Source organism: Nicotiana sylvestris, chromosome 1 (assembly GCF_000393655.2).
Source record: "Nicotiana sylvestris chromosome 1, ASM39365v2, whole genome shotgun sequence".
NCBI lineage: Eukaryota > Viridiplantae > Streptophyta > Magnoliopsida > Solanales > Solanaceae > Nicotiana > Nicotiana sylvestris.
Window position 1 is genome coordinate 107,827,458 of NC_091057.1, and position 72,089 is coordinate 107,899,546.

General features: G+C 40.1%; 1 protein-coding gene across 1 annotated transcript; it reads left to right on the forward strand.

Moving 5' to 3' along the window:
* Positions 1–23,747: 23,747 nt before the first annotated feature.
* On the forward strand, positions 23,748–27,031 carry LOC104242162 (protein NRT1/ PTR FAMILY 5.5-like). The gene is made up of 4 exons (XM_009797177.2): positions 23,748–23,913; positions 24,176–24,390; positions 25,063–25,583; positions 25,854–27,031. The coding sequence occupies exons 1-4, from the start codon at positions 23,895–23,897 to the stop codon at positions 26,797–26,799; spliced, it is 1,701 nt and encodes a 566-aa protein (XP_009795479.1). The 5' UTR covers positions 23,748–23,894; the 3' UTR covers positions 26,800–27,031.
* Positions 27,032–72,089: the final 45,058 nt, after the last annotated feature.

The following is a 72,089-nucleotide window of genomic DNA, read 5'->3' on the forward strand; positions in this document are numbered from 1 at the left end:
GGACCGCACAAAATGCACCGCGGTCCGAGGTACTTAAACACATGAATCACTGGGGACGACATCACTGTGGGCCGCACAAAATGCTCTGCGGTCGTGGTAGGGCACCGCGTACCACATAAAATGCATTGTGGCCGCGGTGACAACCTCAAAGAAACGCCACTTTTGACCATTCAACACTACGGACCGCAATGAAATTTTTCCCCCGCAATAAGGCCATTGCGGCCGCAAAAAATGCATTGTGGCAGCGGTTCAAACTTCAGAGAGTGCATCATTTTTCCAATTTGGTCCTGCACTGCATCAAAACAACCCTACACACATCTCATAACTAGTTAGTCCAAAAGAAAATCCTACACTAAAAATAAAAAATCAAAGAAAAACAAAAAGAAAGACACATGAGTTTCCTCCCAAGAAGCATTTGATTTAACATCGCGGCACGATGCGGGTTACCATCAAACCACTTTAGATGGATCAGTGCCACCATGTGGCTATCATCAATCTTGCCAAGGTAGTGCTAGACTCTGTGCCCATTAACTCTGAAGACCTCCCCATTTTTGTTTTTTAAGTCAAGTGCACCAAACGGAGTCATAAGTACCACTTCAAAAGGTCCACTCCATTTTGACTTAAGCTTTCCCTGAAACAGACGTAACCGAGAATTGAACAAGAGAACCAAATCACCCACGTTGAACTCCTTGCCACGAGCATATTTATCATAAAGGTACTTCATCTTGTCCTTATACAAGGACGAACTGGAGTAGGCATGAAATCGTAATTCATCAAGTTCATTAAGTTGCTCCACACGAAGATTTGCTGCCACATCCCATTCAAGATTCAGCTTTCTTAAAGGAACACATGGCCTTGTTCTCTAACTCCACCGGTATATGGCATAATTTCCCAAACACCAACCGGTACAGAGACATACCAATCAGAGTCTTGTTAGCAGTTCTATAAGCCCATAGAGCATCATCCAATTTCTTTGACCAATCGGTCTTGTTTGCATTGACGGTCTTTGTTAATATACTCTTGATTTCCCTGTTTGAGACTTCAACTTGGCCGCTCGCTTGAGGATGATAAAAGGTAGAAACTTTATGATTAACACCATACTTTGCAAGCAAAGTGTCAAAAGCTCTATTACAAAAATGAGACCCTCCATCACTTATGATTGCTCGAGGAGTGCCAAACCTAGTAAAAATACTCTTCTTGAGAAATGCAACAACACTCCGGGCATCATTATTGGTTAAAGCCACGACCTTAACCCACTTTGAAACATAGTCAACTGCCACTAGAATGTATGTGTTCCCACACGAACTAACAAACAGGCCCATGAAATCAATGCCCCACATATAAAAAATATCAACTTCGAGAATAGTATTGAGAGGCATCTCATCTTTCTTCGAAATTCCACCCGCTCTTTGACATTCGTCGCATCTCTTCACAAGTTCACTTGCATCTTTGTACAAAGTTGGCCAGTAAAACCCACAACTAAGAATCTTTGAAGTTGTCCTCGCCCTGCCATGATGACCACCATAGGGAGAGGAATGATAAGCCTCTAAGATACTCAATTGCTCCTTCTCTGGGACACACCTCCGGATCACACCGTCAGTGCAGATTTTAAACAAGTACGACTCATCCCAATAGAAGTCCAAACTATCCCGTTTAAGCTTCTTCATTTAGTTAAAAGAGAGCTCACAATGGATTATACCAGTCATAGGGAAATTAGCAACGACCGCAAACTATGGCATACCATTCATCGACACAAAAAAGAGATGCTCATCGGGAAATGAATCATTGATCTCTAGGCCATCACGAGGCCTCCCCTCCTCCTCCAAACGGGACAAGTGGTCTGCCACTTGGTTTTCAAAACCCTTCTGATCCACAATCTCCAAATCAAACTCTTGAAGTAAGAAGACCCATCACATCAGCCTACCTTTGGAATCCTTCTTCGTCATCAAGTACTGGAGTGTGGCATGATCGGTATGAACTATGACCTTGGCGCCCATGAGATACGGCCGAAATTTCCCCATTGCGAACACAATAGCCAATAACTCTTTTTCAGTCACCGTGTAATTCACTTAGGCGTCATTTATTGACTTGCTCGCATAGTACACCAGGTGAAACATTTTATTCACTCTTTGACCCAAAACTGCCCCAACCACAACATCACTCGCGTCACACATAAACTCGAAAGGCAAGCTCCAATTGGGTGCGGTAATAATAGGAATGGTGGTCAACTTGTGCTTGAGAAGTTCAAAGGCTTGCATATATCCCTCATTTAACATGAACTTGGCATCTTTTTCCAATAACTTGCACAAGGGATTCACTACCTTCGAAAAATCCTTGATAAATCTCCGATAGAACCCCATGTGCCCAAGAAAACTTCTAACTCCTTTGACTGAAGTAGGGGAAAGGAACCTTGAAATCACTTCAATTTTAGCTTTGTCCACCTATATACCGTGCTTTGAAATTTTATGGCCAAGGGCTATGCCCTCCTCAACCATGAAGTGGTATTTCTCTCAGTTAAGCACAAGGTTGGTTTCTCCACAAAGGGCCAACACTATATCAAGATTTTTCAAACATTCATCAAACGAATCACCCACAACACTGAATTCGTCCATAAACACCTCCAAAATGTCCTCTACCATGTCAGTAAATATAGCCATCATACACCGCTGGAATGTAGTCGGTGCATTACACAACCCAAATGACATCCTAAAAGAGGCAAATGTACCATAAGGACAAGTGAAAGTGGTCTTCTCCTGATCTTCCGGAGCAATCAAAATTTGGTTGTACCTAGAATACTCATCCAAGAAACAGTAGAAGGCATGCCCAGCAAGTGTGTCTAGCATCTGATCAAAAAAAGGCAATGGAAAGTGATCCTTGTGGGTCACTTTATTCAATTTGCGGTAATCCATGCATACCCTCCACCCGGTGACAATCCTGGTAGGAATCAATTCATTTTTCGTATTGGTAACCACGGTCATACCACCCTTCTTCAGCACACATTACACCGGCAAAGTCCAAGAGCTATCAAAGATGGGGTACACAACCCCGGCATCCAACGACTTGATCACCTCCTTTTTCACAACTTCTTGCATTGCCTTGTTCAACCTCCTTTGAGGTTCCAAGGAGGGCTTTTCATCATCTTCAAGAATAATCTTGTTCATACAAAAGGCGGAGCTTATCCTCCGAATATCAACTAAGGTCCATCCAATTGCCTTCTTTCATTTTTGGAGAACCGCCAATGTGGCATCTACCTGCATGTTAGTAAGACAAGAGGAAAGAATAACTAGCAAAGTTGAACTAGGGTCTAATAATTCATACCTGCGGTATGGAGGCAACGACTTCAACTCCAATACGGGAGGTTCCTCGATTGAGGGCTTTGTTGGTGGAGTCTTCCTATTCTCAAGATCCAAAGAGAGTTTATGAGGCTCATAAGAGTAAGAGCACATTCCATGTAAAGCATTGACACACTCCACCGGCCTTCATCCTTATTTACATCAAGATTCAACAATACCTCTTCTAGAGGGTCCTTCACATTGATCATTGCACTAGTAGCATCAACTATCACTGACGTGACAAGATCCACAAAATAGCACACTTCAGAACTGTTGGGCTACTTCATTAACTTGCACACATGAAAGATCACTTTCTCATCACCCACCCGGAAGGTGAGTTCCCCTGCTTCCACGTCAACTAAGGCCTTCCCAGTTGTAAGGAAAGGTCTTTCTAATATGATCGGAAACACATAATCTACCTCACTAGCAAACTGAACTTTTCCACCCGAACAAGGACATCATCTACAATACCAAGCAACCTCTTTATAGTTCTATCCGCCATTTGCAACCTCACTGAAGTATCCCTAGGTTGACCAATACCTAAATTCTTGAAAACGGAGTAAGGCATCAAGTTGATTCTTGCCCCCAAATCACATAGAGATTTTGCAAAGTTTGCACTCCCAATGGTGTAAGGAATGGTGAAAGTACCAGGATTTTCTAGCTTCAGAGCGATCGAGTGTACTATTACACTAACTTGGTAGGCCATCTTGATGGTCTCATAATCCATGGATCTTTTCTTTTTCACCAAGTCTTTCATGAACTTAGCATACCTCGGCATTTGTTCTAGAGCCTCCACCAATGGCGCATTAATTGATAAGCTATTCATCATGTCAATGAACTTCTTAAACTGGTTCTCATTTTTCTGCTTCGCAAGCCTTTGAGGATAAGGTGGAGGTGGCCTTGGCAAAGGGGCCTTGGCTTTAGGCACAACTATTTCTGGCATGTCTATTATGTGTTCCCTAGATGGGTTCACGTCATTCTGAGTTTCCACCTCAGCATCTTGGATATCAATCCTCACTTCTTCATTCACATTCTCATCAATCACATTCTCAACCACCAAATGGATCTCACCCTCTTGCAACTCAACTTCATCACTCGGAATTTCTTTTTGTTTGGAGGTATTCACATCACTGCCTTATTCATTTCTTGTAGGTACCACCATTACATGCCCGAAATTGTTCCCACCCTTCGGGTTAACTTCCATATCACTAGGTAGAGCCCCCTTAGGGCGAGTATTCAAGGATTGCGAGATTGGGCCTAATTGAACCTCCAAGTTTCTGATTGAAGTATTATGGGATGCCAACTAGGCATCAGAGTCAGTATTCTTTTTCATCATCTGTTCAAACATTATTTCGATTCTCCCCATTTCATTGTTGGAAGAACTAGGACCTTGGTATGGAAATGGGGGTAGATTGTTCGGTTGTTGATACATCGGGGGCCTTTGGAAGCCTTGCCCCCTATTTTCTTGGTTGCCATTGTTCCAACCACTCTGATTGTTGTTTCCACCCCAGTTGTTGTTGTTGCCACTCCAATTACCCTAATTATTGTTCTAGTTGGCCCAATTTGAATTTTGGTTATTATTCGCCCAATTACTATTCCCTTGTTGTTGTGGATTTCCCCAATTGCCTTAGGGTCTCCATTGTTGTTGGTTGGAAGAATTGCCCGTTTGGCCCGGATAGTTGTTCACATGTTGCGCTTCTTCATTCTGCTCATCATACCCATCATCTTGGAACCCACCACTATCTTGGTCATATTGATCCGAACTCCCTTGGTTCTATTGACCTCTTTGTCTTATTTTGTTCACTAACATGTTGACACCCTCCATAACATTTACTTGTCATGGATTTTGAACGTGTTGTAATTGTACCTTTGCTAGCTGGTTCATTATTGTTGTCAGTTCTGTTATTGCCTGCCCATGATCATAGAGCTCTTTGTACAAGTGAATAACCATGGGGTCACCATGTGGCACATTGGCTCTACTTTGCCAAGCGGAGGATGTGTCAGCCATCTCATCCAATATTGCATTAGCCTCATTATACAGTGTGTTCATGAAATTTCCCCCGGCGAGTTGGTTCACTATGCACTGATTTGTTGTGTTAATGCCCCGGTAGAATGTTTGTTGTATCATCGCCTCAATTATATCATTATTTGGGCATTCCTTTACCATGGTCTGATATCTCTCCCATATCTCATACAGTGGATCGTTGGGCTCCTGCTTGAAAGCTAAAATTTTGATCCCTCATGGTCTCTATATGGCCCGGCGAGAAACACTTTGCAATGAATTTATCCGCCAACTCATCCCAAGTAGTGATGGAATGGTTGTGAAGCCTTTCAAGCTAGTCAAAAGCCTTCCCTCTAAGTGAAAAAGGGAATAATCTCAACCGAAGTGCATCCTCTGACACATTTGTTTGCTTGCTCCCCCAATAGGTATCCACGAAACCCTTAAGATGTTTGTAAGCATTCTGATGGGAGAACCTATGAAATACCCTTGTTGCTCCAACAAAGTCAGCATCATATTTGTAATTTGGAAATTGCTCGCCCGGATCTGGGGTGGGACAATTGCACTAGCATATCCTTGGTTTGGAAGCACCCGAGTAGCCACTCTTGGAGGTGGTGGGGGAGGGTCTGGAACATTATCATTGGTCTGGCAGCCTCTCCTTTGAGTTTGAGGCACTATAGGTACCTCATTATCAATATTGTCATCTACCTCCTCCCCCGGTGAAAGGTCTCTAAGAGGTGCGTTGTTGTTGTTTGCTGCCATTTTGTACCTGAGTTGGCGACACACACAAATTAGTAACACAGAAAGAAAGAAAAACAATATACAAAACTATTTAGATAGATAGCAAAAATCGTTAGCTAGCTCCCCAGCAACGACACCAAAAAGTGATCGGGTCCAACCCAACACCACTACAAAGTGGTAAGAGCGATCAATGCAGCTTTTACCCGAGAAGGTCGGGATTGAATCCACATGGAGCTAGAATATTTGGGATTTGGATTCCTATCTAAACTAGTAGTGTGTAGTGCTCTTAATTACACTTCCAATCATATTTATTTGTTTGTTACTTCTAATTTTATGCTAATGATATACTAAATTAAACTAAGTATGGATGCTTGTAAGGTTTTCTAAATGGTTAAAGAGGCACTGGGGAAGTGACTTTCTCCTAGGTGAATACTTGACGGGTTCTAAAGCCTAAGGCAAAGTTGTTATGTTGGGAATTGCAATATAGCCAATGCACGGAACTACTCACTCTAAACCTCTCGGTATCTTGAGTGACTTTGCCCTAATTGACTTTCTCAAAACCAATTGGGTGTCAAAATTGTGCAAGCAATATAGGCTCAAGTCGGGTATCACTATCTCTAGGTTTAATCCTTTAATTGGGGCTATCAATCTCTTGAATACACCCCAATTTCTTGTTGGATTGATTTTCCTAGACTCAAGCTCTATTTCTCAAGAAAAGCCCAAGTCAAAAAGGCACAAATTAGTGTCTAAAACCACTAATTCAACATGGAAAATACAAATCAGTCCAAATATCAACTACCCACAAACATCTAAGCCTTAAAACAAAAGACTCATCAAATACCCACACTAGGGTTGAGCCACAACCCTAGCTAATGGGTCTAGCTACTCACAACAATGGAAGAAATTAGATATTTAGATGAAGAATAACCCATATAATATGATTACAAACTAAGAATTGAAGATTTAGTGTTAAACCAGCTACAAATTACTCAAAATGGACTAAAACCGCCATTAATGTGATCTGCTAAGATAAAGATGCCCTAAAAATATGAAAAAGAAGTATTTATACAGGGCCGAATCTTTTGGAAAAAAATACCCCGGACGGAGGTACCACGGACCACAGAAAATGCACCGCGGCCGCGGTGAGGCTTTTTATCTTCATTTCTCAGTCTCTGAATCTGGCCACCGCAGACCGCATAAAATGCACCGCGATCGCATTGGCTTCACTGCGGACCACACAAAATAGACCGCGAACCGCAGTGGCTTCCAACTTCGAAACTCTCACCTCTCTGAATCCCCTTTCCATGGACCGCATAAAATGGATTGCGGCCGTGAAGAGGCTAATGCGGCCGCGAAGAATCTACCTCGGACTGCATTTTTGAGCTTCCAAAGTTGTATCTCTCTAATCATTTCCACCGCGGACCGCACTAAATGGACTGCGGCCGCGGTGGGTCTGTTGTAGCTGTAGTGGATCATATGTTACAACAGTGCCTTGCTTGTTCATGGTACTTGTGCAGGTTTTACTCCTTTTTGAGATGGTTTTGACAACTTGTCACTTTTATTTATCAAACCCCCTGGAAACAAGCACAACATGTAATCTTTCGGGATTACTTGTATACATTTTTAGTCCAAAACTCAAGCAAAAAGGAGTATAAAATAGACTAGAATCCCTAGTTATTTGTCGACCCCTTACCATTCCTTTTAATGATAATCCACTTATGGTTAGATTTTGACCCATACAGTTAGCCCCTTCGCCCGTTGGGGTCGCCTCTTGGTGAGCTCAATGGGCAGATTCTATTGAAAAATATTAGGAGAAATGTGAACATGCTATGCGAGGAAAGAGGTCCTTATGGTGAGGTAGCGATGTGACGCTTCAAGAGTTTTATTATACCATTTCGTCAGTTCAGAATTGGATCGTCACATAAATTCAGGATATCATGAATGCTTATTATGCATCATTATGGCGCACGTTTCCCAGGCACCATATAATTTCCTATGCCCTTTCTATTTTCTGATTGGCAGCTCTTGGTTTTTCCGCTCAGGGCATTTATGTCCCTATAAATAGGGGAGAAGCCTCTCATTTGATTGTTGCGCTTTTCAATTGTCTAAGAAATAACTTTGCAAACTTCCTTCCCCTTCTCTAGCCTTTCATACTTCTGTTTTTGCTAGAATTTGATATGACCATTACCTTCTTTCCTTCATCGTTCTCATTTATTTCGATCGAAGAAGACAAATGGCTAGTGCTTTTTCCCAGTCTTATAAAATTGTTGGTACTCCGGTAACGAAAAGTCATGTATCCCTACTCGAAGATGTAGTAGAAATGGTGGAAGACGAGGGGTTTTCGACAGTGGATAAGGTAGTTCCCCATCCCAGGAAGACGAGGACTAATTTAAACAGACCTACCGGAGATGAACCGAAGCTCGTTCCTTCCACTATGGATGATGTGGAAATCACAACGCTCAAAGCCAAGTTGGGAATCCTTGATGTGGACTTATTTTTTGTTTTTGTAGTTGAAAGACTACCTCCCTCGCTAGTTGCCGATATCCGCGAGTGGGTGAGCATAATTCTCCCTCACACGGTGGGGATTCATGAGTTGGCGTCTTTTCATAAGAAGTTGGGCGCAAGCCTCTTACTAGTGAATCGGCTTGTTGTAGTTTTGCTTTGTTCTCTGCTTCATAGTTTCTTTAACCTTGTCGTTATATGATCTAATCCCTCCTTGTTGATAGGTTAGAGAGGAGTGAGAAGGACAAGGGCTCCTCCGCTCGCATTTCGTCAATCGGCGCCCTCTGCCCGGCCTGCGCCGAGGGCTACTGCCCAACCTGCACCAATAGTTACTGCCCAACCTACGCCTACGGACAAAGCCGTATGCTTGGAGGTTACTCCTTAGCCGGAGATTTCGATTCCTACAGTCCGTTCAACGGGCGAATCTTCTCGCGTTGGTAGTGGAGAGGCCCCATCGAAGAGACGAAGGGTAGTGTTGGAAAAGGCTTCTCCAGCCGAAACATCTTCAAGGGACGACCTTGCCCCGGTGGTGCCCAAAACCGGAGGTGGTGCCAACCCAGCCGTGGAGACAATGCTTGTTGCAAGCATTCAAGGGGATAATATGGAGGAGAGATGGAGTTTTGAGACAGCCGTTATTGTTTCGGGCGACCCTTTAATATCTTGGCAGAACTATGCCCCTTCTTTGGCCAATGAGAAGGGGAAGGGCATCAGGGTTGAGGATTATGAATCTGAAACCGACATTGACCCTGAGGATATGAGGATGTTTGAGGAGGGCTTTACCCGAATTGTGGTAAGAGCGGAAGGCCCTTCCCAAATACTCGTAATTCTGTCGGATCTCAACCTACTGCAAGACACAGTGGATTTGGTGCCCCAGTTTGATCTTCTATGCTCTGCCGCCAAAAATGGAGCTCTTCAGAATGTCAACGACTCCGAGTTGTCACGCGTTGCAGCCGCGATGGGCCTAAGGGTGAGTTCCTTTTAGTTTTATTTGCTTTGTGACCTTTGTCTTTACTGACTCCTTTATTCCCTCACTTCTTCCCTTTTTTAGACTTACATGTTGGAGGTTGAGAGTGCATGTAGGTCTAAGACTCGGGCCGAGATTTTTCTGAAGATGGATGAAAAGTGTTGACGGTATCGCAATAGATGTCGTGAGATGCACGAGCAGCTCAGAGCGGGTGACAGTACCTAGTCTACCAGGGAGGAGTTGGATAAAAAATATGAGGAACTATCTATAGATGTAGTGAGCTTTAGGAGCTGCTTCATGCCAAGGGCGAAGATCTTGAGTTAGGCAAAGGGGTTGTCGTGGACTGCGAGGACCTTCAGGAAAAGGTGCTATCTTTATGAGCTGAGCTTGAGCCAAATTCTACTAAGGTTGACACTCTGAGTGCAGAATGGACGGAGAAAGTGGTCGAGCTAGAAAATAAAGTGGTCGAGATGGAGAATGATCGAGTGTTGGCTTTGGCGAGGGCAGCGGCACTAGAGGATACTATCCGTGTTCTCAAGTCCAAGGAGGGAGGCATGGCTCGAGGAGAAAATTGGTGAACTTGATTGGGACGCTTCGATCTTGGGGAACCGAGTTGCGGTTCTTGAAGCTGAGAAGGCGCAGTTATTGGCTCAAACTTCGTCTCAAGAGTCTGCTTCAGCCACTGTTCCCCACCGCCTGTATGAGCTATGGGTTTATGCTGAGTCCCAACGTGATATATACAAGGGTTTGTGGGAGGCGGGGAATGTTCCAGAGGCCACCTTTGAAGATGCTCGGGCAAAGGCACGCGAAGCTCGTATTTCCTGTGGTTATGACCCTGCGACACCAGAAGCTGGTGAGGGTGTTGATATTGAGGATGGTCTCCTTTCTGATGATGATGACGCTGGGGAGAATGGCGGTGGAGGTGACGCCGAGTGAAACATTGTTGCAACTTTGTACTTAGTTTTTTTGTCCTTTTATCGCTTATTTTTACTTTTTTCTTGAGGGCCTGTTTCGGCATTTTGTAAGGCGTGGTTGTTATGTACGTACATTTGAATGAAATAGTTACTTCGCCTCTGTTTATGTATCTCTTGACTTTCTTTCTCCTTCTCCCCCATTTTTCTTTTTGTTATGTTTTTTTTTTGGGGGAGAAGACTTTCAGATTTCTCCGTGATAAGTCCCCAATCTTCTAATTGGGAATTCAAATGAGGGTGGATCTGGTTTACTTGACTCGAGTGAAATTGGATCCTGTTGTGCAAGTTCGGGCGAGGTTGACTTCTGATTTGCCAATTTGTGCGGAGTCATTCTTGATTTGTATATTCGAACGGGCTCGAATTTAGACTTGCCAGTTTGGACGGAGTCAATCTTGATTTGTATATTCGAACAAGGTCGAATTTAGACTTGCCAACTTGGGCAAAGTCAATATTGACTTGTGTATTCGAACGAGGTTAAATTTAGACTTGCCAACTTGGGAAAAGTCAATCTTTATTTGTATATTTGAACGAGGTCAAATTTAGACTTGCCAACTTGGGTGAAGTCAATCTTGATTTGTGTATTCGAACAAGGTTGAATTTAGACTTGCCAAATTTGGCAAAGTCAATCTTGATTTGTATATTTGAACGAGTTCGAATTTAGACTTGCCAACTTGGGCGAAGTCAATCTTGATTTGTATATTCGAACGAGTCAAATTTAGACTTGCCAACTTGGGCGAAGTCAGTTTTGACTTATATGTTCGAGCGAAGACAGGTCGACTTTTGGTGATGGCCGATGACCATAAGGGTGTTAATTCGAGCGAGGTCAGAATTGTAACCCGTTGTAAATTCGAGTGAGGTCGAACTTTCCTTTTGTTTGGAGATGGCCGATGACGTAAGGGTGTTAATTCGAGCGAGGTCAGAATTGTAAACCGTTGTAAATTTGAGAGAGGTCGAACTTTCCTTTTGTTGGCAATAGCCGTAAAGGTATTAATTCGAGCAAGGTCGGAACTGTAACCCATTGTAAATTCGAGCGAGGTTGAACTTTCCTTTCATTTGGCGATGGCCGATATACGTAAGGCTGTTAATTCCAGCGAGGTTGGAATTGTAAACTATTGTATTATTTTTATTAGAGAACATTACACATCGTTGTGTTGTTTATGCGTGCATCGGGGTGAGTCCCGGTATGCTTGGATTTGCTTTCATTGGAGATACTGTGTGTTTTCATATGTGAGTCCCAGTTCGCTTAACTTTTCTTTCATTGGAAAATACTGTGTGTTTCATGGGTAAGTCCAAGTTTTCTTAACTTTGCTTTCATTGAAGAATACTGTGCATTTCATAGGTGAGTCCCAGTTTGCTTAACTTTGCTTTCATTGCAGAGTACTATGTGTCGTTGTGTAGTTTGCACGCATTGGTAGAGTCCTGGTTTATCCGGTCTCTTCGTTGCTCGGCCCAGAAAAGGCATTTGGCGAGACGGATGATGAACCTTTTGTTCGGGTTTCTGGGCACTAGGCCTTTCCAGCCCATGCTTCGTCGGTTGGGGAGGCTATATGTTTCATGGACCCGATGCTCAGTCCCTGTTTCCAGAGATCATTTTGTAATAATGTCGGCCTGTTCTGGGTCAAATCTGTTATTTATGATATGGCATGGCGCAGAAGGCTTTGCTCGGTCGTTGATTGCGAGATGGTACAGTGTCGAACATTTTCCCGGTGTCTAGTGGTGTTTGCTCCTCGTTTGCATACCTGTCAGAATGCTCCTGTTCCTGTTCTTAGCCAAAGAGAGTATGATAAGTTAAATCCAAACGGAATTGCCTGTTATCTTGACCTAGAAAGTCGGTGAAGGGGGAGAGGCGTTGTGGGGTTACTTGCTTCACCCCGTGCTCGAATGGCGGTTTCAGATTTGGTAGCCACGTTTGACTTCATCGTTGGTCACATCTAGGCTTCTCGTGGGCTAGACTTACTTCTCCTATGGGGTCTCGAGTCCGAGTCCCAATTCGATCCCGCCCGATATGCACAAACAACAAGGGAAATATGTCATAATCGTTTATAAATCACACAGCGCGTGTGGGTACGAAAATAGGGCAGGATACGCCCATTATTTTAGAGAATCACTCAGTACGCTATCATTCTTTCCTAATAGGTGGGAGTATAGGCCGGTACATACCGCAAACACATTCAATAGGATTGCAGTCACGCCAGGTGTGTAGTGAATGTGGTCCTACTTCGAACATGCATATGACATGCCAAACCCATCGCTACAGATGAGGCGTGGGTTTTGCATAGACGTCGGACATGACTTCGACTTCATGTAGAGATCTGACCCAGATTGGTTTGGTCATCTCGAAGGATTATCTATCACTTTTTCGAGTCGGTGTTTATACCGAGATGGTGAGGTTACGATAGCCCGAAAATGATACTTGGTTGGCTTTAGACCTAAAGGAAACTAAAGATTTGGCTAAGAAATCCCCACAGACGGCGCCAAATTGTTTGACCAAAAAGTGCTAAGCTTTTCGTTAAACTAATTAATAAAGAAAATGGAGGATAAATCTTAGCTAAACATAATTAACTCTAGATCTAAGCATATTGAATATGAGAATCGAATGAGGCCGAGCTTGTATAACATTTCTTAGAAAGATTAAAAGACATCAAACGTAAAATGATAAGCTTACATCTTTGATACATTGTTCTGTATTTGTTAGAGCAAAGAAGGAAAGGAAGGAATGTCATTGATATCTATGAGATCTATCTTTATTGATTCAACAATAACGATTACAAAGGCTTGTAACCAAAATCTAGGCTTTTGCTTTGTTGTTGGAGGTCTCCTCCCATTCCTCTATTCCTTTTTCTCTTTTGGGAACCCCCCCCCCCTTTCTTGCCTTCCTACCTCATATATATATTACCAATCTTCTCCTTTATCCAATGGTCTTTAACCAGCATATCCCCTCTTGACTATACTCTTCGTTAATCGCTCAAGTATTACGACATATATTCTGCCGTGCAAGCCTTCTGATGGCTCGATCTCGGTAATGGCTGAGATACTCATCGCTATTATGCCTTGTGGGTACGACTATGGCTTGGTCGACACCTTACCATTTCTTTTAATGATAATCCACTTGTGGTCAGATTTTGATGTCGTGCCACATTATTGAGAGTAAAAGCACGAATGGTGATGTCGTGCCATTTCATTTATATTGTTATGCTTGTATGTTATCGTGAGGTCATGGCTCAATGGGTGTTTCCGTGCAGGCGAGGATGAGGGACTCGCATTATGTTTGATATTAGTCTTCCGTGTATACTTTCATGTCTTTACCTTGAACTATTATTGTTATAATAATAGATCTGATGTGACTTGTTGCTATTGTCCTGTCATTGATGTCTATCTCAATTATTGTTGTGTTGCTCATACCTTTTACTCGTATAACTTGTAAATACCATGTATATTATTATACTAATGTTGTATCTATTCTGTTACACTTTAGTATAAGCCTTTTACCATGTTATCCATTCATGCCCTTACCTGTCATCTTGTAAAAATCATGTATTTTCGTCTTATTTATTATATTTGTACTTAGGCCTCCAATATGCTAGTTAATTGAAGTTGATATTCTTTGTTTTCTAATTGTTGTTATTACTCACATGCTTTTCACTTAGTGTTTTACTATTGCCCACATATGTATCCTTGTCTATTGTTGTACTTGCGTATTTCCTACTTTGTAATTCCTGTTATCGATATTTCTATCATCTGCTTGGTTTTGTTACACGTACATTAGGGAGGATGAGTTCAACGCACGAAGGGTGTTTCCATGCTAATTGATTTGTCACAAATAAATTATATATATATATATATATGGTGAGGCAGAGATAGAAGCACGAAAGGTATTACCGTGTTGTTTGACGTGATATCTTGGATATACTTCTTATACCAGGAAAGATTGTAAATATACTATTGTGATTCCTTTTAGTAATTGTTGACTGTCTCGCAGAGTTGTATATGGTACTTTTATCTGTTATGCTTTCAACTATTTTTATTGTTAATCTAATGTACAGGTTATAATAACAAACATCTTTTAACTAAAAGTCTCGTTAATACTTCGACGAGGTTAGACAAAATACTTGCCAGTACATAGGGTCGGTTGTACTGATACTACACTTCTGTATGATGTGCACAGATTTCTGAAGTCTAGTTGCTGGTGATATCGAGTGTTGATTCTGAAGATGTTCGTGCATTCCAGATATAGCTGCCTTTTATCCTTGATAGCGTAGGTTTTGTTATTCTATTTATGTATCTTTCAAATAGAACATGTATTTATTCATACTAGCTTTGTAAATTCCAAGTCTTAGAAGCTCATGAGTCGTACTACCAGGTCTTGGATAAATTTGTAAATATCTCAGATAAGTGTTTTTTATCTGTCAGTTAGCTTACCTAGCGGGTTGAGTTAGGTGCCATCGCGACAGGTGATTTTGGGCCGTGACAAGGTGGTATTAGAGCACTAGGCTCGTAGGTTTTACGAGTCATAAGCAAGTGTCTAATAGAGTTATGTGGATAGGTATGATGACGTCCATACCTTGATAACAACACGATAGGGGATTCAAGAATTACTAAACCAAGAAATGTGCGGAAGCTAAAAGAAAATAAAGAAACGAAAAAGGCATAAATTAAAGATAGATTGAATTCAAGAAAGAGTTTTTTGAATTCAAGAAGTCTATTCTTGAAAGTTAATCCAAACAACAACAATTAGCTAACGAAGAACTAATCGTCTTTGGTAGAGGTTAAAAATAAGAGATAGATTGTGAAACCTGACCCTTTAGAATGACAAGAACAACAATAAGCCTAAACTTATCACCTTCCTTGAATACCTAGAAGTGATATAAGATTTCGAAGAATTCATCTTACTACCTTAAGTTGAATCTTGAAGGTTGAAGAATAAATCCAAGAGTAGCCACACACAAGAGTGCAAGAAAAATCTTACAATTTTTATTGATAATAGTCTGAATAATCTAAGTCTAAAAACAAAGAATTCACCCCTTTATAGGGTCACGAAATTCTACCTAAACAACAAGTAAATAAAGTCCTAAACTACTTTGGACAACAACTCCAACTACCTTACGAAAAGGAAAATACTAGGAAGTAAAAACCAAGTCATTCTTGGAAATTAATTCCAAAGTTTTTAGTAAAAGGAAAATGTAACCTCAACTAACTAAGAAATAAATAAATATAGTCCCATAATATATGGAAATAAGTCCCAAACAAATCTTGGATAGAATCTTGAAAATCTTGGAAATCTTGAAGGAAATTTGCAAACAACTTGACACCAACTTGCACTCAACATCTAGCACAACTATTGTACCATTATTGGACATCAAGTAAATCCTTTTTATGCTATAGAAATGTGGCTTTATATAGGGATTCATGGGCTGCAAGTTTGGACACGTTTTAGGTGCTAAATTGGTCCAACAGGGCCTGATTTGGACCTTCTTCAGAGGATGTTCTTGGGATCTAATCCACCTCTTATTGGATATGAATTTGGGCCATAAAATATTTATAACACCTAGATAACTCATATCCTTTATCCTCAAGTTTTAGAGGTGGAGGATGTGAACACTTGTTTTAAAAGTGAATTCTGCATTCTGAGGCCTTAAAAACCTCTTTCGACATCACCTTGATTTGCGTGCGCAGTTTGGACGCATAGCTAGAAAGCCATTAGGTGAAAATTTGTGAAAAATGATAAATATTTGACTTTAAAATGAATTAAGTTGACTTCGAGTCAACATTTTGGGTAAGCAGACCCGGACCCATGATTTGACGGTCCCGGAGGGTCCGTAAGAAAATATGAGACTTGGGTGTATGCCCGAAATCAAATTCCAAGGTCTCAAGCCCGAGAAATGAATTTTTAAAGAAAATTGTTTTATGAAATTGTTTATGAGTTTTGGAAATGAATTGTGATTAAAACTTGATTATATCGGGCCCGTATTTTGGTTCCGGCACGCGGTACAGGTCTTATATGTGATTTAAGGTATGTCTATGAAATTTGGTAAGAAACTGACTTGAAACGACATGAATCGGATCGTTTTTGAGAAAATAGGAAATTTGAAGTTCTTAAGAAATTTTCATGATTTTGATGCTAAATTCATAGTTGTTGATGTTATTTTAGTTATTTGAATACACGAGCGAGTTTGTATAATGTTTTTAGGTTGGTGTGCATGTTTGGTTTGGAGCCCCGAGAGCTCGGGTGAGTTTTGGATAGGCCACGGGGTGAATTTTGGACTTGGTGAATTGCAGGTTTTTAGCTGGTGTGATCAAGCCTACAGGCTGACTCGCAAATGCGAAGGCTGAGTCGCAAATGCGAAGCAGCCCAGGCCAACTCTTCCTTCGCAAATGCGATACGCCACTTTTTAGGCCTGTTATCGCAAATGTGATCCCTTGTTCGCATTTCCCATCTCGCAAATGCGATAACCCCCTTCGCAAATGCGAACCTAGCAGAGGTCGGGGTTCGCAATTGCGAACCCTGTTCGCAATTCCTATATCTGCAACCTGCAATTTTTATACTTAGCCGAAAATCAACCATTTTTCATATCTTTTCAAAACATAAACTCCCTAGGGCGATTTTTGAAGAACAACTCTTCTTCCAAATCGATAATAAGTCAATTTTAACTCGTTTCCTTCAATCATTAACATCTTTTAACATGATTTCAACTCAAAATCAATGATTTTCATGGGGGAAATTGGGTGTTTTGAATAGAACCTAGGTTTTTCAAAAATTGGGGATTTGGACCTCGATTTGAGGTCTGATTTCAAAACAAATTATACATTTGAGTTCGTGAGAGAATAGGTAATCGAGTTTTGGTTCGAACCTCGGGTTTTGACCATATGGGCCCGGGGTGATTTTTGACTTTTTGGATAAAATTTTAGAAAACTCATTTCCATGCATTAGAATTAATTCATTTAGCATTTATTGATGTACTTAAGTAACTTATGGCTAGATACGAGCGAATTGGTGGTGGAATCAAGGGGTAAAGCGATACTTGATACGTGAATTGTGTCTGTGGCATCAAGGTAAGTGTTTGGTCTAACCTTAGCTTGAGTGATTAGGAGTCGAGTCCTATTTGTTATGTGGTATTTGTCGAGTACGACGTATAGGCATGGTGACGAGTATCTATACGTTGGTGTCAGGCATGCCCGTGAGTCTTATATTGTGATTATTTTGGCTTCATTGTATTATTCATGCTTTGATGATGATTTCTATTGTTGGGCAAAGTTTGTGGAAGAAATTGTGACATTTGTGAGGAGCTTTGGCTCGAGTTATACAATGAAATGTGAATGTATAAGTGGAAATTGAATCTTTTGGAGCATTGGCTCAAAGTTGTGAAGTGAGTTATGAAGTAAAAGTGGAAAAAAGAAGATACTCATTATATTATCTCCCTTGCCGGGAATTTGTTGCTTTTAATGGTGTTCCCTTGTCGGGACTTGATTGTTGAACTGTTGTTCCCTTGCCGGGATTCTTATTGTGGTTTCATTTATTCCCTTGCCCTATTGTTTGTGATTGTTGTTTCGGTGAGGAAGAGTGTTAAGCACGAAGGGTAATGCCGTGTATGATTTGTGAGGAAAGAGTGTAAAGCACGAAGGGTGATGCGGTGTCGCACGATGTACCATTCCGTGCCTATTATATTGATTTTATGGTGAGGATGATCGTAAAATCACTAAAGGTGATGCCATGCAGTTTATGTTGATTCTTATGGTGAGGATGAGAGTAAAAGCACGAAGGGTGATGTCGTGCACTTGTCCTTGATTTTCCTGATTCTTGCTGATAATTGAGTTATGTTGTCCTTTATGTTTACTTACTGATTTTCTATTGTTACTTGATTTTATTTCGATGTTATAGATTTTCTTACCCTATTTGCCTTGTGATTTGTTGCTTGGGTGAGGAAGAGTGGAAAGCACGAAGGGTGATGTCGTGTATTGTTTTGGTGAGAGAGTGTTAAAGCACGAAGGGTCATGTCGTGCACTTGTCTTTGATTTTCCTGATTTTTATTGATAACTGAGTTATGGTTTCTCTACATTTAATTGATGGTTTCCTGTTGATACTTGTGGTACCCTGCAGCATGATTTCCCTTTCCTATTTTCAATTGAACTGTGGTGATCCTCATACTTATTTGTTGTTCTTCTGTTATTATTCGATGTTTCCCCGCAACATGTTTCCCCCTCCCACACTCGATTGTATATCAGTGTTCTCTTTTTTCGTTCTATATAGTTAAACTGCACAGGTTTATTTGGTAGTTTGGTCCTAGCCTCGTCACTACTTCGTCGAGGTTAGGCTAGGCACTTACCAGCACATGGGGTCGATTGTGCTGATACAATACTCTGCACTCTTTTGTGCAGACCCTAGTGTTGTAGACTTCGGACCGTAGTGAGATTTTTGTTTCTGGTTCATCAAGAGATCTGAGGTAGTCCTGCAGGCGTCCGCAGGCCTTGACGTCTCCTTCTATCTACTATTCCTGTTTCTTTCATGTATTTCCAGAGGTAGTGTTGTATTTATTTCTTTCAAACCTTATTTGTAGTACTCTTAGACCGTCTGTGAAGCTGTGACTCCAGTTCTGGGTAGTCTTATTTAAACAGTTGTATTGGTTATACTTAGTAATTTTATTATTTTTCCTCCGCTTGATATAAATTCCGATGTCTTTAAGTTATTGTTCATAATTTCTAGTAAACGATTAAAATAGGGAAAAGGTAAATTGTTCAAACAGTCGGCTTGCCTAGCTCACACTAGTAGGCGTTATCACGACTCCCGAGGGTGGAAAATCCGGGTCGTGACATCTAAAAGAAAATAAAGAAATGAAAAGGCAGAAATTAAAGATAGATTGAATTCAAGAAAGAGTTTCTTGAATTCAAGAAGTCTATTCTTGAATGTTAATCCTAACAACAACAATTAGCTAACGAAGAACTAATCGTCTTTGGTAGAGGTTAAAAATAAGAGATAGATTGTGAAACTTGACACTTTAGAATAACAAGAACAACAATAAGCCTAAACTTATCACCTTCCTTGAATACCTAGAAGTGATCTAAGATTTCGAAGAATTCATCTTACCACCTTAAGTTGAGTCTTGAAGGTTGAAGAATAAATCCAAGAGTAGCCACACACAAGAGTGCAAGAAAAATCTCACAATTTTTATTGATAATAGTCTGAATAATCTAGGTCTAAAAACAAAGAATTCACCCCTTTATAGGGTCACGAAATTCTACCTAAAAACAAGTAAATAAAGTTTTAAACTACTTTGGACAAGTCCAACTACCTTAGGAAAAGGAAAATACTAGGAAGCAAAAACCAAGTCATTCTTGGAAACTAATTCCAAAAATCTTAGTAAAAGGAAAATATAATCTTAACTAACTAGGAAAGAAATAAATATAGTCTCATAATATATGGAAATAAGTCCTAAACCAATCTTGGATAAAATTTTGAAAATCTTGGAAATGTTTAAGGAAATTTGCAAGCAACTTGGTACCAACTTGCACTGAACATCTAGCATGACTTTTGTACCATTCTTGGACATCAAGTAAGTCCTTTTTATGCTATAGAAACGTGGCTTTGTATAGGACTTCATGGGTTGCAAGTTTAGATACATTTTAGGTGTTAAATGGTCCAACAGGGCTTGATTTTGACCTTCTTCAGAGGATGTTCTTGGGATATAATCCACCTCTTAGTGGACATGAATTTGGTCCATAAAATAATTATAATACCTAGATAACTCATATTCTTTATCCTTAAGCTCTTCCTCCCAACTAACAACTTCTTTGATCGTTCCTGAAGTCGAATGACCTTGTTTTGCAACTTTTTAGTCTGAGATCTTGTTAAAGGCCCTCTTTGAGATTCCAAAGCTTCTTCCTTGTCCTTGAATAGATTTGATCTTCCTAGGATGCTATCATATACCTATCTTCGGGAGGCTACTGGGAATTTAGAAAAAAAATCCCTTTCTTCTTTCCTTATCATGCAACCTTGTTTCAGCTTAATACTACGACTTTGACTCTACTCGATCGCTCATATGTGATGTTGTGAGCTCAGTATTCTCTATGTGCTGATGATCGGTGATGCTGCAGATAGATTACGACGGGCTATGGATGCTTGATTATCATCATGATGTATTGTCTAGCCTCAGAAGCAGATGCAGTGTTAAATATTCTAGTCGTTCATTTGGGGTATAAGGTAGGTTCATATGTCTGGTTGGTAAGAGTAGATTTGGGAAGATTGGCTGGTGGCCTAGCTATTGTGATTAAGGTAAGTTCATGGCAAGGTGTCAATTTGAGTATAACTGGGTGGCCATCTCCCGCATGATGGGTTTGGATCGTGTGTCTCATATGAGGTTTCCATTCGGTGGAGTGCATATGTTATCATTTCATAGCATTCGGGTAAGTTGTTTCTAATGCAATGATAGGTAAGCGCTCGTTAGAATCTTCGGGGTGTTCTATATTCAACATTGCATGAGTTTTGAAGTATTCAGCTAAATAGTCGTGCAATATTGGGCCATGCTGTGAAGATATGGTATTTTGGGTTGCTGATGAGGTGTTCTATAGCTTCTAGCTAAGTGGTGGAGGTTGCTAATGACAATCAGATTATAGGATCATGGGCCGTATTAATTTTCGAACCGAGGGATCGCTAGGTTATTTATTTGAATGGGCATATGCTGGTGAAACACGGGTTGCTCGACGCGTATTAGCTATGTATTAAAGATCAGAGTAAGATGATTGGTTATCGAGAAGGTTCTGGCAAGTTCCAGGTCTTATATAGCCTTTAAGGACTTTTGAATTTGTCTACAGGTGAGCTTGAAAACGGCAACGAATTATAATCGGATATGCAGTATTTCCTTGTCAAGAAAGGTCTACATGTCAATGTTGGAGTGATACAAGAAATGGCTTTGGGTTCCCAGGATGTTCCCTCATGGCGGTTATATCAGATTGAGTTATTTTCGGGTTGGCAGTCTGCGTGACTCGATTGAGTTAGAGGAGATTGGTTCTAATTACTCAATTATGTGTTACTGAGTTTCGGAGAATTTATCATGGTTATGACCACGGTTGGAGTTGATGTTTTCTATAGGTATAGAAGGTATATTACGTGTGGTGGTGTTCTCATGGATTGAGTTAAATGAAAGATTTTCGGGTGATGAGGTATTCAATTTGCTTATGGTTCAGAGTTGACTATGAGACTTTCGTAGTGTTGCGAGTTATCATGTTAGAGGCGAGGCGCCATGTGGGGTTGAAAAGTTGCATGTACAAGGATGCAGATAGTTTTGGAGGGAAGGATATGAGTTATTGATGACACGGTCGATTTCGGGTGTTTAAGGTCTTGCTGGCACAAAGGATAAGGAAGAGTGTAAAGCACAAAGGGTAATGTCGTGCCATTTTATATATATTATCATGTGAGGAAGAGTGTAAAGCATGAAGGGTGATGCCGTGCCATTTTATATATATTATCGTGTGAGGAAGAGTGCAAAGCACGAAGGGTGATATCGTGCCATTTTATATACATTTCCAATTTGAGGAAGAGTGTAAAGAACGAAATGTGATGTCGTGCCACATTATTGAGAGTAAAAGCACGAAGGGTGATATAGTGCCATATCATTTGAGAGTAAAAGCACGAAGAGTGATGATGTGCCATTTTATTTATATTGTTATGCTGGTATGTTATCGTGAGGTCATGGCACGATGGGCGTTTCCGTGCAGGCAAAGATGAGGGATATGCATTATGTTTGATATTTGTCTTCTGTGTATACGTTCACGTCTTTACCTTGAACTGTTATTGTTATAATTATAGATCTGATGTGACCTGTTGCTATTGTTCTGTCATTGATGTCTATCCTAATTGTTGTTGTGTTGCTCATATCTTTTACTCGCTTAACTTGTAAATACCATGTCTATTTCCTGCTTTTATAATTATACTAATGTTGTATCTATTCTGTTGCACTTTAGTATAAGCCTTTCACCATATTAGTCATTCATGCCCTTACGTGTCATCTTGTAAAAAACATGTATTTCCGTCTTATTTATTATATTTGTACTTAGGCCTCCAATATGCTAGTTAATTGAAGTTGATATTCTTTGTTTTCCAATTGTTGTTATTACTCACGTGCTTTTCACTTAGTGTTTTATTGTTGCCCACATGTGTATCCTTGTCTATTCTTGTACTTGCGTATTTCCTACTTTGTAATTTCTGTTATCGATATTTCTATCATCTGGTTGGTTCTGTTACTCGTACATTTGGGAGGATGAGTTGAACACACGAAGGGTGTTGTCGTGCTAATTGATTTGTCATAAATAAATTATATATATATATATATATATATATATATATATATAGTGAGGCAGAGATAGAAGCACGAAGGGTGTTACCGTGTTGTTTGACGTGATATCTTGGATATACTTCTTATACCATGAAAGATTATAAATCTACTACTGTGATTTCTGTTAATAATTGTTGACTGTCTCGCAGAGTTGTATATGGTACTTTTATCTGTTATGCTTTGAACTGTTTTTATTATTAATCTAATGTACAGGTTATAACAATAAGCATCTTTTAACTAAAAGCCTCGTCACTACTTCAACGAGGTTAGATAAAATACTTACCAGTACATGGGGTAGGTTGTACTGATACTACACTTTTGTACGATGTGTACAGATTTTTGAAGTCTAGCTGCTGGTGATATCAGGTGCTGATTCTGAAGATGTTCGCGCATTACGGATATAGCTGTCTCTTGTCCTTGGTAGCTTAGGTTTAATTTGTTATTCTGTTTATGTATCTTTCAAACAGAACGTGTATTTATTCATACGAGTTTTGTAAATTTCAAATCTTAGAAGCTCATGAGTCGTACTACTAGGTCTTGGATAAATTTGTAAATATCTCAGATGAGTGATTTTTATATGTTAGTTGGCTTACCTAGCGGGTTGAGTTAGGTGTCATCGCGACGGGTGATTTTGGGTAGTGACGGAAAGACAATGCACAAAGATGACCTATGATGTAATTTCTTGGAACGAACTATAAGAATGAGTAGCTCCTGATTTGGGTTTGAACAAATCAAGTCAATGGCCTCTTTTTTCGCGCTATAATTAGTATTTTCTTACTTAAATTATGCATCTTTATCTGTCTTGTCTGTCCTAGAGGAAAGTCCACCGTTGGACTTTAGTAGGTTGGTGGGCAGAATGTCAACTGTTAATCCAAATATGGTAATACAACTCATCCATTCAGCTCTAAAATGAGTACCGCAACATCCCCTTTATATACACATACTCAAACACATGCCTTCTTCAATAATTCCAATATTGTGCCAGTTTTGTGATTCACTTGGCCTACATTGTTCTTTACTGATTTTGTTTGAGGCGGTGATACAAGTTCAAAGACGACAGTGATGGTTTACAGAATCTTATGTAATTATTCCTACTTCCAACATTTTTGTGAGCTATGTTTGATTATAAAGTTGATATTGCAGCTTTTGATTCCATGACATGTTGAAACTCTTTATATCTTGGCAATATGCAAATACAGTGACGGCTTTGGGATAATTTTTACTGTTCCTTATAGTTATTTCATCAGTTTGTTTTAGTTTCTTACGAAGAAATGTTACGCTGTTCATACCTTCTGACTAATGAGATGATAACATCTGGTTTTTGAATTTCTTTGTTGTTGTAGCCATTACTTGGGCTAATATTCCCGTGCACTATGCTCTGTGGATGTTGATGGTGTACTTGACAGATGTATGGAAGCTCAATCTCACAGATGCAGCTGCAATTGTCAGCGTCTTCTTTGGTTTGCTGACAATCCTACAGTCAGTCATGCTGTTTTCTACTCATGGTTTATTAGGCAATTATCCAGTGCTAATGGGTTCTATATTCGCCTATTGTGTGGTACATTCTCATTGTTAAATTATTTAATTTCTGCATTCTCTTTCTGTAATTCAGAATATTTACTCATTTGACAATCGTCCTGACCTTTTTGTCCTGTTAGCTTGAGTCAGCTTGCACCATCTTTCCTAACACTGCGTTGCATGACACATCTGAAGGAAACATGGTCAAGCTGCTCGTCTGCAGTGATTGCCGTCCATAGAGCTCGCAACAAATTAACGGAGAAAGATTTGAGTTTGAGTAAAATTAGACCAAAAATTACCTTGAAACACCATACTGAGCTACCACTACTATATTTCATATTTAATCTTCCTTGAAACCTTGTTTCTTGGGCTCAATTCAGATTTGCTTCCAACAGTTATCGTCCAAAACTTAAGCGCGTGAACTTATTTTACTGGAGAAAGCTGTCAGTATGAACTTCTTTAAACTCTTGGCCTAATGGAGTCTAATGGAAGTTCACGTTTTATTAAGTCTAGCTAAGTTTTTTCTTGTGCTAAATTACAATTTGTTTCCCACGGTAAAAACTTAAAACCTTGACGTACGTGTCAATTTACTGAACCCGAGAAATCTGTCAGTGTGATCTGTGAACCTTTTTTAATGCTTAGAACTCTTACCTTAATTGGAGTATAAAATTGAAATTCACTTTATACTAAGTCAAAAGTTTCTTCTACATAGGGCATGGGTTTTTTAACAATGTCAACACCACCAGTCCTTGCTAAGGCTACTGGAACATGCAGTGGTTATCAGCCTGAGTGCATCGGCGAAAGCCAGCGCATACTCTTCTACATAGCATTGGCTCTGTGTGCTCTGGGAACAGCTGGTAAAGCGGTAAGCTTACGCGCTTTCCTACTTGAGCAACTTGGAGAAAATGCTATCAGTCCTTCTATCTGGTCTCTGCAACGTTATGCGTTGATTCTGTTCAAAGCTGCTGCTGTTTTGGGATTTTCATACATATCACCGTGGTCGCTTTGGTTTGGTGTCCCAGCAATATGTTACACAGTTGCAGCCTTTATTTTCTTGAGCGGATCTTGTACCTATAAATATGTTAAACCAGAAGGTAGCCCTATCACTACTTTATTCCGGGTCTTTGCAGCATCTATCTCCAAGTTATTCTATCGACTGCCTACAGATGCGTTACAGCTGTATAACATATCTGACCCTGGTATACAATGCCTGCCTCACACCAATGGCCTGAGGTCCTCTCTCGCTCTCTCATTGTCTGTGTTTTGCTCCATTTGTGTTTGCTTTAATCTTTAGAAGAAACTCAAGTTTCAGCATGTTTCTTTATTTTGGTTTGCCATCTTAGTTGTAAAGATCCTTTCTGCTACCAATGTCTACCCTTTCAATGTGAACTGATAATCTAGAACAGACTCAGCTGTCACAAGGCAATAGGGTCCTCATCGTCTTATATATATATATATATGAGAAAACTATACTGACAAATAATTGTGCAAAACTCAATTCAGGTGTCTTGATAAGGCTGCAATTATCTTGCCCGACCAGACTCTAGAGCAGCAACTGCGGAATACATGGAGGCTTTGCAGCGTTGCTGAGGTTGAAGCTACTAAATTTGTAATTCGCAAGTTCCCACTGTGTATGACCTACATTCTTGGTGGGGTTTTGACTTCTTTGTCATACACCTACTTTCTAGAGCAAGCAAAGACTATGAACAATAAGGTCGGGAACCTAAGAATTCCTCTAGCTGTCTTCCTATGGTTCCAATTTGAAGCAAGAGAACAGTTTCAAAAAATATATCACATATTTGTGAATTGGGGATGGGGTTCAGAAGCAAAACCATCAGCTCCTAGAGTGGGAGTTGCAGTATCCATCATTTTGGGGGTATTATGCACTATTACTGCTGCAAAAGTGGAGTCAAGAAGACTCGCTATGGTAAAGATCTATAGTTTAGCAGGCGAGACCGAGGAAAAAATTCCAATGACTGTATTCTGGCTGCTTCCACAGTATCTCCTTCTTGGGGCAGCAGACGGGATGTTTGGAAAGAGCCTGGAGGATTACTACAATAGGCACTTTGAGCCCGAATCTACCTCGTATATGATCAGTGCCGTCAATTTGATGCACGGGTTAGGATGTATAAGCAACATTTTGATAGTGTATGTAGTGAGTAAGGTTAGTCAGCTGGGAAATAAAGTAAGTTGGTTTCAGGATACGCTGAATAAGAGTCGAGTTGATAAGTATTACTGGACTCTGTCATGGCTATTAGCTATTGCATTTGTTTTGTTTGTTGTCATTAGCCTGTGGTATGCTTACAGGCGATCAAAAGAAGAAGCACAAACAGTGTATGTTGAACGAACTGTTGCCTATGTTCGGGGTGAACTAATTTATGGGACGACAATTACAATGGGAAACAGGCGCAGTAACAACATCATTGCCATGCTTCCTTCTTTTGGGTAATGATATGTTCCTAAGGTGTAACACATTGCTGGCTATTGGGTCTCTTGTGCTGTGAGGATGAATGTGATTACGCGACCTGCTGAAGCGCATTCATATCTTCTGTAAACAAAAAGGTGTTTGCACTTTCCTGTATTTCATTTGTCATAACTTTCTTTATAAGCATGTTCCTCTCTGTAAACTTACACTTTTAGCAATGTCATTTTGAAGTCTATTTGAAAGTCATCGAAACGAATACTGCAAGGATTTGTATCTACCCCTTAATTATGTTACTATCTACCCCTTAATTTTACCCAAACTAAGAATGCAAGTGTCAAAACTAGGATTTCCCACCGTCGGGATCGTGATGGTGCCTACTCTTGAAAGCTAGGCAAGCCAACCGATACATTACTAACGCATTAATTGTTAACCCAAACAGCAATAAAAAAAAATAACCAAAGATAACCAAATATAAAGTACGGAAGTTTCATAACAGTTTAAAATTCTAAAACAAGGCTACGCCAAATGATCTGGTATCACAATTTCACGAACATCTAAGAGTTTCTACAAACACTGGTTTAAAAGAAATACAGTTGTTCTCGAAAAGAAAAGAGACAGGAAATCTAAAACAGAAGGAAGGGGACTCCAGGGTCTGCGAACGCCAGCAGATCTACCTCGGGTCTCCTGTGGATTGAAGGCAGCAACCTCGAACTCCGATCAATATGGTCCAGTACCGGGATCTGCACGGAAAGTGCAGAGTGCAGTATCAGTACAACCGACCCATGTACTGGTAAGTGTCGAGCCTAACCTCGGCGAAGTAGTGACGAGGCTAAGACACGACAAACAACATAAACTTGTGCAGTTAAACAATATACTAACAGAATAACAATAATAGAAGCTATACAGAAATTAACGGGAAGGGGGCAACATGCTATGGGGTACCAGAATAAGGAATCACAGTAGTAAAGGAAAGTAAACAATTAGGGCACTTAAACCGATAACAACAAATAAACACAGCAAACAGAAAATGCACGGCATCACCCTTTGTGCTTTTACTCTCAATCCTCACCATGCAATCAATAATAGAAATGTCCATGGCATCACCCTTCGTGCTTTATCACTCTTTCTCACCATATGAATAATAGAAATGTGCACGGCATCACCCTTCGTGCTTTATCTCTCTTCCTCACCATATGCATAAATATAAATGTAAATGTGCAAGGCATCACCCTTCGTGCTTTATCACTCTTCCTCGCCATTTTCATAAATATGAATGTGCACGGCATCACCCTTTGTGCTTTATCACTCTTCCTTACCATAACAACAACAGAAACAACAACCCCCCAGCAAGGGCATCACAATCAAACAACTTTGTTTCATCATTTAATTTTACAATAGAAATCTCAACTTCAGCCAATACTTACCCAATATCCAAATCAGGAACAACATAGTAAAACTTGTTAACATGAACCATAACTAGCTTAAGCAGGAACAATACGTATAAAGAAACATAACTGTCACAAGTATAGAACTCACTCGCATGCTATGACCCGAAAACGATGTATAGATACTCGTCATCATGCCTATACGTCGTACTAAATAACTAACAAGTATCAAATAGGGCAAACAATACCGAATCCCTCAAGCTAAGGTTAGCCACAACACTTACCTCGATTCCACGGCCACAATCAAACCTCAATTATCGATGTACCTCTCGATTCCACTTCCAATCCGCTTGTATTTAATCATAATTAACTTAATAACATCAATAAATGCTAAAGAACTCAATTCCAATGCTTTATTATAGGTTTCCCAAAATTTTTTCCCAAAAAGTCAAAAATCGACCCCAGGCCCGCTTGGTCAAAACTCGAAGTTCGGAACAAAACACGATTTCCCATTCACTCCCAAGTTCAGATATGCAATTGGTTTTGGAATCCGACCTCAAATTGAGGTCTAAATCCCCAAATTTTAAAATTTCTAAATTCTATCCAAAAACACCCAATTTCCCATGAAAATCCATAAATTTTGAGATTAAATCTTGTAAAAAAATAAAAAAGATTGAAGGAATTGAGATAAGAATCATTTACCTATGGTTTGGGAAAGAACTTGCTCTAGGAAAATCGTCCCTTGGAGTTTAGGTTTTGAAAATTTGAATAATGAATGAAAAATCCCGTCCAACACACTTTTACTCAGCTGCACATGTCGCATTTGCGACCAGAGCTTCGCAAATGCGAAGCTCGCAATTGAGAAAGGGATATTGCAACTGCGAAGCATTCACAATTCCTACTGCCTTCGCAAATGCGAGGAAAGTGTCGCTTTTGCGATCACAGACCTTGCAAATGCGAACAAATGATCGCATTTGCGATCAGTTCCCCTCCCAGACTCCCTCCGCATTTGCGAAGTTTTGTTCACATTTGCGAACTATGCTGGCCTAGCCTTCTAATCGCATTTACGATGAAAGGCTCGCAAATTTGTACCCTGCGGGGCTCGCAATTGCGATGCCTGATCTCGCAATTGCGAGATCAGAGGCCTACAACAGCTGAAGCATATCAGCAGTTCTTTCCTAAGTCCAAAATAATCTGGCCTATCCAAAACTCATCCGAGCCCTCGGGGCTCCAAACCAAACATGCACACAAGTCTAAAAATATCGTACGGACTTACTCGTGTGATCAAATTGCCAAAATAACATCTTAAACAACGAATTTAACACCATAACTCATGAAATCCTTAAGAACATTGCATTTTCTATTTTCACAACCGAATGTCTGAATTACGTCAAATCAGTCTCGTTTCTCACCAAATTTCATAGACACGACTTAAATACTGTATAAAACCTATATGGGGCTCCGGAACAAAAATACGGGCCCGATACCAACGAGATCACACACTATTCTATTTCTAAAATTTCTTATATTTTCCAGCAAACAATTTTCTTCAAAAATTCATTTCTCGGCCTAGGGACCTCAAAATTCGATTCCGGGCATACGCCCAAGTTCCATATTTTACTACGAACCCTATAGGACCGTCAAATCACAGGTCCATGTCCGTTTGCCAAAAATGTTGACCGAAGTCAGCTTTAGTCAATTTTAAAGGCAAAATTCAATATTTTTCTCAAATTTCACATAAAGGCTTTTCGGAAACATGCCTAGACTATGCACGCGAATTGAGGAGAATGAAAATGAGGATTTTTAAGGCCTCGAAACACGGAATCGGATTCTAAAACGAAAGATCACCCTTTGGGTCATCACATTCTTCACCTCTAAAACAACTGTTTGTCCTCTAACGGACATAGAAAAGTACCTGAATCGGTGAAAAGATGGGGATATCAGCTACGCATATCGGACTCGGATTCCCAACTAGCTACCTCAACAGGCTGACCTCTCCACTGCACATGAACTGACGGATAACTCTTCGATCTCAACTGTCGAACCTGCCGGTCTAGAATATCCACCGGCTCCCCTCGTAGGTCCAATCCTTGTCCAACTGGACAGTGCTGAAGTCTAACATGTGGGATGGATCACCGTGATACATTCGAAGCATGAACACATGAAACACTGGATGCACAGCTGATACACCTGGCGGCAATGCAAGTCTGTAAGCCATCTCCCCCACTCGATCAAGGATCTCAAAAGGCCCGATGAACCTAGGGCTTAGCTTGCCCTTATTCCCAAATCTTATCACACCCTTCATGGGCGACACCCGAAGCAACACTCGCTCCCCGACTATGAATGCCACATCACGAACCTTACGGTTGGCATAACTCTTTTATCTGGACTCAGTTGTATGAAGCATATCCTAAATAATCTTAACCTTATCCAAGGCATCATATACTGAATCTGTACCCCACAACTGAGCCTCCCCCGGCTCAAACCACCCAACCAGCGATCGACACCGTCTACCATATAATGCCTCATAGGGGGCCATCTGGATGCTCAACTGATAATTGTTGTTGTAGGCAAACTCCGTTAACGTCAAGAACGGATCCCAAGAACCTCCAAAGTCAATAACACATGCTCAGAGTATATCCTCCAAAATCTAAATAGTACGCTCAGATTGTTCGTTCGTCTGAGGATGAAATGTTGTGATCAACTTGACCTGCGTACCCAACTCATGATGTACTATCCTCTAAAAATGCAAGGTAAATTATGTACCTCGGTCATAAATGATAGCCACAGGCACACCATGGAGACGAACAATCTCATGGATATAAATCTCTGCCAACCACTCTAAAGAATAGGAAACTGCCACAGGAATGAAATGGACTGGCTTAGTCAGCCTATCCACAATAACCCACACTGCATTGAACTTCCTCTGAGTCCTAGGAGTCCAACAACGAAGTCCCTAGTGATACGCTCCCACTTCCACTCAAGAATTTCAATCTTCGGAAGTAAACCACCAGGTCTCTGATGCTCGTACTTTACATGCTGACAATTCAAACATCGAGTTACATACGCAACAACAATATCCTTCTTCATCCTCCTCCACCAATAATGCTGCTGCAAGTCTTGATACATCTTAGCGGCGCCCGTATAAATAGAATACCAGGAACTATGAGCCTCCTCTAGAATCAACTCACGAAGTCCATCCACACTGGGCACACAAACTCGACCCTGCATCCTCAAAACTCCATCATCTCCCACTGTAACCTGCTTGGCACCTCCATGCCGCACTGTGTCCCTAAGGACAAGCAAATGAGGATCATCATACTACCGATCTTTGATACACTCCAACAAGGAAGAATGAGCAATTGTACAAGCTAGAACACGATTAGGCTCAAAGACGTCCAACCTCACGAACTGATTGGCCAAAGCCTGAACATCTAATGCAAGCGGTCTCTCACCGACTAGAATATATGCAAGGCTACCCATACTAGCCGACTTCCTACTCAAAGCATCGGTCACCACATTGGACTTCCTAGGATGATACAAGATGGTGATATCATTGTCTTTCAATAGCTCCAACCACCTCCTCTACTTCAAATTTTGCTCCTTCTGCTTGAACAAGTATTGCAAAATCTTATGATCCATGAACACCTCACACGACACACTATATAAATAATGCCTCCAAATCATCAGCGCATGAACAATGGTTGCTAGCTCCAAATCATGAACTAGATAATTCTTCTCGTGGATCTTCAATTGCCGTGAAACATATGCAATAACCTTGCCATTCTGCATCAACGCCATTTCAAGTCCAATACGAGATGCGTCACAATATATTGTATATGTCCCTAAACCTGTGGGCAATACCAACACTGGCGTCGTAGTCAAAGCTGTCTTGAGCTTCTGAAAGCTCACCTCACACTCGTTCGACCACCTAAACGGAGCACCCTTCTGGGTCAACCTGATCATCAGGGTTGCTATAGATGAAAACTCCTCCACAAACCGATGGTAATAACCCGCTAAACCTAAGAAACTCCAAAACTCTGTAGCTGATGTGGGTCTAGGCCAGTCCTTGACTGCCTCAATATTCTTAGGATCCACCTGAATACTCTTTGTCGATACAACGTGACCTAAGAAAGCAACTGAACACAACCAAAACTCGCATTTCAAAAACTTAGCGTATAACTAGTTGTCTCTCAAAGTCTGAAGGACCACTCGAAGATGCTGCTCATGCTCCTCTCGGCTGTGGGAGTAGATCAAGATATCATCAATGAAAAAAATCATAAAGGAATCCAGATAGAATCCGGTTCATCAAATCGATAAATGTTGTTGGGGCATTTGTAAACTCAAATGACATTACTAAAAACTCATAATGCACGTACTGAGTGCAAAAAGCTGTCTTCGGGACATCGGATGCCTTAATCCTCAATTGATGGTAGTCAGATCTCAAATCAATCTTCGAAAACACTTTGGCACCCTAAAGCTGATCAAATAAATTATCGATCCTCGGCAATGGATAGTTGTTCTTGATGGTAACTTTGTTCAACTACCGATAATCTATGCGCATCCTCATCGATCCATCCTTTTTCTTAACAAACAACACTGTCGCACCCCAGGGCGAGACACTAGGTCTAATAAAGCCATTATCAAGCAGGTTTTGCAATTGTTCCTTCAATTCTTTCAACTCTGGCAGGGCTATGCGGTACGGTAGAATAGAAATGGGCTGAGTGCCCGGAGCCAAATCAATATAAAAGTTAATATCCATATCGGGTGGATTCCCTGGCAGGTCTGTAGAAAATATCTCTGGAAACTCCTGGACAACTGGCACAGAATCCATAGAAGGAACCTTAGCACTAAAATCACAAACATAAGACAAATAAGCCAAACACTGCTTCTTGACCATACGTCGAGCCTTCATATACGAGATAACACTACTGGTAGATTGACCGGGAGTCCCTCTCCACTCCAATCAAGGCAGTCCTGATAAAGATAAGGTCGCAATCTTGGCATGACAGTCCAATATAGCATGATAAGGTGACAACCAATCCATCCCCAAAATAACATCGAAGTCAACCATATCGAGAAATAGGAGGTCTAAACTAGTCTCAAGACCCCCAATAACAACCACACACGAACGATAGACATCATTTACAACAATAGAATCACCCACCGGCGTGGACACATATACGGGAGCACTCAAAGAATTACGAGGCACAACCAAATATGGAGCAAAATAAGAAGACACATAGGAGTATATAGACCCTGGATCAAACAGAACTGAAGCATCTCTACTACAAACCAGAATAGTACCTGTGATAACTGCATCGGAGGACTCAGCCTCAAGCCTGGCTGGGAAAGCATAACATCGGGGTTGGGCCCCACCACTCTTAACTACATCCCTGGAATGGCCTCTCGCTGGATGGTCTCCACCTCTAGCGGTCTAACCTCTACCTTTAATACCTCGACGCCCACCTCTAGCTGTCTGACCCCTACCTCTAGCTGGCTGAGCGGGCGGTGAAATACTCGGTGTCGGAACCATGGCATGAGAACCCTGATATTAAGAACTGCTCAAGGCTCGAGGGCAAAATCTAGAAATATGCCTCATATCACCACAAATATAACAAGACTTCTGTTGCTGATCCTGAAACTGACCCTAACGGCCAGAGTAATCACCCTGAAAACTCTGGAGCGGAGGTGAACTGATAGGAGCCGGTGGTGCACTGTAGGGTAGCTGATCAGAATACTATATATAAGAACCACGACCACCTGAAGCACCATGAGAAGCCTGAAGTGCTGAATGAAATGGCCTGGGATATTGTCCCCTACCAAAAGAATCCCAGCCTCCAGACAAGGTACTACTGAATCTGCCAGAATGACGAGGCCTCTTGTCAGAACCCTGACCACTCCCCTGAGCTAAAACCATCTCCACTTGCCTGGCCACATTGGCTGCATCCTGAAAAAATATCTCACTCTCGGTCTCTTTAGCCATCTGCAATCTAATAGGCTGAGCGAGTCCCTTAATAAACCTCATCACCCTCTCTCTCTCTCTCTCTCTCTCTCTCTCTCTCTCTCTCTCGGTTGGGAGTATAAGAAGAGCATGACAATCTAGATCAATAAACCTCATCTCGTACTGAGTGACATCATAGAACCCTGTTGAAGATGCTCGAACCGCATACGGTACTCTCTTTTTGAGTGACGGGAAGGAACTTCTCAAGAAATAGTTGAGAGAACTGGTCCCAAGTCAAAGTAGGTGACCCAGATGGTCTGGCCAAATAATAATCCCTCCACCATTTCTTGGCATAACCTGACAGACGAAAAGCTGCAAAGTCGACCCTATTGGCCTCCACTATCCCCATGTTCCGTAGAATCTCGTGACAACTGTCCAAATAATCCTGGGGATCCTCTAAAGATGTACCGCCATAGGTAGTAGTGAAACATTTGGTGAACCTATCCAATCTCCACAAAGTATTAGAAGACATAGTTGATCAATCACCGGTCTGAGCTACAATACCCGATGGAACTAACCCAACTGGCTGAGTTGCTGGAGTCTGAAACTGGGGAACCATCTACTCCGGAGTATGAGTAGCGGGAGTCCATGCTCATTCCCCAGCCCGAGAGACGGTTGGTGCTACAGGAAGTATGTCGGCCTGAGTAATACTCTCCATAAGGCCCACCAGACGGACCAAAGCGTCCTGAAGTACCGGAGTAGCGATGAACCCCTCTGCAGCTTGAGCTAGCACTGCTGGAACACTCTGTGTCGGAACCTCATCATCAAACTCTACCTGAGGCTCCACCGCTGGTGCTGCTGCTTTGGGCTGAGGCATACCCCTAACTCGGCCTCTAGCACGGCCTCGGCCTCGTCTTCCGCCCTTCATAAGAGCTTCCACTGGGGGCACGGGCTGCTAATCAGCTGATGAAGCGGTACGTGTTCTCGCCATCTGCGAATGAACATAGTATGAGTTCAATTAGCATTGAAAAATCAAATCGCACAACATAGAAGAATAGATGTGAGGTAATTCCTAAATTATGTAGCCTCTGGGGCTAAGCATAGACGTCTTTATATCGATCCCTTAGACACTACCTAACTTGTTCGTAAATTGTGAGACCTAGGCAATCTAGTGCTCTGATACCAACTTGTCACGACCCAAATTTTCTACCGTCGGGATCGTGAAGGCGCCTACTCTTGAAAGCTAGGCAAGCCAACCGATACATTACTAACGCATTAATTGTTAACCCAAACAACAATAAAAATAACCAAAGCTAAGCAGATATAAAGTGCGAAAGTTTCATAATAGTTCAAAATTCTAAAACAAGGCTACCCCAAATGATCTAGTGTCACAATTTCACGAACATCTAAGAATTTCTACAAACACTAGTTTAAAAGAAATACAATTGTTCTCGAAATGAAAAGAGATAGGAAATCTAAATCTAAGACAGAAGGAATGGGAATCCAGGATTTGCAAACGTCGGCAGATCTACCTCGGGTCTCCTGTGGACTGAAAGTAGCAACCTCGAACTTCGATTAATATGATCCAGTATCGGGATCTGCATGGAAAGTGCAGAGTGTAGTATCAGTACAACCGACCCCATGTATTGGTAAGTGCCGAGCATAACCTTGGCGAAGTAGTGACGAGGCTAGGACACGACAAACAACATAAACTTGTGCAGTTAAACAATATACTAACAGAATAACAATAATAGAAGCTAAGCAGAAACTAACGAGAAGGGGGAAACATGCTACGGGGTACCAGAATAAGGAATCACAATAGTAAAGGAAATTAAACAATTAGGGCACTTAAACTGATAATAGCAAATAAATACAACAAACAGAAAATGCACGGCATCACCCTTCGTGCTTTTACTCTCAATCTTAACCATACAATCAATAATAGAAATGTGCATGACATCACCCTTCGTGCTTTATCACTCTTCCTCACCATATGAATAATAGAAATGTGCACGCATCACCCTTCGTGCTTTATCTCTCTTCCTCACCATATGCATAACTACAAATGTAATTGTGCAGGGCATCACCCATCATGCTTTATCACTCTTCCTCGCCATATACATAAATATAAATGTGCACAGCATCACCCTTCGTGTTTTATCACTCTTTCTCACCATAACAACAACAAAAACAACAACAACCCGGCAAGGGCATTACAATCAAACAACTTGTTTCATCATTTAATTTCACATTAGAAATCTCAACTTAAGCCAATACTCACCCAATATTCAAATCAGGAACAACATAGTAAAACTTGTTAACATGAACCATAACTAGCTTAAGCAGAAATAATACGTATAAAGAAACACAACAGTCACAAGAATAGAACTCACGCGCATGATTTGACTGACAACGACGTATAGATACTCATCACCACACCTATATATCATACTAAACAACTAACAAGTAGCAAATAGGAAAACAAATACTTAATCCCTCAAGCTAAGGTTAGCCACATCACTTACCTCGATTTCATGGCCTCAATCAAACCTCAATTACCGTTTTACATCTCGATTCCACTTTGAATCCGCTTGTATCTAATCATAATTAACTTAATAACATCAATAAATGCCAAAGAACTCAATTCCAATGCTTAATTATAGGTTTCCTAACATTTTTCCCAAAAATTCAAAAACCGACCCCGGGCCTGCTTGGTCAAAACATGAAGTTCGGACCAAAACCCGATTATCCATTCACCCTCGAGCCCGGATATATAATTGATTATGTAATCCGACCTCAATTTGAGGTCTAAATCCCAAATATCGCAATTCCTAAATCTACCCAAACACCCAATTTTCCATGAAAATCCCTAAATTTTGTGATGAAATCTTGTAAAAATATGAAATAGATTGAAAGAATTGAGTTAAGAATCATTTACTTATGATTTGGGGAAGAACTTGCTCTAGGAAAATCGCCTCTTGGAGTTTAGGTTTTGAAAATTTGAAGAATGAATGAAAAATCCCGTCCAAAACCCTTTTACTCAGCTGCAGATGTCGCATTTGCGACCAGAGCTTTGCAATTGCGAAGCCTTCACAAATGTGAGGAAAGTGTCGCATTTGTGATCACAGACCTCGCAATTGCGAACAAATGATCGCATTTGCGATCAGTTTCCCTTCTAGACTCCCTTCGCATTTGCTAAGTTTTATTCACATTTGCAAACTATGCTGGCCCAGCCTTCTAATTGAATTTACAATGAAAGGCTCGCAAATGTGGACCCTACAGGGCTCGCAAATGCGGACCCTGCAGGGCTCGCAATTGCGATGTTTGATCTCGCAATTGCCAGATCAGAGGCCTGCAACAGCTGAAGCATACTAGCAATATTTTCCTAAGTGCAAAACTCACCCGAGCCCTCGGGGCTCCAACCCAAACATGCACACAAGTCTAAAAATATCATACGGACTTGCTCATATGATCAAATTGCCAAAATATCACCTTAAACAAAAACTTTAACACCAAAACTCATGAAATCCTTAAGAACATTGAATTTTCTATTTTCACAACCGAACGTCCGAATCACGTCAAATCAGTCTCGTTTCTTACCAAATTTCACACACACAACTTAAATACTATATAAAACTTGTACGGGGCTCCAAAACCAAAATACGGGCCCGATACCAACGAGATCACACACTATTTTATTTCTAAAATTTCTTATATTTCCAACAAATAATTTTCTTCAAAAATTCTTTTCTCAAGCTAGGGACCTTGGAATTCGATTTCGAATATATGCCCAAGTTTCATATTTACTACGGACCCTATGGGACCGTCAAATCATGAGTCCGGGTCCGTTTGCCAAAAATATTGACCAGGGTCAACTTTAATCAATTTTAAAGGCAAAATTCAATATTTTTCTCAAATTTCACACAAAGGCTTTCCGAAAATGCGTCCGGACTGCACACGTAAATCGAAGAGAATGAAAATGAGGTTTTTTAAGTCCTCGAAATACGAAATCGGATTCTAAAAAGAAAGATGACCCTTTGGGTCATAACATCAAGAGACATTTATTACTCCTTTACGCATCAGTTCGAATTTGTTGTCCAACTATTATGTTTAATTTGGGATCTGAGCTTCAGAATCACTAAGATGGCTTTCTTGACCCTCAAGTTTCTATCATTGCTTAGATTGCTGGAATTTTATGCAATTTAGGAAAAACAATTCTCCAAACTACAACATGTGCAACATAAAGTATAACTTACTCTGGCATGCATAAGATACAACAACAATAACATCAACTTACTCCTGCTTCCGAAGCGGCTTCTATATAGTAGTAATTTTGTTGGTGTATATATCATAATTACACAGTCAATACCTCATAATTCACCTTAGCACAGAAGTTGTTTGTTGAACATCTTATTATGTGTGGTGACAACGATGCTCATTAGAGGACTTGCTAACACATTTACATAGGTGATTCCATGTTTTAGAGTTAGTAGGATTAGATAAGCGTGATCTTAGTACAGGTATGTGTTTGAACAAAAAGATTGAGACTATTTTGACAACCTCAATTATCGATAATAAAGAAGGTAAATCTTAGCCAAGCATAATCAACTTTAGATCTAAAAGTATGTAACGAGAAATAATGAAAGGTAGGAACATCTCAGATTTATTGATGTCATAATCTTATCCCCGATAAGAGGAAAAAATGAGTTTATATTCTAAACAAAATAGAAACTGTAACAAAAGAGTAGAAAGGAAAAAGCCCAGGCCCCCTTTTGTCCAGAAATTCCCCCCTCAATATATAGCTCCTGGAACTTTCATTCAGTGGTATTTGACCAACATGATGCTCTGCGACGGTCCTTTTCATCGTTACTTGAGTACAGCAACATCTTGACATATGTTGTCGATGGTTTGACCCCAAGGTTGGTCGTGGTGCCCTTCACTATTTCACCACCTGAGTGAGATCCCAGCTTGGTCGGCCGCTACGGTCAGATTTTGACCTATATAGTTAGTCCCTCCGTCCGTCAAGGTCGTCCCTTAGCGGGCTCGATGGGCGGATTCTGTCGATTCGAAGGTTAGGAGAAATCTGACTGTATGCCTTGAGCGAGTTTTTTAGACTGAGGCGATGATGCGCTGCTTCAAAATGCCTTGTGCTTATTCGAAATGTCGCTCGTGGTTACTGCCATTATGACACACGTTTTCAGTGGATCGAACCGTTTCTCATTCCCTATCAGTTTTGATTGGCGACTCTTAGGTTTCCCGCTTGAGGCGTTTATGTTCCTATAAATATGGGAAATACCATTTCATTATAGTAATATGCATGCATGTTCCCATAAGCGTGCACAAGGTTTTTATAATTTTTTCCATAATTTTAAGGATTTAAATTGATTTATTTCCTTCCCTTTTATTCATAAAACCCCAACAATTATTTCCCAAATTATTGTTATGGTTATTTAGTCATTTAATTTTTATATTTATTCCAAAATATGGTTAATATATTTTTTATGCATTTTTATAATTGCATTTGATATTTTTCAAGCTAAATTGCATATAATTGCAATATTAGCCCATTTAGTGTATAATTACATTTTATATGTGTAAAATTGGTCTCCTATATTTTTAAAATGTTAAATACCTATTTTAAATCATTTTGGTACATAAAATTAATTTTCAAAAATTATTTATTATTTATTATAAATTATATAGAGGGAAAGTGGCTATTTAAAACATAGCCAGATTGGCTTTCAATTGTAGCCCAAATCGAACCCCAACCCCAGCCCAATTTCAAATTAAAATACCCGACCCAAGTCCTAAATCCGCCTACCTGACCCAAGACCCGCTAAATTCTGGTCGTTGATCTAAAAGATCAACGTCCCTAATAATTCCTTTCCTTTTTTAATTCCAACTACACCCTAACCCTACCTCATTTCCAAATACCGCCGCCTCTGTGTCCTCTCTTTTCTCAACCACCCAACCTAACCCTAGCTCCCTTCAACCGTCGCCTCCTTCTCCGATCTTCTCCGATGACCAACTTTCAAGTCCCAAGCCTCCAATGGCTCCTCTATTGGCATGCTCATCTTCTCTGACGCCTTCAAGGGCCCTGGGCCATGACGACTTATATCTAAGGTTTGCTATCTGGCTGTTCATGGCTACTCCGGTGTGATTTCGAGCAAAATCACATTGTATTTGTTACGATCTTTGGGTTTCTAAACAGGTTCTTCCATCTCTACTTAGGTTTCTTCTAAAACCTAATTTTTGTTTATAACTCCTAGATCTGTACAATTGTTAAACAATTTGAGTCAATTCTTTTGAAGTTTTGCACTGTTCTTGAATCTCTTTTACAAAATTATCGATTTCACGTATTTTTTACCTTCTTCTCAAACTAGGGTTTTCAGAACTTCTTCTACACTTCGTTTAAACCGATTCTTTATTTTAAACTTCTATCCCTTGCATATTTCGACTGACTCTATGATTTTACTCCTTTTTCAACTCACTTATGTTGAAAACCGTAATTTCTTAGTTTTAATCTTAGGTTTCTGAGTTTTGTTTGATAACATGTTCAGTTAATCTGTATATTTCTATGATTCTGTGGTTTTTGCCCTATGTTTGCTTGTTAGGGTTCCTAATTGTGGTTATCCCTACCTATTGTGTGATTTTGCCCCATTTTGTTCACCAATGTTCTCATTCTTCCCTTCTTCTACCTGTATCATGCTTAGCTTAATAATTCGAACTATTCTCTACATGAATCCCTAATTTTATATATATGATTCTTGTCATATTCGACCTCTTAGGGTTCTAGTTTTGCTCACCATGTGTTTGTTCTTATAAAGTGGTGCTAAATCAGTACTATCTTCCATTTTTTAATCCCTAAATCTTTGTGATTGATCCTTCACTGATTCCGCATGATATCTCTACTGATTTTTACCTTGTAGAATGTTTTTTGACCTTATTCTATGGTCAATTATGCTATTAATTAACTTCTTAAGTCTTTTCTTAATTGAAATATGATGAACCTAGCCTCTATTACATGCTGTGTACTTGTACTATGCAGAAAATATTTCCTTATTTGTCATGTTTAGCCTTATATGATTTCTTTCCTTATTTGTCATATATCTATTACCGTTTGAAGTTAACTCCTCAATTAAAGGGAGTACTTACCTTGATTTCCTAACTGACTGATTCTGAGTTCCACAATTACTGATGGACTTTGATTTTTACCTTATTTTGCTCCATGCTTTCAAACTATATATACACACTCTCTTATCAGCACAAACATGAACACTCTTGGTTCAAACTCTCTCTCACACACTTAAAATTTTCTGCTCTCTTTTGTGCTACTTGCTACTACTCTAAGTTAGTCGGCTACAAGCCAAGGCTAACCGTTGTGTTCTCCTGCTTTTTCACTTTGCTTAATGTCCTCTTTACTGGTATGTTCTATTTTCAATTCAAAGTTCCAACAACAATATGATTCTTTTATTGTTTCAGTTTATCCTGTTTCTAGTTCGCTTCTATTTATGGTTTTGTTGTGAAACTTGTAATTGATATTTACATTATTATGTACTCCCCTTCCTTAAGAACAGTATATTACCCCTCTATGTTGTTTCTGAACATGTCTGTACCAATTATCTCTATGTGTTTACCACCATATGCTCCATGTATCCCCAAATACCTATCACCCTTGTATGTGAGTTTGTTCTTTATGTCTGATTCCGTGACTATGTCTGGTCAGTTGTTTCTGAGCATGTCTATACCAATTCCTAGACCTTTGCTTGTGTCCTATGTATCCCCAAATCCCTTGACCCATGCTTTGACTACTGAACTTGCTTTGGTTATGTGACTACTGGTTGTGTATGAACCTGTCTTAAAGTTACTCCACTCTCTTTCAAACTGCCCCGATTGTGTTACTGAATTACTTTCAAACAAACTTCCTTTTTAATACAGTTTTTCACTAAAATCTTTCAACTTGTGTCAAGCACTTTAACTCTACTCCTACGTCAATAATTTCAGCCCCCTCCAGTATGTGTACTGCCTTGTGATTCTCTTGAGAACCCTCTGATCTCTGGCATACTGAGGCTGGCCCTTTCATACTGCACTTATTTAATTTTGGTTACCAAGTCTAGGTGTAAGCACTGCCCGGGATCCTTGAGATTCTTAGGTAACTTTGATGCACCTAGACTATGATTTTGTCTATGGAGTTGATGCATTTGAGGCTATTGGAGGATTTGGAAATCTGGGCCTAATTGAAGGCTCCCTATAGACTAGTTTCTTATTTACTCATTTACTTATGTAATTCATTCATATGGTCTATAATAACTTGTAAACAAATATTGGGTTAACTAGTAAAAGGGATGGGTAGCTACATGTTTATGGAGTAATGCAGTTAGAAATCATGCTCATAGGAATTTACATGTTAATCCGATTGTTTTACCAAGTAGAAATCATGCTTATAAAGCTTTACATCTTGTCATCTCGCCATGCTAGAAACCTTGCCTATAGGTTTCAAATAATTCGGTAATAAAATCATGTCTGCAATGTCTTAAAATCGGTTTAGCAAATAGATGTCATGCCTATAAGATGTAATTTAACCTAGATTCTGTTATAGCAAGTGTTTATGTATGTTTCCATGCCTACAAGCCTTTAAAATCGGCATTAAACTAAGATATCATACCTATAGGGAACAATATCAAATCCTGCCTATGAATCTCGCCTACGTTTAGTTTAAATAACTCAATCCGGTTAACGTTTAATTCGCTTCTAAATTGGTTTAATTAAGTAGTTTATATTTTCTGAAACAAGTTCTTTGAAAAACTGGCTCAATCCATCATTAGACAGCATGCCCATAGGACTTTTAAAAGTCTATTTTAAAATCTGCCCTGTCTTACTATACAATGCAGCCATCAGTATTCTGCGTATAGGCAAGCCTTTAGGGTGTTTTCAAAACTGCATTTCTGAAACTCTTTTTATGACTTAATGCTTTCTGATCCTAACAGGCTTTAAGAAACCAATAGGAAATTGCTAAGGTCATTACTCCCGGGTTTAAAATAATCAATTGCTTGTCTTCTGCATATTCACCTAGATATCATGCCTTAAGATATTGTTTAATAAAAGACCTTAATTGTGCTTGAGTTGTGCTATGTATGTGCCTTGTTTAAGGAGGAAACTTTGAGCCTCTTATTGCTCCATTTTATCTTATGTGCTAAAAGTCCTAATTGTTTTTCCTGTCGCCTTAGAATTTTCGCCTTTAAAACCTTAGGGGACTATCTAGAACTACCTATAGGTAGAGGCCCTAAATCTCTCCAGGACCATTAAGAAGGAACGGGTAACAGCACGCAATAGAGATCGTTGACCAAACACTTGCTTTGCATTACCACTAAGGGGATGGGAAAGGTAGATAGGTATATGATGACTACGCGCTAATGTCACGTGTAGCCCCTCGTCAAGGAGTGTTTATCGGACATTGTGTGGGGTGATACTATAGGCTAACCAACCTAGGACTCCCCCTTTACCAAAATTCATTTTTAAAACCTTTGTTCAAAAACTCTCTATCTTATTACTTGAGTTATCCAGCATGCTTTACTTGCAACCTATTTGATTAAACTATTTATTGGACTAATTTGTGAATATAAGTTCGGCCGGGACCCACAGTTGTAGACCAAGAGGGGTGCCTAACACCTTCCCCTCGAAGTTATTTCGAGCCCTTACCTTAATCTCTGGTAATGTAAACCAATTCAAGAGTTAATTACTCTAGGTGCCCTAATGCACCGTAATCCGTTAGGTGACGACTCTTCAAATACCCAATTCCCAAAAGGAAATGAGTTATTACCCCCATGGAATGTCAAAACCCGGACTTCCCCGTCAAGAAGGGAAAAGGGGGCGTGACAGCATGGCGACTCTGCTGGGGATATTTTTCAGGCTCTTACCATAACGAACTTATCTTTTACAAATTAGTCCAAGCATGCTTTATCCCGTACCCCTCTCCCTTTATTTGAATTTAACTGCCTATTTTAAGCATTTATATTTTTTTATTCATGAAACTGACTCGCCTCTTTGTTTTCTTTTCTTGTAATTGTCTTTCCATTATTTAAATACTGTATTTATCTTTCTACGTGCAAATACTTGACTACATGTTATTAATTGCTGCATAAATCATGTACCGCATTATATTCCATTTGTGCGTCTCAAATCCTATAGCAACGCTTTAATGAGTGGTTGCGCCCTTCCTATTTACTACCCTTAAATTTGGAATGGCTTATTTGCGGTAAAACCAATCGATCAACGGTGCAGTCGACGGTTCCATGCCTTCCCCCTCGAGTCGTCCGCTTGAGGGTACCAGTCTAAAACCCCATAGAAACCTTACTCTGGTTAAAATTATGCATGCATCATGGTCAAATCTAGTTGTATCAGTTATGTTATCTACATAATGATCTTTTAAGATAAGCCTTATCCAAAGTCCATCGGGTTTTCCATAATCCCAACGGACGCAACCACGTTCTATGCATTAATTTAGAGAACTAAATGCCGATATGTTGATCATAAATGTATAAATAGTCGAGTCCGGTGGGGGTAAGGTCTAACCCTTTTGTTTTGCAGAAAATAAGGTACGAGGTCCCCAGATTCGGTATGGTTAGAAACATCCCACCATTGCTGCTAGATTAGTAGGAGGACCTTTCCTCAAGTGACAAGAAGCATGTGAAAAAGTACCTGGGTAACTTGTCTTCCTTGCTAGATATTGAGTCGAACAACAAATTGATCGAGGCTGCCACTTTATTCTGGGATAGTGAACGGGTTGTTTTTCGTTTCGGTGATATAGAAATGACACCACTTCTGGAGGAAATAAGAGGACTTGCAGGATTGACTTGGGACAGTCCTGGGCTATTAGTACCAAAAAACCGTACGAGCGGGGGATTTTTGAAGTTGATTGGGGCTGAAAAAGAATGTCGACCTAGTGTGCTTGAAGGATTCCTACATACATTTTGAATATCTGTATGAGAAATATGGCCATAGAAAGTCTTTTCGTAGCTACCATGACGATATCTCCCTCACTTCTTTGGGTCACATCCACCGCAGAGTGTTTGTATTCATTGTGTGCTTTCCACGCCTGATAGTGTTCCTAATGAAAAAGGGAATAATCCACACTAGGTTGGCTATGGTCGCAAAGCCTCTAGTGGAAGGGATTAATGGACAGACATATACCATAGTCCCCATGATCATAGTCAACATCTACAGGGACCTGGAGCGCTGTCAAAGAAGGGTCAAGCATTTCAAGGGTTGTAACTTATTGCTGCAGTTATGGTTGCCGGAGCATCTCCAAAAGGGTAACTATTGTCAATAATTTCCGCGAAGGGGTTGAAACGACCACATTGCCTTCCATCACCTTAAGCAGATGACTTAAATTCCAAATAGATTTGCTCAACCAGAAAGCGCCAAGGAATGGGTAGAGTTCTTCGACAATCTGACCGAGGAACAGGTACAGTGGATGTTTGAATGGTTCCCAACAGATGAGTTTATTATCAGGTCCAAGGATGCTCCGCACTTGGTGCTGACCGGGTTTAGAGGGATATATTCATATGTCCATATGCGAGTTATGAGGCAAGCAGGCAGAAAATAGGTTGTACCAAGGATTGTCAAAATGAGTCATTTCAGGGTTGACTTCCAAGATGACGACATCCCTTACAAGTGTCAAGCTCAACATATGTGGCACTGCAAAATCATTGTAGAGAAAAGCATTATTGAGCCAGACAGATATCATGCAAGGTGTGAGCCTCTCTACCCAACATGGTTGGAGGATAATCTGAAAGGAATGGTGACACCAGGGACTGGTCGAGGGAACAGAATCATAGACGAGGAAGCTGAAACTCAAGTCAAATACAACAGGCTGCACAAAAGGGTCCACGTCTCTGAGAATGAGCAACGGGAAATATATGAGAGGAATGTGAGGTTGATCGAGGAGTGGAAAGAGATGGCAATCACTTCCAACAGGAAACTTCAATATCTGGAGCAAGGAATAGTGGAGCTGGAGGGAAAAGTCATAAAGAGGATTAAAAATTGCCAGAACGCTGAAGGAGCTGAGGGAGGATATTTGGCCAGAGCCTACTTGCTGCTGGGGCTGCGCGAGCTGGGGGATCTATATGATGGAGTCCGAAAGATCGAATGTGGGGAAGGTCCTTTTGGGACCAAATAGGCTAGATTTACTTGCTTTTCCTAAAATGTAATAAGGCCAAGTGCCAGTAGTGACTTATTTTCGTATCTTAGTGTCATTTAAGGGATTCGTCTATTTATGAAATGAAGCATTTATTGGCATTTGAAGTTCTCCAAATTTATTTGTCGCTAGGCCTACCTCGGGCACAATGAGGCTCCCAAATTAAGATGCGAGTTTACATTTCGTAATATGTGTTTAAATACTGCAAACATTTCATAATCCTCGTTGACTTGTTACCTTTTGTTTTTCTTTATTGATTATTCACATCCCCTTAGGTTGGTTCACTTATACTGGCCTCATCAGCGTACCATACCAGATCCAAAGGCCCTCCACCTCCTCCTCCTCCAAGCAACACAAAGGGCAAAGGAAAACCAAAGATGGACGACCTAAGTGGAATCCGAAAGGAAAATATTGAGAACGCAGAGACTTCAGATGGTCGTAGTACTCCGACCCCAATGATCTGGTTTTGAGACTGGAACAAAAGATACTAGAACTACAAGGAGAACTTGAGTAGGTCTGCAATTTGGCAAACCTGTCACTTACCCTCAATGTCCTTGATATCCACCAACAAAACACAAAGAACCCGACACCTCCTCGGAATGCACAAAACCAACAGCCACAAAATCCTCATGTACCAAATCCACCCCAAAACATCAATCCACTATCAATACCAACTCCACCACAACATCATCATCAACAAATTCCGTACCCACTAACCACTACTTACTATACTCCCCAAAACATACAACACATTCACGATCCCCAAAAATCCACCAATGATCATCACTATACCCATGTCCTTAGCACCCATCAGAGCAACCCTATATACGTGGAAACTATATCCCATTCTACCCAACCAATCTCTTGTGCACCAGAGTCCTCCAAGAAGGACCTGTTCATTAAGAACATGGTCGAAGAACTCAAGAAGCTAACAAGCCGAGTTCAAGGTGTTGAAGGCGATAAGGGAATAGAAGGATTAAACTATGAACACCTATGCATACAGCCAGATGTGGAATTGCCAGAGGGGTACAAACCTCCCAAGTTTGAAATATTCGATGGTACAGGTGATCCAAGGGTTCATCTAAGGACCTACTGTGACAAGCTTGTCGGGGTCGGGAAAGATGAAAAGATCCGGATGAAGCTCTTTATGAGGAGCCTTGCTGGGGACGCTTTGTCTGAGTATATCAGCCAGAATCCCAAGAAATGGGCTAATTAGGTAAGCATGGCGTCAGAATTCATGGACCGATTCAGGTTTAACATAGAAAATGCACCCGATGTCTTTTATATTCAGAATCTCAAGAAGAAACCCACTGAAAATTTCTGCGAGTATGCTACTCGTTGGAGATCGGAAGCAGCCAAGGTCAGGCCCTCTCTAGATGAATAACAGATGAATAAATTCTTCGTTAGGGCACATGATCCACAATATTATTAGAGGTTGATGGTCATCGGAAATCACAAATTCTCTAATATCATAAAATTCAGGAAAAAGATCGAGGAAGGAATCAAGAGTAGGATGGTAACGAACTTCGAGGTACTGCACGCCATAAATAAGGTACTCCAATCAGGCGGCATATCAAAAAAAAGAGATGTTGGGGCAGTAATGGTGGCCCAGGACCCAAAATCTCCACCCACATATTAGACACCTCCACCCATATATCAGATACCTCCACCCACATATCAGACACCTCCACCCACATATCAAACATCTCTGCCTACATACCAAGCATCACCGCCTACATATCAGCCTTGATCTCCCAGATATTCCCAACCAGCCTCTGTCCATCACACATACAACTCCCAACCATCCCACTTTCAATCACCACCAACTCACCTAAATTATCCAAGACCAAGACCCAACATCGATCGCAAGCCACCCAAAAAATACACCGCCATTGCTGAGCCCATCGACCAACTGTATTAAAGGTGAAGGCTGCAGGCTACGTCACTCCTATTCCTGTTGTGGCATTAGAAAATTCATCCCAATGGGTCAATTCGAACAAAACTTGTGCCTACCATTCCGGTATGAAAGGGCACACCAACACTGAGTGCTGAATATTGAAGGATAATATCCAGATACTCATTAACAACAAGGTCATACAAGCAAAGGAAGTCGTACCTAATGTCCGCAACAATCCCCTCCCTGATCACAAAGGTGATGGTGTACATGTTATAGAAACAAATGAGGAATGGGGCCCTGAGGGGTCAATCGGGCTTATTCGAGAAGGCGATGACTTTAAGGTTGCAGTCACACTTACTCCTATTGTGGTTCAAACTCAGGAACCTATTGATGTTGAGGTAAAGGCATCAGTTCCATTCGAAGTAAAAATGGCTCCGCCCACAGCCGCCTCCGCTCCATTCGAAGTAGAGGTGGCCACACCTTTCACTATGACGGTATCTACCACACCCCCCATTTAACTCAAAATCAATACCCTGGGATTATGTTGTCGAGGCTCGACGAAAAGGAAAGACTAAGATAGAGGAATCCAATGTTGCACAAGGGATGACTAGAACTGGAAGAGTCTATACACCTGAACACCTGGGAGGTTCGTGTAAGGAGGCCACTACTACGCAACCTCTCATTGAGACTGGGCCAGATGACCTGTGGAGGAAAGTGCAGGCGAAGGAATACTCTATTGTTGACCATCTGAACAAAGTCCCTGCTCAGATATCTATCCTGTCACTATTACAGAATTCAGAGGCACACAAGAACACCTTGATGAAAGTACTCAGCAAGGCTTATGTACCTAATAATATCACTAGTGGAGAAATGGCCAACATGGTCGGTCAAGTATTGGAGAGCCACAAGATTATCTTCCACGAGGATGAGCTACCGCCCGAGGGTTTGAATCATAATCCGGCATTGCATATCACAGTGAAATTTGAAGATAAGTTCATTGCCAGGGTCTTGGTTGATGGAGGTTTGAGCCTAAATATTAGTCCATCGGATACCCTGAAAAGGTTGGACAAAGGTTTCCATGAAATACGGGCAGGAAGCATGAATGTAAAGGCTTTCGATAGGTCCTAGAGGTCCACGATCGGGGAAATCAACCTTTGCTTGCAGATGGGGACAACTTGGTTCGACGTTGAATTCCAAGTGCTTAACATACCAGCCTCATTCAATCTTCTGTTGGGACGACTATGGGTCCATGTTGCTGGAGTCGTGCCCTCCACACTACATCAAGCTGTGAAATTCAAATGGAACCGTCAGGAGGTGATCATCGACGGAGATGGAAGTAACCCTATCTATACTAGTCAAACCATCCCGGCCATTGGACATAGAAGAAGGCTAGGAGGGGAAACCTATCATCACATTGAACGGGTAACTGCCATCGAGAAAGATAAGTGGTGGAGTAACAAAATAGAAAGCATACTAGTATGGTCCAGATATGAACCCGGCAAAGGGTTGGGAAAGAACCTTCAAGGTATCACCAAGCCAATACAACTGAAAAATCATGGTACCACTTTTGGGCTCAAATACCAGTACACATGGCAAGAGTACAGGGAGTGGTCGCCTCCATGGCGTAGACCATATTACACTCTTGAGCAGCCAGTGCCACGTTTGGAACAAACTTTCCACCAGGTTGATACAATATGCGGAACTGCAGAGGAAGAAGCACTAGCTGGGTTGAAGAATTTGTTTTTGGAAGATAAGGACATGGACTGCGGTGCCATAATTGAGGAGGATGAGGAAGAAGGTCTCACTATTTAGACTGTGGAGAAGGGAGCTTTTCTCCGGAACTGGACCGCCACAACATCCCGAGCCCGTCGAGTCCCTGGGTAGCTTGGAAGGATTTACTTCTATAGCCGTTTAAGCATTTAAAATTTCATGTAGTTTCATTTTAATCTTTACTTATTTCAAAATAAATGCTCGATTCATCGATCCCTGTTTTATCTGAATAATTTCTCAAGTTTTAATCAAATGCATTTGCTCTTTATTATTCACTACTATCTTTACACTTTTTCTTTCCACAATGCTATTATTACTTTTCCTGATGAACCAGTGACTGTGACATATAATGAGGCAATGCAACATGAGAATAGTGACTTAGAGGAAGAAGATGAGATACCCGAGGAAGTTGTCAAGGAAGTTGAAAACTTTGAGAATAAGCCTAAGTCCAATCTGGACGAGACAGAAGCAGTAAATTTGGGAGATGCTGAGACCGTCAAAGAAACCCGCATCAGCATTCACTTGTCGCCAATAGAAAAGGAAGAGTATATTCTTTTCCTAAAAGAATATGAGGACATTTTTGCATGGAAATATGATGACATGACCGACTTGAGCACTTCCATAGTGGCTCACAAGTTTCCTACTAATCTCATGTGTCCGCCAGTCAAATAGAAACTCAGGAAGTTTTAACCAGACATGAGCCTGAAAATCAAGGAGAAAGTTACCAACCAGATCAAAGCCAAAGTTCTTAGGGTGGTCGAGTACCCAACCTGGTTAGCTAACATTGTGCCAGTTCCGAAGAAAGATGGGAAGGTCAGAGTATATGTTGACTATCGGGATTTAAACAGAACAAGTCCCAAGGACGATTTTCCACTGCCAAATATAAACATCCTAATCGATAACTGCGCCAAGCATTAACTCCAATCCTTTATAGATTGCTTCGTGGGTTATCACCAGATTTGGATGGATGAAGAAGATGCAGAAAATACAACTTTTATTACACCATAGGATGTGTACTGTTACAAGATGATGCCATTTGGTCTAAAGAATGTAGGGTCCACTTACATGAGAGCCATGACAACCATATTCCATGGTATGATACACAAAGAAATAGAGGTGTATGTGGACGGCGTCATTATCAAATCCAAGAGGGTCGTAGATCACATAGCGGACTTGAGAAAGTTCTTTGACAGACTAAGGAGGTACAACTTGAAACTAAACCCCACAAAGTGTGCATTCGGGGTTCCCACAGGAAAGTTACTGGGATTCATTGTTGGTCTCCAAGGGATCGAGCTCGATCCATCTAAATTCAAAGCTATTCAGGAGTTACCGCCATCTAGAAGCAAAAAGGACGTGATGAGCTTCCTAGGATGTCGCAATTACATCAATCGCTTCATAGAACAGTCCATAGTCATATGTGAACCCATCTTCAAGATGATAAGAAAGGATGCTTAAACAAGTTGGACCGAGGATTGTCAGAAAGATTTTGACAAGATCAAGGAGTACCTGTCCACACTGCCAGTTTTGGTCCCGCAGGAACCAGGACGACCCTTGCTACTTTATCTCTCTGTATTATATGGAGCCTTCGAATGTATTTTGGGACAACATGATGAGATAGGAAGGAAGGAGCAAGCCATATATTACTTGAGTAAGAAGTTTACGCCTTATGAAGCACGGTATTCTCTGCTTGAATGCACTTGCTGCGCTTTGACCTTGACAGCCCAGAAGTTAAGGCATTACTTTTGTGCTTACACTACCTCCTCATATCTAGGATGGATCCTCTGAAGTACATATTTCAGAAAACCATGCCTACTGGGAAGTTGGATAAATGGCAAATACTATTGAGTGAATTCGATATCATCTATGTAACTTAGAAGGCGGTCAAGGGAAAAGCAGATCACCTTGCTGAAAATCCGGTGGAAGGAGAATACGAACCCTTGAAAATGTATTTTCCTGATAAAGAAGTATCATTCGTGGGAGAAGACATTACTGAAGCATATGACGGTTGGAGGATGTTTTTTGACGGAGCCACAAATTTCAAAGGAGTAGGCATTTGAGCAGTTTTGGTATCAGAAACATGTTAGAATTATCCGGTATCTGCTAAACTCATTTCCCTGCACTAACAACATGGCAGAATATGAAGCCTGCATACTAAGGCTCAACATGGCAGTCAACATGAACATTCAGAAGTTGCTAGTGATCGGTGATTCGGATTTGCTTGTGCACCAAGTACAAGGAGAGTGGGCCACCAAGAATTCCAAGATATTGTCATATCTGTACCACGTGCAGGAATTGAGAAAGATGTTTACAAAGATAGAATTCTAACATGTGCCCAGAATTCAGAATGAGTTTGCCGACGCCGTAGCCACTTTGTCATCCATGATACAACATCTAGATAAGAACTACATTAATCCCATTCCGATGAGGATCCATAATCAGCCGGCATACTGTGCTCATGTCGAGGAAGAAGCAGATGGAAAGTCTTGGTTCTATGACATCAAAGAATACTTATAAAAAGGAGAATACCCGGAGCATGCAAATCACACTCAGAAATGCACGCTTCAGAGATTGTCAAATCACTTCTTCCCTAGCGGAGGGAACTTGTACAGAAGAACTCCTGATTTAGGTTTGCTAAAATGTGTCGATACAAAAGAAGCTTCTAAACTGCTTGAGGATGTATATGCTAGGACTTGTGGCCCGCACATGAATGGTTTCGTCTTGGCTAAGAAGATACTTAGGGCCGGTTACTTTTGGATGACCATCGAAACAAATTGCATCCAGTATGTCCGCAAGTGCTTTCAATGCCAGGTGCACACTGATATGATAAAAGTGCCACCAAACGAGCTCAATGCAACAAGCTCACCTTGGCCATTCGCCGCTTGGGGAATGGATGTTATTGGTCCAATCGAGCCCACTACTTCAACGAGCACAGGTTTATTCTGGTAGCCATCGATTACTTCACAAAATGGGTAGAAACTGCATCTCACAAATTTGTAACCAAGAAAGTCGTTGCAGATTTTGTCAAAGATTGTATTGTTTGCCGATTCGGAGTTCCCGAGACCATTGTTACTGATAATGCTACCAATCTCAACAGTGATTTGATAAAAGCCATGTGTGAAGCTTTCAAAATCAAGCACAAGAATTCCACAGCCTACAGACCTTAGATGAACGGAGCCGTAGAAGCCGACAACAAAAATATCAAGAAGATACTAAGGAAAACGGTAGAGAACCACAAACAATGACATGAGAAGTTACCTTTGGCATTATTGGGATACCGCACTATGGTTCACACATCAACCGGGGCAACCCCCTACATGCTGGTTTATGGTACCGAGGCTGTCATCCCAGCCGAGGTGGAGATCCCTTCTTTGAGAATCATACAAGAAGCTGAACTCAGCGATGCATAGTAGATAAGAAGTCGCTATGAACAATTGGCCCTCATCGATAGAAAGAGGATGAACGCAGTGTGTCACAGCCAACTTTATCAGAACAGAATGTCCATAGCTTTCAACAAAAGAGTCAAACCAAGACAGTTTGCACCAGAGCAGCTGGTATTGAAGAAAATCTCCCCACATCAACATGAAGCCAAAGGGAAATTCTCTCTCAACTAGCAGGGTCCGTACATGGTTCACTGAGTACTAACAGGAGGAGCACTCATACTTGCATAAATGGATGGAGAAATCTGGCCAAAGCCAATCAATTCAGACGCAGTCAAGAGATACTATGCCTAGATTGTTTACATTTTCCTTCTGATATAATTAAACTACGCTTGACCTGATTCCCGTTTAAGAGGGGATACGTAGGCAACCTTATGGGTACGGTCATATTATAATAAAAATTTTAGTTCCCCCCCTCCCCCCCAAGATCATAAACTAGGGTAGAATTTTGAGGACCCTCCTCAAAATTTCGGAGCAAGTCCAGCCAACGCGCGTCAAACGGTCAGTAATCAGTTAAGAAACTGGGGCAGAATTTTGAGTAGGATTCTCAAAATTCCGAAAAAGGTTCAGCAAGGCCTATTATCCGTAAACAGCCGAAGGATCATCTACTAAACTGGGGTAGAATTTTGAGGAGGACCCTCAAAATTCTGACATAAGAGAGCTGCAATGCCTTTGAAACGTGTTACAGTTACTACTTCATCAAAATTACTTGATATATCAATACGTTTCTAAAACAACTCTATTTTTCAAATATTGCATATTTTTGAAAACTCTACTTCCATAATAGTCAGGTGTCACCCAGGGGAACTCGAAAGGCTTTTAGAACAAAGCAGAGCAAGGCCGGTAGACGAAGCAAGAACCAACCTCCCCTCACCAAACTTACAATTTTTCTTTGAACGCAGGTACATTCGACGTAAAGATAGCATTTGCAAGACATGTATACACAAAGATAATTCACTATCAATCAGGCCATCAGACATCGAATACATCTCCAGCTAAGAAATACACTACTCTTACCTACTATTCCATATTTGCATGAGGCTAATCCCTGTCTCCCTGCTTGCATGAGGCTAATCCCTGCCTCCCTATTTGCATGAGGCTAATTCTTGCCTCCACACTTGCATGAGTCCAATCCTTTACTCCATACATGTATGAGGCTAATCCCTGCCTCCACAGTTGCATGAGTCTAATCCTTGACTCCCTATCTGCACGAGGCTAATCCTTGCCTCCATATCTGTATGAGTCTAATCCTTGACTCCTCATTTGCATGAGGCTAATCATTGCCTCCATACTTTCATGAGGCTAATCCCTGCCTCCCCTGTCTGCATGAGTCTAATCCCTAACTCCACACTTGCATGAGTCTAATCCTTGACTCCCTATCTGCATAAGGCTAATCATTGCCTCCATATCTGCATGAGTCTAATCCTTGACTCCCCACTTGCATGAGTCTAATCCTTGACTCTATACCTGCATGAGGCTAATCTCTGCCTCTTTACTTGCATCCTTGACTCCCCACTTGCATGAGTCTAATCCTTGACTTCATACATGCATGAGGCTAATCTCTACCTCCTTACTTGCATGAGTCTAATCCTTGACTCTATACCTGCATGAGGCTAATCCCTGCCTCCACATTTGCATGAGTCTAATCCTTGACTCCCTACCCGCACGAGGCTAATCATTGCCTTTATACCTGCATAAGGCTAATCCTTGCCTCCACATTCGCATGGGACTAAGCGATGTCCCTTTTGCACAAGATATTGTTCTATTTTACTATCTATTTGCTTTCCAATCGGGCTAAGATCTTCCCTCCATTTCACAAGACTAAGCATTGTCTTGATAGCACCATACTATTACACATCATGGGCTGCAATATCGCCAATCTATCCAAAGGCGACATAGTCTAAAAGCATCATCCTCATAGCCGGAAGACACCATGCCATAGCCTGAGGATTTCTCGAGCTTGCATATCATTATTCAAAGGCGTCATGGTTCGGAGGCACCATTTTCATGGCCCGAGAACACCATTGTACGTCCTGCAAATCCCTCACTAAAAAATTCATGGCCCAGGACGTCATGGTCCAAGGACGTCATCTTTAACCGTTCAAAGACAACCTTCAGGTTCCAAAGGGTATCTGCATCATGTTCAAATTTTCGCAAATATGTTTGTAACATCTTTTATCTGCAGGTAACCAGTAAGAAACCGCTATCTTAGGAGAGAAATCTCTCTCTTGTTCCCCCCAACCGTCCCGAGCCTTAACCGCTCACCATAGCCGTTTCTGCATCTCGTGTCCGTTTTTGCAATAATTTCATCGCATTACTCTACAGATGAATCCAGAACTACACATGGCATGATTCCTGTAAAACCAGGGATATGTAGGCAACTCGAAAACCAGAGTCCGGCCTTCGTCATTCAAAACATCCCGTCCGACCAAAACTGGACATCATATCTTTACCCGAAAACTCTTTCATCCTTCCCGGATAAAGAGGGCAACTGTTGATACCCAATTTTTTTCTATATATTTTAAATATGCATAAATACCTTTAAAATAGCATATACATGCATATATAAGTGTGTACAAGGTTTTTATAATTTTTTCCATAATTTTAAGGATTTAAATTGAATTATTTCCTTCTCTTTTATTCATAAAACCCCAACAATTATTCCCCAAATTATTGTTATGGTGATTTAATCCATTAATTTCTATATTTATGCCAAAATGTGATTAATATATTTTTTTGCATTTTTATAATTGCATTTGATATTTTTCAAGCTAAATTGCATATAATTGCAATATTAGCCCATTTAATGTATAATTACATTTTATATATGTAAAATTGGTCTCTTATATTTTTAAAATATTAAATACCTATTTTAAATCATTTTTGTACATAAAATTATTTTCCAAAAATTATTTATTATTTATTATAAATTATATAAGGGGGAAAGTGGCTATTTAAAACATAGCCAGATTTGCTTTCAATTATAGGCCAAATCGAACCCCAACCCCAGGCCAATTTCAAATTAAAATACCCGACCCAAGTCCTAAATCCGCCTACCAGACCCAATACCCGCTAAATCTTGGTCATTGATCTAAAAGATCAGCGGCCATCATAATTTCTTTCCTTTTTTAATTCCAACTACACCCTAACCCTCTCTTCTCTCAACCACCCAACCTAACCCTATCTCCCTTCAACCGCCGCCTCCTTCTCCGGTCTTCTCCAGTGACCAACCTTCAACTCCTAAGCCTCCAATAGCTCCTCTATTGTCATGCTCATCTTCTCTGAGGCCTTCAAGTGCCCTGGTATCTAGGGTTTGCTATCTGGCTATTCATGGCTACTCCGGTGTGATTTCAAGCAAAATCACACTGTATTTATTACGATCTTTCGGTTTATAAACATAGTCTTCCATCTCTACTTGGGTTTCTTCTGAAAACCTAATTTTTGTTTACAACTCTTAGATTTGTACGATTTTTAAACAATTTGAGTTTGTTCTTTTGATGTTTTACACTGTTCTTGAATTTCTTTTACAAAAATTATCGATTTCAAGTATTTTTACCTTCTTCTCAAACTAGGGTTTTTGAAACTTCTTCTACACTTCGTTTAAACCGATTCTTTATGTTTAAACTTCTATCCCTTGCATATTTCGACTAACTCTATAATTTTACTCCTTTTTAAACTCGTTTATATTGAAACCCCTAATTTCTTAGTTCCAATCTTGGGTTTCTGAGTTTTGTTTGATAATGTGTTTAGTTAATCTATATGTTTCTATGATTGTGATTTTTGCCCTATGTTTGCTTGTTAGGGTTCCTAACTGTGGTTATCCGTGCCTATTGTGTGATTTTGCCCTATTTTGTTCACCAATATTCTGATTCTTCATTTCTCCTACTTGTATCATGCTTAGCTTACTAATTCGGACTATGCTCTACATGAATCCCTAATTTTATATATATGATTCTTGTCATATTCGACCTCTTAGGGATCTAGTTTTGCTCACCATGTGTTTGTTCTTATAAAGTGATGCTAAATCAGTACTATCTTCTATTTTTGAGTCCCTAAATCTTTGCGATTGATCCTTCACTAATTCTGCATGATATCTCTACTGATTGTTACGTTGTAGAATGTTTTCTGATCATATTTTATGGTCAATTATGCTATTAATTGATTTCTTAAGTCTTTCCTTGATTGAAATATGTTGAACCTAGCCTCTATTACATGTTATGTACTTGTACTATGCCGGAAATATTTCCTTATTTATCATGTTCAGCCTTATACGATTTCCTTCCTTATTTGTCATATGTCTATTACCGTTTGAATTTAACTCCTCAATTAAAGGGAGTACTTACCTTGATTTCCTGACTGACTGATTCTGAGTTCCACAATTACTGATGGACATTGATTTTTACATTATTTTGCTACATGCTTTCAAACTATATATACACATTCTCTTATCAGCACAAATACGAACACTCTTAGTTCAAACTCTCTCTCTCTCTCTCTCACTTAAAATTTTCTGCGCTCTTATGTGCTACTTGCTACTACTCTAAGTTAGCCGGCTGCAAGTCAAGGCTAACCATTGTGTTCTCCTATTCTTTCACTTTGCTTAATGTCCTCTTTACCGGTATGTTCTAGTTTCAATTCAAAGTTCCAACAACAATATGATTCTTTTATTGTTTCAGTTTATCATGTTTCTAGTTCGCTTCTATTTATGGTTTTGTTGTGAAACTTGTAATTGATATTTACATTATTATGTACTCCCCTTCCTTAAGAACAGTATATTACCCCTCTATGTTGTTTCTGAACATGTCTGCACCAATTATCTTTATGTGTTTACCACCATATGCTCCATGTATCCCCAAATACCTATCACCCATGTATGTGAGTTTGTTCTTTATGTCTGATTCCGTGACTATGTCTGGTCAGCTGTTTCTGAGCATGTCTATACCAATTCCTAGACCTTTGCTTGTGTCCTATATATCCCAAAATCCCTTGACCCCTGTTTTGACTACAGAACTTGCTTTGGTTCTATGACTATTGGTTGCGTGTGAACCAGTCTTAAAGCTACTCCACTCTCTTTCAAACTGCCCCTGTTGTGTTACTGAATTACTTTCAAACGTACTTCCTTTTTAATACAATTTTTTATTAAAACCTTCCAACTTGTGTCAAGCACTTTAACTCTACTCCTACGTCAATAAGTTTAGCCCCCTCCAATATGTGTAATGCCTTGTGATTCTCTTGAGAACCCTCTGAACCCTGGCATACTGAGGCTGGCCCATTCACACTACACTTATTCAATTTTGGTTACCAAGTCTAGGTGTAAGCACTGCTCGGGATCCTTGAGATCCTTAGGGAACTTTGATACACCTAGACTATGATTTTGTCTATAGAGTTGAGGCATTTGAGGCTATTGGAGGATTTGAAAATCTGGGCCTAATTGAAGGCTCCCTATAGACTAGCTTCTTATTTTCTCATTTACTTACTTAATTTATTCATATGGTCAGTAATAACTTGTAAACAAATATTTGGGTAACTAGTGAAAGGGATGGGTAGCTAATTATTTATGGGGTAATACGGATAGAAATCATGTTCATAGGAATTTACATGTGCTTTACCAAGTAGAAATCATGCTTATAGGGCTTTACATCTTTTCATCTCGCCATGCTAGAAACCTTGCCTATAGGTTTCAAATAATTCGGTAATAAAATCATGTCTGCAATGTCTTAAAATTAGTTTAGCAAATAGATTGCATGCCTATAAGATGTAATTTAACCTAGATTCTGTTATAACAAGTGTTTATGTATGTTTCCATGCCTGCAAGCCTTTAAAATCGGTATTAAACTTAGATATCATACCTATAGGGAACAATATCAAATCCTGCCCATGGATCTCGCCTAAGTTTAGTTTAAATAACTCAATCCAGTTAACGTTTAGTTCGCTTCTGAATTGGTTTAATTAAGTAGTTTATATTTTCTGAAACAAGTTCTTTGAAAAACTGCCTCAATCCATCATTAGACAGCATGCCCATAGGATTTTTAAAAGTTTGTTTTAAAATCTGCCCTGTCTTACTATACAATGCAGTCATCAGTATTCCGCGTATAGGCAAGCCTGTAAGGTGTTTTCAAAACTGCATTTCTGAAACTGTTTCTATGACTTAATGCTTTTTGATCCTAACAGGCTTTAAGAAACCAATAGGCAACTGCTAAGGTCATTACTCCCGATTTTAAAATAATCAATTGCTTGTCTTCTGCATATTCACCTAGATATCCTGCCTTAAGATATTGTTTAATAAAAGACCTTAATTGTGCTTGAGTCGTGTTGTGTATGTGCCTTGTTTGAGGAGGAAACTTTGAGCCTCTAATTGCTCCATTTTATCTTATGTGCTAAAAGTCCTAATTGTTTTGCATGTCGCCTTAGAATTTTCACCTTTAAAACCTTAGGGGTTTGTCTAGAACCACCTATAGGTAGAGGTCCTAAATCCCTCCAAGACCATTAAGAAAGGACGGGTAACAGCACGCAATAGAGATCGTTGACCAAACACTCGCTTTGCATGACCACTAAGGGGATGGGAAGGGTAGATATGGGATATGATGATTACGCACTAATGTCACGTGTAGCCCCTCATCGAGGAGTATTTACCGGACATTGTGTGAGGTGATCCTATAGGCTAACCAACCTAGGACTCCCACTTTACCAAAATTCGCTTTTAAAACATTTGTTCAAAAAATCTTTATCTTATTACTTGAGTTATCCAACGAACTTTTCGTGCAACCTATTTGATTCAACTGGTTATTTGGACTAATTTGTGAATATAAGTTCGGCCGGGACCCATAGTTGTGGACCAAGAGGGGTGCCTAACACCTTCCCCTCGAGGTTATTTCGATCCCTTACCCTAATCTCTGGTAATGTAAATCAATCCAAGAGTTAATTACTCTAGGTGCCCTAATGCACCATAATCCATTAGGTGGCGACTCTTCAAATACCCAATTCTCAAAAGGAAACGAGTTATTACCCCCATGGAATGTCGAAACCCGGACTTCCCCATCAAGAATGGAAAAAAGGGGCGCGACAATTGGGATACTTTTTTGATTTATCAAAAGAGTTTTGCGAGTCTTCATCTTCTCTGATACTTCAAATTTTCGATTCACTCTCCTCTTAGTCGGAAATTGACATCATCGTCTTCCCTCTTACTTCCCTGTGTTCATTCGCTCTGTTCAGTCGAGATAAATTGATGGTACTTCCTTGCGCACTGACAATCTTGTTGCAGTTCTGGCACCAAAAAATGATGCTCCTGCTCCCGGAGGAGTGGAAGTGGTGGAGGATGAGGGGGTTCCAACAGCGGCCGAAATATTACCCCATTCGAGGAAGCCATTGACCGATTTCAACAGCCCTACCGGAGAGGAACCAGAGCATGTTTCCTCTATTATGGATGAAGCGGCGATTGCAGAGCTTAAGACCAAGTGGGGGATTCTGCACCATGTTGAGATGTTTCCAGCGGTAGGGGATGATATTATACATTTCGATCGCCCAGGAGGTTGTGCGTTCTACGCATATCCCTTTATTGTCGGGTATACGCTTCCTCTCCCTTCCTTGGTTGTAGATTTTTGCCATTTCTACGAGGAATGTCTGGCTCAACTTTTGCCGTACTTATACAAACTCTTCCTCATGCTGCTCAAGTTTGTTGAGCTTGCCGGTCATGAGATCACTCTGGGGCACATACTCATTATTTTTTTCCCTCAACTTATTCGAGGCACAATGATTCACATGCACCATCGAGGAACGAAGAGTCTGGTGGTGAAGATGGATGATATGGCCAATCGTCGTTTCTATGAAACCTATTTTTATGTACGGACAGAGCACCTTGTGGCGGACTCTGCAGGGTATCCTAAGAGGTGGAACTTCGCACGTAAACTTATCTCTTGTCGGAGTGATGGTCGACCGCTTTTCTTTGGGGAGTACTAAATCATTTTTTCTTTTGCAGCCACGAGACTACCCCTATGCCCGTTGATGATATCTACTAATGGGTGAATGCCATTCTTCCTCATATAGCGGGAGTTCATGAATGGGCATCCTTCTATGAGAAATACGGATGTAAGCCCCTTACTGGTAAGTCGATTTGCCGCAGCTTTTCTATTTTTTGCCTTGCAATCTGACCTCGTTGCTTATATGACCATTACCGTTATCAAGGATAGTGCAAATGGAGAGGGCTCCGCCACTTGCATTATGTCAGTCGACGTCTTCTGCTTGGCCTGCATCGAGGTCTGCTACCCGACCTGCAGTGAGGGCTACTCAGGTTAAACCTACGACTGTAGCCATGTGCATGGAAGTTTTTCCCCAATCTAGGACTACATCTCCTACTTCCCGCTCAATGGATGAGTCCTCCCATGCTGAGGACGGAGAAGGCCCATCGAAGAAACGACGAGTGGAGTTTGAAATGGCTCCCCCCAACCTCGGTGTGTTCAGAGGACGACCTTCCCTTGACGACATCTGAAATGGGTGATGATGATAACCCGACTACAGAGGTGAACCCCCGATCGTAGAGGCTTTGGCTATTGTGATTGATCAATAGACCATCGCGATGGGGAGTCGGGGTGCCGAGGCTGTTGTTGCTACTTTGGGCGGGCCTTCATCTTTCAGACCGAGTCGTGCTTCTTCTTCGGTCGCAGAAAGGGGAAAGGGTGTCATGGTCGACGACTACGAGTCTGACTCAGATCTTGAACCTAATGATATTAGGATGTTCGAGGAAGGCCTTACATGTACGATGGTAATGGCGGGAGGTCTGTCCTGTATACTTGAGATTACGTCAGAGATTAACCTCCTAGGGGACACGGAGGACTTGGTACTGCAATTTGACCTTTTGTGCTCTACCCTAAAGTATGAGGCTCTTTGGGACATCCGTGGCATTGATTTGATGCACGAAGTGGCCGCTATGGGCCTGAGGGTAAGTTTCTCCTCTTTCTTTTTATGTTCCTTTTGTCTTTGGCGGCCTTGACCTTTACCGACCCTTTACATCTTTTTTGGGATTTTAGATGTACATGCTAGAGATTGAAAGTGCTCGCAGGGTCAACACTCAAGCCAAAACTTTTCTGATGATGTTGGAGAAGTATCGGCGCTACCGCAACAAGCGCCGTGAGATGCATGAACGGCTAAGGGCAAACGCCAGTAATCAATCTCTTTGCGAGGAATAGAAAAGAGGGATCAGGAGCTGAAGCAGGCTATTCGCAGGAATAGCGAGCTCGAGGAGCTACTTCGTGTAAAGGACGAATAACTTGAGTTGGGCAAAGGGGTCGCCATAGAGTATGATCATCTTCAGGCGAAGGTGCGGTCATTGCAGTCCGAGTTGGATCATAATGCCATCAGAGTTGAAGATTTGAGTGCGGAGTGGATGGGGAAATTAATCGAGCTGGAGAGAATGGTCTCTGAGTTGGAGAGTGCCTGGGCATCGGCTTCAGTGAGGGCGGCAGCTTTAGAGGACACTATTTATGTCCTTCAATCCGAGCAGGAGTCCGAGAGGGTGACGGCTATGCTCAGGGAGGCAAGACTCGAAGAGCGTATTGGCAACATTGACCGGGAAGCTTCAACCTTGGGAGATCGGGTCGCTGTTCTTGAGGCCAAAAAGGCGCAACTATTGGACCAAGTTGAATCTGCCTCCGCCGCTGTTCCTCGCCATTTGCACAAACTCTGGGTTTATGCCGAAGCCCAACGAGACATATATAAGAGTTTGTGGGAAGTGGGCAATGTTTCTGAGGCTTCTTATAAAGGAGTTCGGGTGAAGGCACGAGATACTTGTGTTAACTGTGGTTACAATCCTGGACACCGAAGGCCGGTAAGGATATTGATGGCGATTAGGAGGACGGCGGTGATGGCGATGAGGAGGACGGCGGTGATGGCGCCGAGTAAAAAAAAGTTGTTATCTTTGTTATTTTTTCTTGTTTGTCGTTGTTTTGTGTTTTTTTTGTATTTTCTGTGTTGGATCGGTTTTAGCCGTGTGTAATATACGACCATTTGTGCAATTGTTTAAATAAAAGGTGTTTTCATCGTTATACGTCCTTTGTATTTCTCCCCCTTTTGCTTTACATATCTTTGGCGTAAACTTCCGGATTTCCGTATGGTGAATTCCTAATTTTTCAGGGAAACCAATTTTAACCGGATTGAGTAGGACTTCATCATGTGAGTCCGAATGGAGTCTCATTTGATTCGCCTATTTGGGCGAGATAGCCTGATGACTTATTGCTTTAAGCAAATTCACCCTTGACTCAAACGAGGTTATATAATGGGTTCGTTATTTTGGACGAAGTTAGTCTTGACTTGAGTTGTTCAAGTGGGATCGAACTGTCGTTGATTCGGGCGAAGTCGCTTTTATATATATATATATTCGAGCGAGGTCAAATTTGGAATTTGTAGTGAAATCAATTTTTTAGTACGTAGAAGAAAAATGTACGACGACGACCGATAGTTGCAAAGGCGTTATTGAGTTTGAGCGAGGTCGAACTTTTCCTTTTGCGATGGACCTTGGCCATAGGGATGTTATTTTGAGCTAGCATCGAAATATTATCCCATTACAATTCAAACAAGGTCGATCTTCCCTTTTCATTTGGCGATGGCCTTTGGCCATAAGGATGTTATTTCGAGCTAGCGCCGAAATATTATCCTGTTATGATTCGAATGAGGTCGATCTTCCCTTTTTATTTGGCGATGGCCTTTGGCCATAAGGATGTTATTTAGAGCTAGCGTCAAAATATTATCTTGTTACGATTCGATCGAGGTCAAATTTTCCTTTTCATTTGGCGATGGCCTTTGGCCATAGGGGTGTTATTTCGAGCTGACACCGAAATGTTAACCCAATGTGATTCGAACGAGATCAAATTCTTATTTTTGGTGATGGCTCTTGGTCGTAGGGGTGTTATTTCGAGCTGACGTCGAAATGTTAACCCAATGTGATTCGAACGAGATCAAATTCTTCTTTTTGGCGATAGCTCTTGGCCGTAGGGGTGTTATTTCGAGCTGACATCGAAATGTTAACCCAATGTGATTTGAACGAGGTCGAATTCTTCCTTTTGGCGATGGCCCTTTGGCGTATGGGTGTTATTTTGAGCTGACATCGAAATGTTAACCCAATGTGATTCGAACGAGGTCGAATTCTTCTTTTTGGCGATGGCTCTTGGTCGTAGGGGTGTTATTTTGAGCTGACGTCGAAATGTTAACCCAATGTGATTTGAACGAGATCGAATTCTTCTTTTTGGCAATGGTTCTTGGCCGTAGGGGTGTTATTTCGAGCTGACATCGAAATGTTAACTAATGTGATTCGAACGAGGTCAAATTCTTCTTTTTGGCGATGGTTCTTGGTCATAGGGGTGTTTATTTCGATCTGACATCAAAATGTTAACCCAATGTGATTCGAACGAGGTCGAATTCTTCCTTTTGGCGATGGCTCTTGGACGTAGGGGTGTTATTTCGAGCTGACGTCGAAATGTTAACCCGTTGTGATTCGAACGAGGTCGAACTCTTCTTTTTGGAGATAGCTCTTGGCCGTATGGGTGTTATTTTGAGCTGACATCGAAATGTTAACCCGTTGTGAGTCCCAATTTTTTGGAGAGTTTCGGGTGTCCTCTGGGGGAGTCCCAGTTTTGCTTAACCTTTGTGTTTCCTGGGTGAGTCCCAGTTTTTAATTCTTGTGTTTCCTGGGTGAGTCCCAGTTTGCTTAATTTTGTTTGTATTGGAGAGTGTAATGTTGGAGAGTATAAAACGTTGTTATTTTGCTAACGTTCATTTCATGCATATACTGGATTTTCCCTGTCTAGTCCCTTCATCGTCAGGCCTGGAGAGCTCGTCGGTAGGCGGGACGATGAATTATCCCTTGAATTTGGTGACGTCCCCCTCATCGCCTCGTTCAAAACCTCCCCGAGAAAACCCAATTAGGATAACACCCGGGTGTGGGAAAAGGAGTACGACTTAAGGGCTATCATTTTCCAGAAGTTGAAGTGTCTGAGATGGGTGATATTCCAGTTATTGTGTAGTAGTTTTCCTTCCATTCTCTAGTTAGAATGCTCCTTTGCTTGCTTGCCCGTGAGGCACTTGTGTTCCTGTTTAAGCAAACAAAAGAAGGTAAACCAAAATGAGATTTTCCTTACCTAGATCCAATGACTCGATGAACGAGGGTAGCCTTATAGCGTTGCTTGCTCTGCCTGGCATCTAAGACGTGGTTGATAGACTTGTGGTTTTTAGATTCGGCGGCCGTATTCAGCTATCCTTTCTTTTTTTGAAAGTGCCCTAGCTCTGCGTGGGTTGGGTTCGCCTTAGCTTGTTCATGGATTATCCGGTGTGGGGGGAATGTCAGAGCAAGGCAGGATGTGCCCATTCTTTTGTAGGATTGTGCAGCAGGTGTCGTCTCCTCTTGTGGGCTTTGCGTGGATATTGGTTATAACTTCTGTTTTTATGTAGCATCATGATCTAGATTAGCATGTGAGGTTTACTTACCACTCTTTCTGGTGGGTGATTATGTTTCACCGGTTTTGGATCTGAAGGAGAGTAGAAACTTTGGCTAAGAAATCCCCACAGACGGCGCCAGAACAAAAAGTTTGAGACTATTTTGCCAACCTCAATTATCGATAATAAAAAAGGTAAACCTTAGCCAAGCATAATCAATTTCAGATCTAAAAGTATGTAACGAGAAATAATGAAAGGTAGGAACATCTCAGATTTATTGATGTTATAATCTTATCCCCGATAAGAGGGAAAAATGAGTTTACATTCTAAACAAAATAGAAACTGCAAGAGAAAGAGTAGAAAGGAAAAGCCCAGGCCCCCCTTTTTCCAGAAATTTCCCCGTGTATGTAGCTCCTGGAACTTTCATTCAGTGGTTTTTGACCAACATGATCCTCTGCGACGGTCCTTTTCGTCATTATTTAAGTACAATAACGCCTTGACATATGCTGTCGATGGTTTGACCCCAAGTTCGGTCGTGGTGCCCTTCACTATTTCACCACCTGGGTGAGATCCCAGCTTGGTTGACCGCCATGGTCAGATTTTGACCTATATAGTATGTATAAATAATTAGAATCTAAAGCAATGGGTACTATTGAACCCACCGAACTTGCACTAGGTTTAGCCTTTGCTCATTCGCCCTGTCTCAGATTTTCTTAAAGCTATTTCTTTCTTATAGCTTCGTCATTGTTCCAAAGGTTTAACAAAGAGTAGATGCATCTCTCTATATACTGTATACAAGTAGTAAAGCCTTTTTAGTGGTTTAGGCTATAGAATGATCATGTATGAATTTGTTTGGCTGGTAACTGCTACTACCTCCTTAATTAAGAAGAAGCGCCAGTGTAGATAAACTAAATACGATGTTGAAGATAGGTACCATTTATAGTTGGATTATCAATCAGAGAGACATAATGTGACGCCTTGATATATGATGCCTGTAGGACCTTAAAACGAGACGTAAACCTGATCTGGAGGTCATCATTAATCGCGTTATTAGTTTATTATAAAGTTGCTTTAGCGAATTTTCACTGTGTAAGTAAAATTATTAACTACTCACCTAAGTACTTTTCTTCTTCCCTTTCTAGTAATAACTGATGACATAATAATCATGAGAGAGTAATAATTTTTTTTGCCATAAAGCATAATTGCAGGCTGCTTTTAGAAACAAATTAATGTGAAAAGGAAAAGTGGGGAGAGAAAACTATAGATTATCTTAGTTTGACTAGGCATAAACTTTAATAAAGAAAAGAAGATTTTTGAAATATGTGGTCTTACATAAGTCATAATATTTGTGTGGCTGCAAAATTTTTAAAATTTATGATATGAAACCTATCATATCATTTGTGAGACTATAAATACTTTTTATTAAGAAAATATTAAAATGTGTAAATTTTTTAAAATGGACTAATAAGAAAATAGTATCAATAACGTAGGGAGTACTATACACAACCTTTAAAGTTGTCTTTCCAGCAGTATTCATATAGAATACAGCTCATGTTCTGAAACTCAATGCGTAGCAGGATTGGTTAAATGTAGACATCAACCGCCACCTGTTATCTTACTATCAAACTATGTGTATATATGAACTTTCTTAAACATAAAATAATGTTATGTTTGCACTTTGCAGTACTCAATTTCACTAGTACAGTACGATTTATATGCAGTAGTATACATATAGTGTACGTTGGTCGCTACTTTCAGAATAATTTGATCCTGCTGGAACCTACATCTTGGGAAGTGCCTCGTGGCAAGGCTGCTGGCTATCATAATCATAATTGTATAAGTAATATATAATGAAGATAGGTTTATATTTCGTACATATATTAGTACTTGGTTGGTTGAAAAAGAGCGGCTTTTTAGTACTCTATATGAGGGGTCGTTTGTTAGGGTGTATAAGAATAATGCGGAATAAGGAGTATTAGTAATGTATGGATTAGTAATACATGTGTTAGTAATGCAAACATTAGTTATGCAGATATTATTTCTTATCTACTGTTTGGTGTGGTGTATTAAAATTATAATGCATTGCATAATTTTTAAGAAAAATAGTTGTTTACAAAAATACTCTTCATATTCTTTAGCTTTAAGGGACTTTAAGGATAATTTTGTCTTTAACCATGCTGATGCATGCATTAATAGCCTTGCTATTACTAATGTCATGGTTTTCTATGCATTACTTATGCATAGGATAATGTCAAGTATGATGTATAACTAATACAAGTATTAGTTATACACATGTTGAAAAAATGTACCAAACAAGGTATTAATAATGCATAGAGTTAATGCTTGCATTATTTTTTCTAATATCTCCTACCAAACGACCCTATATGTATAGGCACTCACTGCATTAGTTCGTTTTTATCACTACTACTTCCTCCGGTCCACAATAAGGGGTCGTTTTGGTATGAGGTATAAGAAGGTATAAGAATGATATAAAAATTTAATACCACCTTAATACATTGTTTGGTTACCAAACCAAGTATAAGTTATCCCAGTGTTATTTTTAACATCGGGATAACTTATACCTTATAGAAGGTGGGGTAATTAGCACCAGTATAACTTATACCTTCTTCTTAGAAATTATGCAATTGTCATTCTTAATACAACGTACCAAACAATGAATAAACAACAATCTCAGCATAACTAATCCCACCATAACTTATCACAATATAACTTATACCGGCATAACTTATATCGGTATAAATCGTATTCTAACCAAACGACCCCTTAGTGTTCAATTTGCTTTGGGTGCACCCATTAAGAAAATATTAAATTCTAGACGAAAATAGTTAGTGTGACTAAACTACCATTCATTAGATGTTGCACCATAGTTATAGTAGTACTTACTTCTCTTCTCAAATGTGAAGAGTAAATGACTTTTTAGAGATACGTACATAAGAATAATTTTGAAAAAATGAATTGAATTTTTTCTTAATTATATAAATGAACACTTATTTTGGAACAAAATAAAAAAATAAATTGATCACCTATTGTGGACCGAGGAGTAGTTCTCTCTCCCACTTTTCCTTTTCACGTTACTTTGTTTCTAAAAGCAGTCTGCAATTATGCTTTATGGCAAAAAATTTATTACTCTCTCATGATTATTATGTCATCGGTTATTAATAAAAAGGGAAGACGAAAAATACTCCATCCGATCCACAATAAGTGTTCAATTTATTCTGGGTACACCCATTAAAAAAATATTAAATTCTAGATAAAAATAATTAGTGTGACTAAACTACCCTTCATTAAGTGTTGCACCATAGTTATAGTATTACTTACTTCTCTTCTCATATATGAGGAGTAAATGACTTTTTAGGGATACGTACATACAAGTAATTTTGGAAAAACAAATTGAATTATTTCTTGATTATATAAATGGATACTTATTTTGGACCAAAATAAAGAAGCAAATTGGTCACTTATTGTGGATCGGAAGGAGTATATTATTATATTAAAAGCACGAAAGCCCTTAGCGAAATGATGCTCGCCTTTTTTACCCTTTAAAAATAAATATTACGTTGGACACAATTAAGTTACAATCCTAATATTTAGGATATTGAAATCAGCTAAAATTTTGATTATAAATTCTTTCCTTTCTGAAATTATATAGTAAATCCTAATATTTAGGACTTTATATAAATCCTATTCTTATTAAAAAAAAATATATATTCCATATTGAAGAAAGAATATAACTAAAATATTAGTCCATTGAAAAACTAGTCTATTTCAACACAAAGTCTCATAAAGAATACTCCTTGGTAATATGGATACCAACGTTCGTTGGAGATTAGTATAAATACTTATACAGAATTATTAAAGTAGAATTATTATCCAACTAAATGATTAAAACTTGAATTGAACACAACAATTACATATTGGATAAAAATATAAAATTAAAAAGTTTACAACTATTCCTTTATCTCTACTGACTATTATAAAATCTATTTTCTAATGTTTGGTTACCAAACATAACTGCTTCTCAAGAAATATTTTCCGCAAATATTTTTGTTATATAAAAAATTCTCTACTACGTAAAAATTATATTTTATGTATATATTTTTCTTTTATCTTTTTTTTTGTGTTGTTGAATTTGATAGAACAAATAACTTAAGATTTGTAATATTTTGAACCAATATACAAATGGAGGATTATGACACAAAATAAGATAAAGAAATTCATGCACAATGTGATGTGTCACACCTCCTTTTTCGCCCGCGCCGCCTGCAAAGGGGCGCGGAAGGAAGTTTTTTCCAATTAAAGGACAATCGAAACGGGATTTATTTATTTATTTCAGAGTCGCCACTTGGGAGATTTATGGTGTCCCAAGTCACCGGTTTTAATCCCGAATCGAGGAAAAGAATGACTCTGTATTACAGTCTGCGCGCCAGAAATCCGGATAAGGAATTCTGTTAACCTGTGAGAAGGTGTTAGGCATTCCCGAGTTCCGTGGTTCTAGCACGATCGCTCAACTGTCATATTCGGCTTGATTATCTGATATAATACATGTTGAACATATGTGTGAATTTTGACTTTTAACCGCTTTTATCATTATTATTATTTTTATCGGGAATTGCAACATCGTGAAAATATATCTCGAACCACGTCACATCAATGTACCTGTGGTTATCGACATATTTCGACTCTGTTGAGATTTGGATTTGGGTCACATAAATGTGCACCCGAGTTTAAGAAAATAAATTGTTGAAGGCGCGCCTAAAGCGACTAGCGTATCATTATTTTTTGGGTAAGGTCGTGAAATTTGCTAAACGACCGATCCCGAAGTCTATACAATTATTAACCTTTTATTGAGGGCCCTGCAACTTATACGTTTTATTGGGCGAGGCTCGTCTCGTTTATTCGAAAAGGATAATCCTAAAGTGCCTACATTTTTTCTATTAAATTTGTCTCTACAAAATGAAAGAGAAAAGGTCTTAATTTATTTACATGCTTGAGTTGTTATAGTTGGGTTTCGAATATGATTCATAAAATCTAAAAATGATGCAAGCAGGGCAGTCCGTTGCCAATGCGGGCCCGGGCCCAACGTGTATGGTACAAAACTGGACCTGGGTCATCTCATTTACATGTTACTACCTAGTTACATTATACTAGGCATGTTCACAGTTTGTCAAATTAAAAAAACTTGGCAATCTAATTTTAATCCTAGACCATTTACATGCTGAAATTAACCAATAGTATTTAACTAAACAATATTCCTACAAATTCTGAAACGGTCTACTCGTTTAATGAACTAACTGTTGAATGTTTAAGAATAGTCTAAATCAGCTAACATGCTTTTTGAGACATGATAATCATCCAACAATAACGAATTAACTAAACAGAGTTACTACACCATTTATTTATTTTTTAGGCAATACATAGATAGTTCGTCCGCTACGCTATCGTCAGATGTTCCACTATATATATTAAACAGCTACATATTCTGATTAGAGTAAGCTAAATAATTTATATATACAAATAAAATTCAGAATATAATTAAGATAAATTCAGAACTTCAACTCTTCATTTCGTATTCATGCTTCATGTTTCAGTTTACATTAACCAGCGTGTCAGTTGTGTACCTGATATTGGAAGCAGAAGAAAAGGAAGATCGGCAGAAATGCAGTAGCATACAACAACAGCAACACCCAGCAACCAGTAACAACCAGCAATGAGAAACCAGTGACAGATTTTAAAATCAAGATAAAAATCCAGCAAACCAGTGAAGTAGTGGCAAACAACCAACCAAACTCAAGGAACAAATCAAACAAAAATCCAGAGACACCAACAACAATCAACGGGCAGAAGTAAAGGGAATCTTTTCAGATTGAAAGACTAGTTAATGTTTAACCCTTAATTTCTGAATCCGTATATCATAATATTTAGATTGTATATCATGTGTATACTACTCTCTCTTTAAATTTCCAGAATGTTTTTATTTTATTTTTTGGAAGTCATAATATTTTCGCAATTCCCTCTCTCTTCAATATCCAGCTCATTCTCCTCTAAATTCTGTCCAAGTCCCCTCTATTTATTACCAACTTTTAGCATTTTAAAATTAAATCTCACTATCTTCTACTCATCCCCCTTTAATTTCCCACTACCTAATGTTTTGTCCCTCATTACTGATTAAACAAATACATTATCCCCTCCATTATATCTTGTCCCCCATGCCTACCTTAAACAATTATATTATTCCCCCACTACA

What these genes read in the sequence shown, in the direction of transcription:
- LOC104242162 (XM_009797177.2), top strand. An exon ending in CTATATTCGCCTATTGTGTG is followed by an intron (nt 24,391 to 25,062) that starts GTACATTCTCAT and finishes TCTTCTACATAG; the next exon opens with GGCATGGGTTTTTTAACAAT. An exon ending in CCTCACACCAATGGCCTGAG is followed by an intron (nt 25,584 to 25,853) that starts GTCCTCTCTCGC and finishes AACTCAATTCAG; the next exon opens with GTGTCTTGATAAGGCTGCAA.